This window comes from Cucumis melo, chromosome 8, assembly GCF_025177605.1.
Source record: "Cucumis melo cultivar AY chromosome 8, USDA_Cmelo_AY_1.0, whole genome shotgun sequence".
NCBI lineage: Eukaryota > Viridiplantae > Streptophyta > Magnoliopsida > Cucurbitales > Cucurbitaceae > Cucumis > Cucumis melo.
Window position 1 is genome coordinate 14,524,040 of NC_066864.1, and position 72,089 is coordinate 14,596,128.

General features: G+C 36.8%; 1 protein-coding gene and 2 long non-coding RNA genes across 9 annotated transcripts in view; 1 reads left to right on the top strand and 2 right to left on the bottom strand.

The window, feature by feature from the left end:
* Positions 1-17,299: 17,299 nt before the first annotated feature.
* On the bottom strand, positions 17,300-24,778 carry LOC103499562 (ras-related protein RABA4d). 5 transcript variants are annotated; one of them, XR_007822859.1, is made up of 4 exons: positions 24,163-24,778; positions 23,986-24,052; positions 23,848-23,905; positions 17,794-17,885 (listed from the first exon to the last, which is right to left on the bottom strand). XR_007822859.1 is itself a non-coding variant. In XM_008462579.3 (2 exons), exons 1-2 carry the CDS (start codon positions 21,173-21,175, stop codon positions 17,441-17,443), a joined length of 672 nt encoding a protein of 223 aa, XP_008460801.1. In that variant the 5' UTR covers positions 21,176-21,748; the 3' UTR covers positions 17,300-17,440. The 5 variants fall into 5 exon arrangements, 1 of the variants encoding a protein (XP_008460801.1); XR_007822858.1 differs by having other exon boundaries at positions 23,848-23,908; XR_007822857.1 differs by having other exon boundaries at positions 23,986-24,062; positions 24,163-24,777.
* An 18,826-nt stretch (positions 24,779-43,604) lies between these two features.
* Positions 43,605-50,639, top strand: LOC107991751 (uncharacterized). Of its 3 annotated transcripts, none has more exons than XR_007822861.1 (5): positions 43,605-43,978; positions 44,077-44,152; positions 46,302-46,757; positions 46,910-50,170; positions 50,350-50,639. It is a non-coding gene; the product is annotated as an uncharacterized LOC107991751 (long non-coding RNA). The 3 variants fall into 3 exon arrangements; XR_007822860.1 differs by having other exon boundaries at positions 46,302-46,730; XR_001764028.2 differs by lacking the exon at positions 46,910-50,170 and having other exon boundaries at positions 46,302-46,730.
* Positions 50,640-71,239: 20,600 nt separating this feature from the next.
* Positions 71,240-72,089, bottom strand: part of LOC127150490 (uncharacterized) — a 2,314-nt gene continuing 1,464 nt past the window's right edge. The window contains exon 4 of the long non-coding RNA XR_007822862.1: positions 71,240-71,889. This is a non-coding gene — a long non-coding RNA (uncharacterized LOC127150490). The remainder of the gene's footprint in view (positions 71,890-72,089) is intronic.

The window sequence follows — 72,089 nt, forward strand, 5'->3', positions numbered from 1 at the left end:
TAACTTTGAGATGAGATGGAAAATTAGGTATCAGAAGAGCCCTCAACTTGATATCACTGCTTTGAGATGGATAACAGGGCATCCAAAGAGGCCCTTATCTCAACCTCGTCTCTATGATGGAAAACTAGACATATGTCGTCGTCATCACATAGACTTTTGTGCACAGGAAACTCTCTTGTAGGATTACTCTAATTCTCATAATATCTCGAGCATGGAATAAAGTGTGTTTTAAAATCTGAAACTTTAAAAATTTAACTAAAACTAGAAATAGCAGGTTCAAATAAATCTCTTGCTTATAACAAATCTCTATTTTTAAAAACATACATGCTTGGTAAACTATATTCATAAATCTCATGAAACTTAAATCATACTTTGCTTAAATCTCTAGCTTAACAAGAAGTTAGTAAATTCAGTATACTCAAGCTATTGTTTATAAATAGTTCTTTGTTGGCTAAGTTCCATGCTTTGGAAATAATTTTGTAAACTTAGTATGCAAAGCATACACATTTACTCAAAGCATGCTTAAATTATTTAGCTAATAAATTATGCTTAAATCCAACATTTAAACATATTTTTGTCGCTTACAGACTGAAGTTAAAACTCTCATGTTTATCGATTTATCTAATATATTATTGACCTAAAAATCAAAAGATATTTGAATAGTGCAAACCTCCTAGTTTATTGATTCTACTTTTTTTGAGGAAGAAATAATGATGATCAAAGGTCATCTTCAACCACTAGCCTAGACACAAATTCTAGATTCCAACGAACTTTCCAAAATCCATGCTTACATTCGACTTATCTTGTATAGTATTAAATTTCTTTTAATTTAAAGACATTTCAAGATAGAATTAGCTCTTACGTCCATCATGAAAAATGTAGAGAACCTTTTTGATCTTACAAACCTTCAAATTTCAACTTCCAATTCCCTTTCCACACTTCAAAATCTTCAAAATATCATACTGCTACAAATTAACCCGAAAATCTACTAAGCTTGTTGTTTTTCTCAAAACTTCTTCAGCTTCCCAAACATTTGTCTCCATGGAAGCCTAGGTTCTTCTTTTTAATTCAAGCAATTCTTTCCAATTCTTCCGTAAAAAGTTTGATGAAAAACTTGATAAAAATGAGAGCACCGAAAAACCTAAACACTTTGCTTCCTTTTCCTTTTAATGACCGAAAACATGGCTTTTTTTTTTTTTCTTCCGCATAAATGGTTTCCACCTCCTACTTCTTCTTCAACTTGGTGGCCGCTTCTCAAAACCCATAAAAATTCATTCACTTTGTTTAACAAGTTTTATTTAAAACTTAACATAATCAAGTAAATAATTATTACCCTTTCACTAAAAAAAATCATCAATGGTCTTGATTTCAACTTTACTTTCCTTTAAATTTTCTTTGCCCAACATATATAGATGTATATACATATTTTTATCCTTATCAACCTATATTTAGAAAACTTTTCCTTAAACGGATCATACTTTCGAATTAAAAGTTCAATCTCAAATACAACCTTTTTTAAGAAAACAAAGCTAGGTTTACAACTTTCACCAATTTCTTCGCTCATGTTATCCAAAGGGTAGTACAACCGCTATGCCTTTTTTATTTTTATTTATACTTTTGTGTCAGCTGTACCTTCATTCCATCTTGCTAACTCGGGTCTCATAAAAATATCTAACTAGGTGCATATTTACCTAATACATCAGAAGTCTTATTCTTTTGAAAAGTTCAAAAAATATAAGGCTGAAGTTGAGAATAAATTAGGTAAAATAATAAAGATACTTCGATCAGATCGAGGTGGAGAGTATATGGACTTGCGATTCCAAAACTATTTGATAGGACATGGAATCTAGTCATAACTCTTTGCACCAAGTACGCCTCAGCAAAATGGTGTATCAAAAAGAAGTTAACCCTTTTGGACATGGTTTGCTCATTACAAGAAGGGTCGACAGAAGCCAAGGCTGCGTTGGGAAAGACTACGTCGATGTAGAAATGCACGTCGACAAGTGTGTCATGAGAGACATGTCATGAAAGGCACTCTCGGAGCATGAACAGGATGATATTGGTAAAGGGTTACTATCGACACATTATTCGCCGACATGGTCAACACATCAGTAGTGGGGAACTGCCGATACTTGGTAACGACGTTGCCATAATAGGTTACTGCCAACTAACATCGTCATGTACATCGGCGTACATGAATCACCGATGTGGCATCGACAAACCTTCTGACTCCGTGTCGGCAGAACAACCATTTTCAACACATAAGGTGCATCGTGAAAACCTTATTAGAATATTTTTTATTTTTTATTTAATTCAAATTTTTTATTGCAAATCAGAATCAAATTCATTTTAAATTCATTCAAATACTAAAAACAATTAACGTAAATTTAATAAAATACCAAATACATATATATTAAAAATAATTAAAAATACACCTTGTAGTTTAGAAATTACATACATAATGAAACTAAAAGCTTAAAACTAAAAACAGAAAACTGAACATATAACCTAAGCGCCGGTGTCCCATGAAAGTTTCCTATGCCTTCAACCCTACAGTAACACGAAATTAAGTTTAAATATATATCACCAATAATATGAAATTAAAGAATGTAAAAGTTAAAAATTACGTACCTCAATGAAATCAAGGTCCTCTCAAAGTTCGGGAAAGTTCTTCAATCATTTTCCTCATTTCTTCCATATGGCGAGCTTGTGCTTCTATCAAGCGAGCACTTTCTTTGTGCTTTCTGTTACTCTCTTCTTCTACTACCTCAAGACGAGTTTTTAGCTCGTTAACCTCCCTAACATGGGTCAGCTCTCGCTTGACAGATGTAGATGAAGAACTACTAGCAGTGTGTCAAGACTTTGACTTCGGACCCCAACCAAGACGTTTTAAGTAGCCAGGTCATCTACCCAAAACGATCTCGCATATCTCGTCCCTATAGAGTAGTTGAGAATCCTTTGGGATAGGTTGGGACTGGAGTTCCAGCATTTGACTCTACAAATAAAATTTTTGTTAATTAAGTAGAACATGTAAATTAACTATTGTATAAAACAATACAAATGAAAGCTCATAAACCTACATACGCATCTGAAGCCGCTTGCGAAACAAACTAGTCACCCCAAGCGTACGTGTGTTGTCGTTGTAGAAACACTTGGCGTCGCTGTTGTGGTTGTAGGGTTGCTTCGCTTTAGCAGTTCTGTTTATCGACGATTGCTCCTACATGTAAACAATCAAATGGTAACATAAAAAAACAAATGAAGTGCCATTTGAGAACATTAAAAGTTATAAATCCCCTGAAATTATCGAGTGAGGTAGTGGTCGCAGATGAAGCGGCAATCTTGCACTCGATTTCTCAATTTGGGGGGTGGGTTAGCACGAGCTTGTTCAGGATCATCGAACTTCTTGAAATGGCGGTGGTTTTGGCCTCTAAACTCCTTCCACACGATGAGCATTTGATGCTTAACAAATTGAGTAAGTGTTGGATCAGTGAAATCCTGTATGAACCATTGTTGTAAAAGAAAAGTACAGACGGTTTACAGGTAAGTTTTAAATCATCCGTATAGGTAACATGTATGTACGGGTGATTTTAAAACTTACCTGTAAATCGCCCTTAACAAGCTCGATGTACTTCGGTGTCACATCAACCCGCTTATGAAAGCTTACTGGAAAAGTGTCTTCCATTAACATGTCGATGGTATTGCTAAAGCAAACGGCGTGTGGCAAGATAGGCTTGTCTTAGCCTGAAGCGATAGATATGGGAATCTTCCTATTTTGTGCGACATATCTATCCAACTCCAGGTTCCTAAAGTGTTGTTGTCTCCTAGGAGTGGGAGTAGTAGGTTGAGAGGCATCTAGGAAAACAAAATAATTTCAAAAACATAACAAAAAGACTTATGCATAAATAATTGTTTATGTAATGGTGACTAACTAGATGTGTCGTCAATCGATGGCGTGCTTGAAATGGTATTAAACTCCACGTATTAAAATCAAATAGATCATCGTTCTCATCGAAACCGGTGAAAAAGTTAGACATACTACCTGTGGACATATAAACCAAAATTAATTAAGCATATGAGAGTACGTGAAACTGAATATATAAAAAAAATAAAAAAACTACGATGCAACGTTCCCAATATTTCATTTTCTTCATAAAATGAATTACTACTGATTCCTTCAATATGGAAGGGGTCACTGTTAGTTTCTCATGGAAAGAGTCACTACTAGTTCCTTTATCAATTTTTTATATACCTCTATGCAAGTTCACTGGCTTTCCATGATACACTCATTCTGTGTAGAAGAGGCACATTCCAATGGTCAATAAATGTCTCTCCACACCCACTGATGAGTCCCAATTTGAGTTCATACATCTATTGCATGGACACCTTATTCGTCCGTACTCATCACGTGATACTTCGCAATGTCTAAAAATTTGAAAACTCCCTATCTATACTCAACCAATAACTTATTCATAATGTTCATTCAACTCTTGTCCATCGGTAAAGACCTAGAACATAAATATGTGTAATTATCTTGCACTAAGGGCAACCATAATTCTAACTAAATAAACATTCACTTACTTTTAATAAACAACTCATGTTCACAAATAATAAACTACAGGCTACTATAACTGCATGATAGCCACATCAAATCAATAAAAAGTTTCAATTAAATATACATTATAACTAAAAAAACTCAAACAATTTCAATTTAGAATTTAAATGACAAATATATTTACTTATTCAATCTACAAAATTTTATACAATCTACAATATGCATTATTCCCTAACATACACATACAGTATTTATAAAATCTACAATATACATTATTTTCCAAACGTACACATATAATATTTATACAATATACGATATACAATTTATACATACAATCTAATTTATACGTATAATATACAATATACAATATACAATTTATACATAGAATATCATTTCTACATATAATATACAATATACAATTTATACATACAATCTAATATATATTTTGTAGAAACGGAAAAAAAGAACAAAATACACTATTTTTACTGGTAGAGACGACAAACAAAATAGATGGCGATACGAGGATGGTGGATGGTGGACGACGGCAACGGATGACGGCTTCCTCAACACTCTTTTCTTTCCTTTTCTTTTCTCTTTTCTTTGTGTGGTTTTGTGTTCAGTGAGTCACAGAATAAAAATGAGAGGAGATCCCTCTACGCAGCCCAAAACATCGTGATAACGCCCCACTCGCGATGTCGTCATTTATGACGTCGTTGGTTCTCCAAGAACCGACGATGCAGTCACTTATGACATCGTGAGAAAGTCACAATTCTCACTTTGTGAGGTTCTAGCATACTTGAATTCAAGAAGTCGAATTTCCAGTTCATGTGTCGATACTGTAAGAGAATGCTTGTGATTTCACAGTGTTTTGGTGATACAAATTTGGAGGATCATTCTTATAAGAACAAGGCAATTCGAATTGGGAACATCGGCGTAGAGGTATGTTTATTCGTGATTTAATTGTTTATGCATGGTCTGTTTACGTTGTAAGGGTTGAAATAAAAAAAAATTGTGTCAATTCCGCTGCATCTAGCCCTAGTTTGTTTTCCAACAAATGTGGCATGACCGTTTAGAACTTTGATGGATTATACTTATGCGGTCTTTATGCAACGTGTGCTTGCTTCAGCCATTCCACAATACTTAGAGGAACCCTTGGCACCACTAGAGCAAGACAATCTTGGCATTTCTGATCCTCGCGAAAAAATATAAATTTGGAATGCTCTCTACCTTTTGTAGTTATTATCTTTTTTTTTCTTTATTATTCTCATTTGTACTTGTACATTTAATTTCTTATTTCTCTGTATGAAGTTTATATTTTCATCCTTTCTTGTGTTTCACTTTTCCTTGTCAAGCAAGCATTACGAAATTGTATTTAGGAAATATTTATGGTGTTCTATTAGGCGAATAAGCTTTACCTTAAATCTCGTTTGTAAATTTTTTCTAAGTTCGCCTTATCATTCACTTTTAGCAATGAGGATCTTGTTGCGCTAAAAAATTTGGGGGTGTGCGAGGTTTGAGCTGAAGCGTTCGAAAAATCAAAAGAACCTATCTCAACAATTTATTAATATTTAAAAACTGAAAAAAAAAAAACTAATTCTTTCTATAACAATTCAATTGAAATAAAAACTCCAATGTTGTCACCTCTCAACCAAAAATAAGAAGCAAAGCTTCAAAGAAACTAAGAATAGAAATAAATAAGTGAAAATAAGAGCTATAGTTGTAAAGAGAAACATATTCATAGAATACCAATGATTTCCTGATCAACGTCTAATATAATTAAGTAATAAAAACTTCGCCTGAAGGAACCAACATTTTTTTAAACAAAAGTCATTTCTAAAAATGAAAATAAGATTTTCTGGAAATGAACAAGGTATTTTGAGACTTAAGCTTGCCACGTTTAGAAGTAGAAAAATTTTCATGTGAAAAGTACACGAAAAGAGAATGAGATGCTAAGAATGCGAGTTTGATTCAAAACACATAATGAGAATAGTTTAGCGAAATCAATAAAAGGGAGGAAATCTTAGGACTATGGAGTGATGTTTGAGGACATCATTATTTAAAATTTAAGGATGTGATAACTTGTACAAATGCAAGGTATTATGGTCTTTTAGATATAATAAATACAAGTTATTATGGTCTTTTAGATAGAATAATGAAGCCTTAACGTGAAAAAAAGGATGAAAGCATGTAGCAAAATGATAGAATAAGATGATTACGAGTTACAAGTATAAAAATAGCAATATGCCTGTTTATCACAATTTTCATGTCCAAATCCAGCCTTTTTAAGAGAATTAAAGAAAGAGGAGTATCTAAGCAACAAACGTCAAGCAATGAGATGTGTAACAACCATGTGATAATGGGAATGATGCTAGGCGATCCACATCACTAAAAGACAAGAATGGTTGGTAAGAATGTCAGAAAAGGATGATAGGTACGTCTGCAGCGCTGCACAACTTTATCATAGAATTAATGTCCAGATGATGTTAGGTCTCATCAGTCATTGCCTATAAATAAGAGGCTACCTCCTCAGAACAGGGTGTGCGAGAATTTGGAGAGCAAGCTCAACCTCATCCCTTATCTCTTTTCTATGTTTTAGGTGAGTGTTTAAAGCTAGTTGAGAGGAATTCATATCCTTCAGTGTCATAGGCAGAAAATGGAGCCAATGAGCATAAGAAATTATGCTCAGAGGCTCGAGCCCTTTCTTTATGCTTTCACTTGTATTTTATTTTTATTTTGTATTCGTAATTTGATCCCCATGGCCAAAACATCTAAAATTTTATTTATAAATGCAAATTTCTACTACTTTAATTCTCGCATTTCTTTATCTCTTCACAACATTAGCTATTTGTAAACTTGATATAATGCAAGGCATAATTAGTACTAGAGAATATAGATGTTTGTATTATTCATCTTATTCTATTAAGTATTGAAATCAATACCTCCTTCTATTTGAGAGAAGTAATGAAATATGGAATGTTGTCACTCGAAAGAGTGATGACCTGGACTTAACTAAATAGGCAGTGACAAGAATGTAATAAGACAATCTTATCACTGAATTCCTCCTTAACATACATATCAGAAATGTGAGTGTATGATAAGGCATCGAGAGGTGCTTCCCTTAACATAGGATGAGTTGTAAATAATGTGATTACGTGATTAGATTTAAATCATCTGGTAACTTTGAGTATTTGCATTTTGAAAGGCGAGCAAGTATGAGGAAAGCATCGAGAGGATGCTCAACCTAAAATTGACCTTGTATTTGTGTTGCGTCCAGTTACATAGACATTCCTTCATCTACATCGCCTAAACAAAGCTAAGTCCATATCACGTATAACCACTACCACCACCTTCATCTTGTTTCTCCATGTACGTATAGTCATACTTAGAGTAGATAATACTATGGATATACGTTATATTGTATATACACCGCATTGAATTAAATTGCATGTAATAGCCTTGAGTAAAATGATTCCTTGTGTTTGACCTTGACTTACCTAAGAAACCTCCCTTTCGCTTACATTTGGGCAAGTGAGAGGAAAACTTGTATGTAAATTACATTTTTTTAGACATAGCAACGCTTAAGTAGGTGTCAGCCTCTTTATCGCATGACCCTATCTTAGTCGTCTAGCTTAGTTGCATACTTAAAGCACAAATTCCACATCCACTGTAACGTCCCGAATTTTTTCGAGGTAATTTTTATCATTTTGTGTGATTTTTCAAAAATTTAAAATTTTGGTGTAAATTCTCGGGTTCCTTCGAAGAGGGTAGAAAAAGAAATTTAGGGTTATGAATTTCTTTAAATTTAATATTTTGTAAATTGATATAATAATAATATAATATTAATTATATTATTATTATTATTTATTATTATTATTATTATTTAATATTAATATTATTATTATTTAATATTAATAATAATATTATTTAATATTATATTCACTATTTAATATTAATATTATTATTATTAATTATTATTATTATTATTATTATTATTATTTAATATATATATATATAATATTTTTTTAAAAAAAGAACAACCCTAGCCGCCCCCCCCCCCCCCGACTTCATCTTCTTCTTCTTCCTCCGTCTTCGCCCGACAGCCCGCCTGCCTTCACGAAGCCGACGCCGCCACCTCTCAATCCATTTCCCGCCATCACGCGTCCTCGCCTCCGTCCCCATCTCCATCATCGCCTCCGTCTCTGCATCGAATAGCCGTCGCGGCCGCCTCCATCTCCGATCTCCTTTCGGTCTCAAGCAACCACGGATCTGCCGGCCGTTTCTGTCTCTACTACAAGCGACATCTCCTCCTCCGTGTGCCGTCCGGTGCAACCCATAAGGTCCAGGCTAAACCGCAGACCGTCGTCGCCGTCGCTGTGTTAATTTTCGTCCGTCGTCGCGCGCAGCCAATGTAGCCGTTCACGTGTGCTCCGGGTGTTTCGAGCGAGCCGAAGACCGAGCCGAGCTGCAAGTCGAAGACTAAGCCGAGCCGCGAGCCGAGAGTCAAGTTAAGCTGAGCCACGAGCCGAGGGTGAGCCGAGCCGAGCCGAACCGAGTCGAGCCACCTAAGCCATTTTCTCCCTCCACTTCGGGTCACGATGAGTCTTCGGTAAGGATCATTTTAGTGAATTTCCTAATGTTGCTATAACCGTTTCGAGTTTGAATATTGGAGTAAGACTTGGTCCTACCTTTCGTTCCTTGAAGGTATTAGGGAGTTGACGCTCAAATTCTCGGGTTTCGTGGCAGGCTTATTTGGAGATAGCTTTCCTTTTCTCGGGTAAGTCAACGGATGTTGCTTAAGACCATTTAAAAATGACTTCTACTAGTATCATCGTTTAAAACCCTTGTGTTTTCGTTTAGGTGGATCCGTTGAGCGTGGACTCGATCGAGGGGCATAACCAAGTATTAGGTAAGGGATTTCCTACTACTGGACCTCGGATCAAGGCTGGAAGCATAGTAATCCACAGGGGATTTCACGTTAGTAACTGTACTGAATGAATTGATGCATGTTTGACTATTTGGTATCGTTGTTATGCTCTTGTTTGAGTAAAGGTAACGTGACCGCTAGTTGTAGCTTGTGTGCCATCGGGTGTGAGGAGTTGTTTACGGATAGACACCGATGCCAGATGTTCTGTATATTGTAGTTATGTTAATGGACTACGTTGTGAACTGGAATTGTATGTCGATGGACTTTAAAGTCTTAAGGTTAGGTATGTGGTAGTCTATTGTCTGGATATTGATCATGGAGTTATGTCGTGGAAGGACTATGGGTCCGATTCTGATTTGACTGATTGACTGGATCTAAAGAATATCACAATGATGTGTGAATTAGATACGCATGTAGCAATTGAGGCTATGGTTGTTTAAACCTATACTCTCTGACTGACAAAGTCTATGACGAGATTGCAATATGAACGTTGTCGGAGCGTGATTGTCGTAGACGGTTTAGTATGGACTGAGAGGTAACGGTTAGCTTCATCTATGGGGTAGTGTACCTTACGAATAAGTGTATCCTTCGGGATCACCAGACTGATACGTTCATCCTTCGGGATCACTAGACTGATATGTGTATCCTTCGGGATCACTAGACTGATATGTGTAACCTTCGGGATCACTAGACTGATATGTGCATCCTTCGGGATCACCAGACTGATAGGTGTATCCTTCGGGGTCACTAGACTGATACATGCATCCTTCGAGATCATGAGACTGATATGTGCGTTCTACGGAACCACTAGACTGTTTACGTAGGGTACCCCTGAATAGGAAGTTAACTATTGTTTCCTAACGGGCCTAGTAGTGGGTCCCTTACTGGGTATATTTTATACTCACCCTTTTTCCTCTTTGACTTTTCAGGTAAGGGTACAGCGAGGGACAGACCGACGAGGGGCAAGAAGGATGCGTGAAGGCCATATGGACGCGTCTGGTTTTCTTTATACTTCCGCTGATGTTTTTGTTACTCGTTATTTTCATTGTCGGGTCGAGTCATGTTTAGAATATTTGGTTGTGATTTTGTTGTTGATGAGTTGAGTACTGTATTTTGGAACTCTCGTGATTTTGATTTAAAATAGGGCCCGAAACTGTTTTGTTTGTATTATATCTAAAACGTTTTTAATGAATCGTAATCGGTCCTTTATGAGTATTGTTATGTGGTCGAGTCTTGGTACTGAGTAGTGACCTCAGCTTAGTCCGAAAAGTTGGGTCGTTACATCCAGATAGCTTAACACATCATATACAACAAACAAGCAAAACACTAGCAAAAATTAACCTTCGAATTCTTCGAGTAAAGAGGATAGATGGGTTTGTGGGTTATCTTTCTTGAATTTATGGAATTAAATTAGAGAGAAAAATAATTGAGAGATATTTATTTTCTTTCACATAACTCTTCTATGTGATGAAAAGCAATTACATTTTTTCACCTTTCTCTATTCTAGGTATAGATATAGAAGATGGCAAACATGGAGAGAATCTAAACCTACGTATAAGGATAACTCCTATGTAAGGGAGTTACATTTTTTATTAATTAAAAATATTTTTATTTAATTTAACCATTAAATTAAATAAATAATAGTTAATTCAAGGGGTTTTTTAAAAAATATAGCAAAGTGGTAAAATATTTACACTATATACAACAATTCTAAAAACGGAAAAAACCCACAGGCCAATAATGGAAAATACCAAAAATGCCCTAATCAATACGCGATTAATCGATCAAACGCATGCTTGTAATCTTCTTCTAAACGAATCATGGTACACAATCGTTAGATAATAATACATGATCTTGTAGTTTTTTTTAACAATAAAAAAGTTGCTTCAAACTTAAAAGATCGTGTTACCATACTAAACGATCGTGTTGACTATGGTAAGCAATCATTTAGATCATATCCACATGATCCTGTAGTTCTTTTTAAACGATAGGAAAAAAGTTTCAAATCTAAACGACCTTGTTGACTATGGCAAACTATCATTTATATCATATCCACACAACCATATAGTTCTTTTTAAACGATGGAAAAATAACTTCAAATCTAAACGATCGTATTAACCATGGTAAACGATTGTGTTGACAACGATAAAAGATCACTTTAGATTATGTCAAAATGATATTTAAACAATCTTGATATTCTTGAATATGAGGAAGAAGAGGTAGCTTCAAAGAATTTTGCCGAAAAATAGTGAAGATGAAATAGGTGATTTAAACAGAAGAATAAATCATTTTAAAATATAAGAAAAAAATCTAGAAGTGGAGCTAAAGAAATCTAGAAGAGAAGATGAATAAATCGCAAAAAAGAAGAAGAAAGATAAGTGACGAATTGTCTGCAATATTCAACGGCAAATCTGAAAATATGAAAATATTGTACTCGCTTCATGAGCTTTTGCTTTTTGTTACACAGGCTATAACTATTTTCGTGTTTTGTTACATTCACGAAAATTAACATTAATTTAATTAACTAATCAATTACATTAATTATTGGTAGGTTTTTTCAAACACAGGAAAAGAACAAACAAACTAGCTAAACTCTTTAGAAAAAAAACCTAGTGGACCTACAAATAAGAAGCTTCAACGATATTAAATTAATTGGACAAACTCTTTAGCTGCGTTAATCAATATTCGTTAACTGTGTATACACTCCAATGAATACTCACAACTACACTTTTCTCACTGCAAATATATTTATTTGTCCTTATATATAGACCAATAACAACAATTTAGCTCTTCACAAGTGTTTGTAACACCAGCTGGATCCCATTACCATTTTACCCTTAGGCTACATTTAAATCCTTAAATATTAGTTCTCCTCTAATGAACAACTTGTTTATGGTCCAACTATTAATCATAAACTTTCTCTCAGGCTTGTGAAATGGTAGGATTTTTTGTTCAAGTCTAGGAATCTTCATTTAAGGGAAACACTCATTTATTTATCCTGAAGTTAAAAAGTAGTGAATTTCATCTTGTAATATCATGTTATCAAATCCTCATCTGATCTTATACCCAAAATAGAATGCTTATTAAGTCAACAAACTGGTCACTTTCAACCATACAAATCAAAGCACAATCTCCCAAGAACATGAGTCCATAATACACTCAAGATCAAGACTAAGTTGCTATGTCATCTTATTGAAATTGAAACCTATCTAGTTAACGAAGTTACATCTAGTAATTATTATGTCATGGTTCGATCTTAAGCAAGCTTATTACATAGAATACACCATTCATATGTACCCTACACGAATACGTTAGATCATTGCGTTTGTCTCAAATACAAGTGTGTCGTATTCATAGTCTCAACAAGCTCAGGAACTTAATCCTAAATGGATTAGGTCATAACAACTTATAAATAAGCCATGAAAGCTTTGTGAAATACTGATGGGCTCTTGGTTACTAAAGGAAATCCACTAGAAGTTCGCCCTATGAATCCAATCCTTCTTTGCATAATATATAGTATCATTTTTATTTCAACTATGCATTTGGTATTCATCTTTTATTAAGAACCTTGGTTGTATGAACCTTGGCTTATGACGAAAAGTTCCTTTATCTGCTTATTAAGAAGGTGAAATATGTTTGGCATGTACTTAATGAATGTTGACTAGGGTTTATTTTCTCCAAATTTACAGGTAGTTGAAGAATCTGTGGACCATAGGATCGATCAAGTCCATTTATGCTTTAGTTTGATTAGATTATGAAACACATACATATTTACAATTAATTTATCTTTTGGATTATTGTAAAACTTTTACCGACAATGTAATTTACATTTTTTATTACCAATATAAAGCTATTTCTAAACATACGTAGGTAATGTTGAATTCGTGTAATTTTTCTTTACAGGAGATATATATGATAGAAAAATATGTGTTGTGAATTGAAAAATAACTATGTCAAATAAGTGTCGACATATAAGCATTGATTAAACAGGAACAATGTCGTGAAAACACATTTCTTGACAAGAATTATGTGTAACGAAACATTTAAACATGACAATATATTGGTGTTGAGTTATAGATAAAGGTGACACATTTAATGCCTTAATATAAAGATATTAATAATGATATATTTCTGTCGAGTTGTAGATAAAGGTGACACATTTAAAGTGTCAATGTAAAGGTATTAATGACAATATATCGGTGTCAAGTTATAGATAACGGCAACACATTTAAATCGTCAATGTAAATGTATTGATGACAATATCTGATTTTGAGTTATAGATATCAGTGATGTGTTTATTGCATCAAGGTAAGAGTATTAATGACACAATCTTGGTGTCATCTAAACATATTTAACAACACTCTTTTCGAAGTGTTGTTAAATAGTCTTTCTTGACAAGGACTTCAATGAAGCAAAACTTGTGTCATTGAAACTCTTTATGATGCAAATTTTACATCGTTAAAATCTAAATTTTAAAAAGATTATCATTTCAATTTTATCCAAATGAAATGTATAGGATTTTGTTACCTCTCCAACTATTTCACTATTAAGTAGAGTTTTATTGGCCCAAGCACTCATATGTTAAAAAGAGGAGAAATTAATCCAATTTGGAGTTGTTGATGTTTATATAATCGATTATAGAAAAAAATTTCTAATTAATTTTGAATAAACTTTCTTCCTATCAATCTGGAAGTTCTTTCTCAGATATATACAAGGAAATGATTCAGTTCCTAGTGCCAAAAATCCTAATCAAAGATCCTAATTTTCGAACCAGCAATCAAAAAGATTATGGAGTAAGGGTATTTTTATATAGTTTAACCAATTATATAATTATTACATAATATATTTTATACTATACCATTTCGTTTTCTAATATTTGGAATTAATCTTGATAACTAAATAAAGATAATTATATATTTTTTTAGGAAAATTTTCATATATATAACAAACGGGTAAAATATTTACGATCCGTGTAACAAAGTCCATGTAGTTAGTCATTTTTTAAATACTACAAATTTGCCATTCCCTTTTATCGTCTTTCTTCTTTGTCTTTTTTCAACTCTTCGTCTGCAAATTTTATCGTCTTTTCTTTCCATCCTTTTCCTTTTTTTTAGAAACTGTTATTTGGTTCAATATTGATCTATTTTTTTCAAATTTTTATTTAGTTGTTCAAGATCGTGTACTAAATAAAAATATACAATATTTGAAAAAACCGTCGTTTAGATTTGGACGATCGTATACAAAAAATAGTCAAATCTGAATGATCGTGTACAAAAAGTCCTAAAAAGAATTGTTTAAATTAGGGTAAGCAAATCTAAACGATCGTGTAAAAAAACTAAGCGATCGTGTACAAAAAATAAATGATTGTGTAGACAAATCTAAACGATCGTGTACTAAAAGAATCTTAAACAAATCATTTACCAAATCTAAACGATTGTGTACCAAAGAATTTTTAAAAAATAAACGATCGCGTAGTAGAAAAATCGTTTAGCCAAATCTAAATGATTGTGTACCAAATCTTGAAAAAAAGTCGTTTAGATTTATGGTAGCCAAATTTAAACGATCGCGTAACCAAATTAAACAATCGTGCAACAAAATTAAACGATCGTGTACAAAGAATTGAAAAAACAAATCATTTAGATTTGGCTATCTAAATCTAAACGATTGTGTACCAAACAATAGTCAAATCTAAACAATTGTATACCAAATATATTACACATGTTGTTGACGACATGGTGTGTAACCAAATTAAACAATCGTGCAACAAAATTAAACGATCGTATACAAAGAATTGAAAAAACAAATCATTTAGATTTGGCTATCTAAATCTAAACGATTGTGTAACAAACAATAGTCAAATCTAAACAATTGTATACCAAATATATTACTTACGTTGTTGACGACATGGTTGACGAGATATTTTTGGTATTTTTATTGTGGGTCTGTAGGCTTTTTTTCTTCGAAATTATTCTATATAGTATAAATATTTTGTCGTTTTGTTATATTTTTTAAAATATCTTTTTTTCTATATAATTATATATAATATATAGTTTCTCTATTATCAATATCTAACTATTATTACGTACTTAAATATAATATTTTAATTGAATTATGGGAGATATATTAAATTTTTACAATACATGAACCGCTCCCTCTAATCTTTTTTCTTCCTTTAAAATTTTCATTTTTATAACTTAAATTATATTAAAATGTGTCTCACAGTTTGAGAGAACTAGGAGAGAGGCCAAAGAGGTTCAACGATTAAAAATAAAATTAAAAAAAAGTTATTATTCATCTATATTAAATCATAATTTTTCAATCAAAGTTTTGATACAACATGTAAACTTTAGTTTCATGAATTTATAATAAAGTCCTAACATTGTATAAAGTTATAAGTGTCAAGATCCTTGAACTAGATGTACAAATAATTAAGTTCAGATAAACAATAACATACCTTCATTCATGAATGATCTTTTTGAGGAATTGTATTTCTCTCGGTTAGCCTTCCTTTATAATTTAATTACGTTTATTTGATGAGGAAGAATGAATTACTTATAAACACCACATATTATGGTATTTAATTAGGATATTATTTTTTTATCTAATGAACCTAATAAAATAATAAGTTCGAAAAAGATAAAATAGCATATAATGCATATAAGCTATATTAATAATAATATTATATTTAAAATAAATATGAGGAAATAAAAGAATTAAGGATATCCAAATAAACTAATCCAATCCATAATGATGCATTGGAAAATACAAAATGAAGAAGCAAATACAATGAAAACATTAATCAGTAAGAACGATGAAGTAACAATTAATGCAAAAACAGTCCATTGAATTTCTGACTTTAACTTTGAAGTAGATGTGCAGCAATTGCCACGTCGGTGTATTATCTTTTCTTTGTTGTAAGGTTATGGTTCCTTTGGCTTTCATAGAAACAAATTTACCATATTGTCTTAGGTGATTATTTTGCATCAACATACGTGGCCTTAGCAAAACACTGGATTTTTAAATAGAAGCTAAGACATGTGTTTAAATATAGTTTTGCCATGCACACTAACAAACACAACCCCTTATAGACTAAATAAATCGAAAAATCAAGAAAAGGTCGTCGAAAGACATTCTAAAATAACTAACCACCACATAATTCATCTTCTAATGGGTGAATCTTAATTTTTAAAACAATTATATGAAAAATCATTTTTTTTTCAGTCTTAGTCACACATTTACTTTGTTATAAACCCTAATCAAGTAAAAATGAAGTAAATTTGTTTCAATTTTAGGCGATAACTTGACCTTTGCAAACGGATTTTTAGGTACAAAATTATTCCGAGTTCTAAAAATATTAAAAATTAAAAAAATTCAAAATTTCTTTCCTTTTATTTATTTATTTATTTATTTATTTTTTTACCAAAAATCAATTAGATATTAGAATTAACGATAGTTTTGTAATAAACGTCGAACAATTCAAGGATATCCAGACACTAATTGGAATATATCATAAAGGCTGCCTTTGCCAATGAAGTTTGACAACAGTAGGAACCGGAAGGAGGCATCTCTGGATCAACTTGAAATGATGATTCATATATTTAAATATGGATGAAGTTTTCCAGCGTGCATTGTCCATAGACCATAAAGAAGTTTAGGGTTGGGAAACTTGAGTTTGTTTTTAAGATTATGATCCACTATTAGATGTAAAAATGGTTGTTTGGTGTTGGCTTTTGTTGAAATTTTTGCTTTGAATAGAACTTGGGCTAGGAAAATAATTATCCTCAGAAATCTTTTCTTGGAAGAGAGGGAGAGAGAAAGAGATCATAGCTTAACTAATCCTTCATCCATGGTATCAAGCCAGTCACTCTACAAATAACTAATACATGAATTTTTTTCTTAGCATAAATCCAATTGGAATTAAAAAACAATGTCACAACTGAAATGATTATGGAATTATGTGAAATTCATGACGCAAAGCAACAACCTTTTGTCCCAGAATCCTGGTCTTGTCCAGGCACAACTATATTAGTCCCTTTAAACAGGGCTGGATTCGAACCAATATCTATCTCTTCCCCAGCTGCAAGACTTTTCTTGCTGATTATCCTATAAATCTCTGTTAGAATTGTGAAGAATGCAGTTTCGACATTCGTCGACTCCAGAGCCGAAGTCTCCATGAAGAACAGGTTTTCTCTTTCAGCAAACTCTTGTGCATCTTCTGTTGGCACCGCTCGGAGACTTCCTAAATCGCATTTGTTTCCGATGAGCATTATAACGATGTTCTTATCAGCATGCCCTCTTAGTTCCTCCAGCCACCTTGCCATGTGGTCGAACGACTGGCGCTTCGTCATATCATAAACTAGCATCGCTCCCACTGCACCTCTGTAGTATGCACTTGTCACTGCTCTGTACCTGGCAATGCGGAAAAGGGCATAGTTTTAGAAACTATAGTCAAATTAACAGCAATGCTCACAAAAAATGTTATTTCATCAGATACGATGTTCTTCATGCAAAACAAAAGTAATTAACAGCAATGCTCACAAAAAATGTTTTACATAAAAATGTCAAATTTACGTATGCTATTTCATCAGATACGATGTTCGATCAAATAACAATCCAAACAAAGAACCTGACCAAGTCAAAACGAGAACTTTTTGAGCGTAATAGCAGCCACAAACACCAAATGACGTATGTAAAACAGAATATTCACAAGTCAATTTTGATATCAGCAACTCATAAGTTGGTTTATCAGCAACCAAATGGAAAATATTACAATATAATACAAATCCTAGCTCGTTGATACCACAGGGCACAGGCTCCTAGCATTTTAAATGTCAAACTTGTTTCATGTTAGACAATTATACAACAACGAGGCTGTTTAATTATGAATTTAAGAGTAGATAAACTTAAAACATAGAATATTTTGTTTGAGTGATAATGCAAAGATTTCATCAATGTTACATCGATTGTGGATAAGTCAGACAAAAAAGTAATGAATACAGATTATTGATGGGATTCAAGATATCATAACTTGTCGTTCTCAAATCTGACTGAAGGGATTTAATTATATGTATCAAAGCCAGAAAGAGTTGAGAAATGGATCATCATTTTACCGCAGTTTCTTCATGCAAAACAAAAGTATTTAAGGTGGCAAAACTTTAGAGAGGTCCACAACTTTCCTCGGCTTCCCTCAGCTTTCCCACAACTCTTCCCTTTCCCTTCACTCAAATTATGCCTTTCTCACTCCCCATACATTTATGTTCCCATCTAGTGATAACGAAACTCCTAACTAGCTATGCCCTTCATAAATCACTCTTTATGATTAGCTTTTCAATGGTTACTCTATCCTTCATCTCGTTCTTAGAATACAGGAGACGAATTTTACGACCTATTAATTCTTTTATTTATAACTATGTTACCCAATCCACTTTCTACAACGTTTAAAATTGAGATATAGTTTCTAAATCTTGTACTAATTGCATATTTACAAACATTGAAAATAGAAATACAACTTTGTTAATCATTGAGTATCTTGTTTCCAAATCACTTACCAAATGCACCCTCAGTTGTTGCTTAGGGGTTTGATAGCTGGGGTTCATTATAAGTAGAGGAATGGGGAAGCAATGTCATAAAAAATTGTTTAGACTCGAGTAAGAATGTCATGCCCCTATTCTTAACATTAATGTCTTATCAGCATTGTCGCCAACTTGGCACTGCCTTCATAATTTTCTGGTACCAGATGAACTGAAACTTAATATCATCTAAAGAATGCAGCATACTCGTTTTGTTAGAGTTTGGTCCCCAATGACAGAAAGTTGTACACCAACCATCGATATAGCTCACACCGGAAACATATAACCTACTTTCTGCACTAGTGCAACTCAGCATCAGTCAGAATTTCCAACATCTTCCAACTATTACACAAGGTGCCCTAAGATTCAGAATCCAAACTCGACACCTGATGATCCCAACATTCCCTTGCATCCTATGCGACTAGACAGAGTCATCCCTATCTTGAACACCTTCTACGAGTGAAGACCATCCTATATGCCAACATGAGTTCTTTTAGCATTCTACTAATTCTAAGAGTGCTTTATGCCAAAACCAACATAAGTTCTTTCAACATACTTTGTCCTCACTCAAATGCTTCCTATGAAAATTACCAGTAGGTCACCCAACAAAAGATTACTCTAAACTAAAAATGCTTAACATTACAATTCTTATGAATGAGTCACCAGAAGAGAAGGTACACTTCATTAGTATAGGTAGGAACTTTCAATTCTTTTTAGCCTTTCTTAATTATCTTTCATATCCTCAAAATCCCTCTAGTTTAGATGTGATTTCAATTTATTCATGTCTCCCCCTTAAATTTGGGCATTACTGATGACTACTAGAACTTGCATCCATTTGTTGAATAACCTTGACATAACCTTTTTCTTGGAAGATTCATCCATCCATTTGGAACAGCTCCATAAAAGGAGCCAGCTTTAGACTTCTTGTGGGTGGCGCTTGTCTTCCTCCTCACCATCTTACTAATCTCTCCTTCATTAAATTGTTCAACAATCACCTTCCCCTTTATCAAGAATGCTTTTGTCCACTCCTCACCAATCGTTCACTTCCCCTTTTTTATAGAGAGTCGTTCACTCCCCTTTTTTCATCTGCTTTATCTTACATTTATGCTTTACTTCTCTCCCGTTTTATATGCATTTCCATTGATGGGCCACAGTAAACCAAACTCCAAACTATTTCCACGGACATAACTTGCACCCTTCACCTTCACATTAGCTTTCTTCTAGAAACTCACTCTCATTTCTCTTCTGAGCATATGTAAAACAAACACATTGCATACTAGTCCTATCATAATAATTTCATTTAATCTGAAACAGCACAATATTGCAGCAAAGCTGCAGTTAAATATGATAAAAACAGCAAAACCTAATATCATCAACAGAAGCCAAGGAGGAAATATACCTAGGGAAAATTTAAAAACGAGTGAAAAACAATTTCAACCAGACATCATTTTCAAATACCATGTTTCACTTCTTCAGATGATATCCTCCTAAAGCTTGGTTTTTCACCGTTACTGACATTCCTTCCATTCCAAACACTACAATTGAGAGTAGACTAGGCAAAATTAGAAAAGTTGAGTTAAAACTTAACACCCCAACACAATTCCGATCACAACAACTGCATTCAAACACCAATAGGATATCTGCATTCTCTCTGAACAGCAACAACGACAACAACAACAAAACAGGTTATGATTCTATTGGAGGATTCCAAACTCCTTGTTGTCAAACTATATCTTGTGTCACACATTCATTCATAATATACAACCTATTAATTACCACAAAAGCTCAAAAGCTCATTTGGATTTTACCAATTTCAATAGCTATCACAGATCCAAACCCCTTGAACAATGAAGTAGTCCAAAAAACCAATGAACCCCACAAAAGAAAAAAGAAGGGCACAAACCTTTCTTGTCCTGCAGTATCCCATATCTGGGCTTTAACTGTTTTCTGATCAATGACGAGAGTTTTAGTCTGAAACTCGACTCCAATAGTAGCTTTGGAATCAACGCTAAATTCATTCCGGGAAAATCGAGCAAGGAGCTGTGTTTTGCCGACAGCAGAATCTCCGATCAACACAACTTTGAAAACATAATCAATCTTCTGATTATAATCCCCATATAGATTCGACATTCTCTTTCTCTCAAAAATCCCACAAACCCCACCTCTAAATCACGCAGATTAGACGGATAACAACATCACAACTCAAACCAAATTGCCCAAATGCCTCAAAATCGAGCGTAAAGAGAGAAATGTGGGCAAAATAGTTGGGAAGGGAATTGGAAATCAGAGCTGGAGTTTGAAGGGGAAATTTGAGAGAATAGTGTGTGGATTTTGGAAGCTGGAAAATGAAGAGAATGAAGGAAGAAGAAGAGAGATGGAAAAGAGAGCGAGAAGTGGAAATGGAACAACGGCCATTGTGGGGTCGCACCAACGGTTTTGTGGCCTTTACCGTGTAAAATTAGGCTTCCAATTCAATTTTATTTACCAAATTCGTTGTCATTTTCAATCTCCGCCGTTCATCCAACTCACCGTTACCTCATCAAAAATATTTTTAGGCTCTTTTGTCATCTTTTGTGTTTCATTCTTCTCTTTTATTGTTATTTTCTTGTTTCGTTTCTGGTAAGAGATGTTAACAAAGACTACATGCAAATTTTGGAATACTAACAACGTTGTTTCTTTCTTGTTTTCCCTCTTAGGTAAAATGTCATAAATGTTCTCACCAATCATATATACTTAATTATATACTACTGATATAAACTTAATATACTTGATACTCGTTATATACTATTAGCATACACTTGATATTCACAAATACACTATCTATTTGTTTCTCTTTCTCTCTATCAATTGGTTTTCAATTACGAAAAATTAAACATTTTTTTTTTATCGATACATATGTTTATACTTTTGATACACTTGATTAATATACTGTTCACATAATTTACGAGGATACACATGCTTACATTATTGGTACACTTGATTAATATATTGTTTGATTGATAGGATAAGGTTGTCGCTCGCAAACTAAGATCCAATGTTATATGATGTCAATTCAACAATATGTGGTTGACATGTTCGAAGGTCCAGTAATAGAATCTCTTACTGGAGAGATTAACTTAAAATTAAGAATCAGCTATCAACCAAAATTTGGGTTGAAACCAATTCAACCTTGATTGAAAAAAAAACAAATCTAAGATCAGTTTTTTCAAAATTTGCCAAAACCTTCAAAGAAAAGAATCCAACTTTAATTTTCAAAAATTAATTTATTTATAATAAAAAAATATTTAATGGGTATATCCAAAACCTAATAAAAAACCCAACCCAACTCACCAAAAATGTGGCTAGAAACGACTGAAAACGACTAAAAAAGGGGCAGAAAAAAAGCTTGGCTTACGCACAGCTGAACTTGGATAGAGGGGGCCTTGCACACGGCTAGAAGAGGAGAGGGAATCGTAAGGCTCGACTTGGCTGAAGGGACGCGCTTCGCTAGAAAGGGAGAGACACCGACACAACACAGGCGAAAGGGACACCGACACGCGAATGGAAGGGTGGCTTGGATTGAGTCGCACGGCCAGAAAAAATGATCGGCTTGCCGATAGACGACCTCGACTTGAAGAATCTTAGACTTCACCTGCAATGTGCGGCAACTTTAATGGACAACAGGTGGCAGAGTCGATGGTAGATGACAACGGACGATAGGTCTTCGTGGCAGAGGTGAGGTGCAGGTAGTGCCAACTAGGGTTTTTATGAGGAAGAAGATGATAAGATGGGGGTGCACGAAGAATGGGGCTGTAACGACCCAACTCCTTATACTAAGTCGAAGTCATTACTAATTTTAAAAAAACAAATAAAGTTTGTAAAGTTTGGATAAAATGAAACAAAACCTCAAAAATTTAAATTATTTAAAAGTCAAATCAAAAGTAATTTGCGATATGTGTAAAGGTAAAATCCTAACTCGGACCCTATCTAATTTTAAAGAAATAAAATAACAAATAAGGAATAACTAAAATGCAAACATTTAAGGTCTAAACTCGGATATAAATCGGAAGCAAGAGATCCCTATGGCTAGCCACGGTCACTTCTAGTCGCTCACCAGCTTGCCCTTACCCTTACCCCTGCCTCTGTTTGAAAAAAATGAAATGGAAAGAGTGAGTATAAAATACTCAGTAAGGGACCCACTACTAGTCCCGCTAGGTGCCTGTTAACTTCCTATTATAGTCCTGAAAATGGTACCCAAGAACTGACACGTTCCCGAACACGTGCAACATGTGATCCCGTAGGAACAAAATTTGGTCTTCGGTGACCCAAAAGAACACCTAGGACAAACTGGTCTTTAGCGTACCCGGGGGAAACACTAAGACAATCGGGCTGTGAGGATCTCGTCGAATCACTCGAATCATGTCTATATCAATGCCAGACTGGCGGTCCCGTCGGACTACGCAGTCTTAAATAGGTGGTGATCCCGAAGGACACCCATGCAGGTACGACTCTAATAGGATAAGCTAACATGCACCCTAACCATAGCACACACATAACATAGCATCATCACGTCATCATGTCACATCCTATCATCACATCACATCCTATCATCATATCACATCACATCATCATGTCAAAACATATTATCATATCAAACCACATCATCATGTGATATCATATCATCACATCTAATCACATCATCATGTCATGTCATATCCTCATTAATTGACATGTCGTTATTCAGTCCAATCATCAATGTGCATAACTAAGAATGTATGCGATCTCTTAATTCTACTCGTAGGGCTAGTAGTAGAATCTCTTACCTGGAGATTTGCTCAACGAGTCCTAACCGCAAGGTCACGCTTTTCCAGCAGCGACGTTCTACTGGTTAGAACACAAATTTTTCATAACTTAATCAACAATCGACCAAAGACTTCAAACATTCCATTGAAGTAACTTACCTTAGGTCGAGGTTGCGACGATTGAGCCCTTAACTGGAGAAGTCCCACGCTCCAAGATCAATTGGTCCTAGATGTTCCTTAAGAGAAATAATTTAATTTTAACCCCAAAATTAAATAATTTGAGATCCAACAAATTTTAAATGTTTAGTTGGGTATTCCAAAACCCAATCAACTTACCAAACTAGTTGAAAAGGACCGGAATCAGGCCGGTAGCTCAAAAACAGGTGAAGCGGCTAGGCGGCTCGGCTAGAAAGCAGAAAATGGCTCGGACAGGCGGCGCGCGCATGCAGGACGACTCGGTAGGCATCTCGCACGTGTAGGGCGGCTCGAAAGGCGCGACGTGCGTGCGACTCGGCTACTGAGTAAGCGCTGGCGCGACTTACGATCGGCTCACGGAGAAGGGCGCGGGTCGGATCGGTGCGGATCGACTGGGGTCGCAGGTCGGCGTGCGTTTCGCTCGGGATTACTCGACTGGTGTAGGTGGCGCTGCTTGGTTGTGCGACGGAGGCAGCGGCGACCGGTGAGGCTTTACGATGGGCGGTGTTTGGCTGAAGAACGTCAGACGGAAGCGGCGCGCGGACGAAAATTTGCTTTGGCTCGAAGCTACGAATGGAGGACGACGCGACTTCAATGACGGAGGCGGCGCACCGGAAGAAGTCGATCGGGTCGGACTGGCGGCGGCTTCGGCGGTTCGCAAAGGAAGGCGGCGGCGGCGCTAGGGTTAGGGTTTGGTCTCCTCCCTTTTTTTTCCCTTTTTTGTGAAGAAGATGACCCACTTCCCAAGACCTATTTAACCAATAATAAAATACATTTATTATTATTTTCCTCCTTTTCCTATTCCTTTAAAAATTCCAAAACAACCAAATCTTCTCTCTCTTCATTTAAAACTCATCAATCTCCTTTAATTTCAAAATCAACCAATCACATCACTCCCTTATATATATATATATATATATGTATATATTTCTAAATAAAATATCACATTATCTTAAACCAAAATAATTCAATTTTTCTCTCTCCTAAACCCAATTATCTTATCTTCAACAAATAACTCTACCAAATTTAATTATCCAAATAAAGAAATTATTTTATCCCCAAAACTTAATTAATTACACCACCAAAATTTCATTAATCAAGTATCCTCAAATACATCCAATTAACAAAACTCCCAAGCACCACCACCATTCGGTAATGTCTAACAAAATCACATAATCACAAATCAAATAATATTAAACATCCAAATTTTGGGGCGTATCTTCCTTCCTTTGAAAAACTTTCGTCCTCGAAAGTTCTAATCCTCGAACAGCTCGGGGTACTGGGCTCTCATGTCCTCTTCTCTCTCCCATGTGGCCTCCTCAACTCTGTGGTTTCGTCAAAGAACCTTGACCAGAGAAATTCCTCGATTACGAAGCCTCTTGACCTCCCTTGCCAAAATCTCAACAGGTTGCTCCTCGTAGCTCAAGTTCTCATTAATTTGCAATGGTTCGAAGTCAACTACATGCGTCGAGTCTGCGACATACTTCCTCAGCATGGAGACATGGAATACATCATGTACTGCAGAAAATGATGGGGGCAATGCCAAACGGTAAGCTACAGGGCCAATCCGCTCCAGTATCTCAAATGGGCCTACAAAACGTGGACTTAGCTTCCCCTTCTTCTCGAACCTCAGAACACCCTTCATCGGTGATACCTTAGAAAAACCATGTCTCCTACATCAAACTCGAGATCCTTACGTCGGACATCAGCATAACTCTTCTGTCTGCTCTATGCTGTCAACATACGAGCCCTAATCTTCTGTATGGCTGCATTAGTGGTCTGCACTAATTCAGGGCCTAGCAGTCTCTGTTCGCCTATCTTCCACCAACAAACAGGAGACCTGCAACACCTACTATACAGAGCTTCAAACGGCGCCATACCAATGGTGGCCTAATAACTGTTATTATAAGCGAAGTCCATCAAATGCAAATGGGAGCCCCAACTCCCTGAAAACTCTAGCACACAGGCTCGCAGCATGTCCTCCAAAATCTGGTTCAACCTCTCTGTTTGACCATCAGTTTGAGGATGAAAAGCTGTGCTAAAGTCTAACCTCATGCCCAATGCAAGCTGAAGTCCTTTCCAAAACTTCGATGTGAAACGAGCATCTCTATCAGAAACGATAGATACAGGTACTCCATGCAGTCTCATTATCTCGGTCATATACAACTGTCCCCACTTACTAGTAGTGTAAGTGGATTTTCCTGGAACAAAGTGGGATGACTTCGTGAGTCTGTCAACAACAACTCAGATCACTGTATAGCCCTTTAGAGTCCTGGGTTGTCCTGTAATGAAGTCTATTGACACGCTCTCCCATTTCCATCCTAGCACACTCAAAGGTTGCAACAGCCCTGCTGGCCTCTGTCTAGGTGCCTTCATCTGCTCGCACACCAAACATCTACTAACAAAGTCTGCCACTTCTCTCTTCATGTTCCTCCACCAATATACACACCTCAAGTCTTGGTACATCTTCATAATTCTGGGGTGCATAGTAAATGAAGAACTGTGAGCCTCAGTCAAAAGCTATGTCTTAACTGCACTGTCTTTCGGCACACACAAACGTCCCTCAAACATAAGTCCATCTTCAGAGGATATGGAGAAAACCTCACCTTGTCCTTTCTCTACCAAAAGACGCTTCTCGACCACGTGCAACATGTGATCCCGTAGGAACAAAATCTGATCTTCGGTGACCCAAAAGAACACCTAGGACAAACTAGTCTGTAGCATACCCCGAGGAAGCGCTAAGACAATCAGGCTGCGAGGATCCTGCCGAATCGCTTAAATCATATCTGTATCAATGCTAGACTGGTTGTCCCGTCGGACTACACAGTCCTAAATAGGTGGTGATCCTAAAGGACACCAATGCAGGTACGACTCTAATAGGGTAAGCTAACATGCACCTTAACCACATCATACATTAACATAGCATCATCATGTCATCATGTCACATCCTATCATCATATCACACCACATCATCATGTCAAATCATATCATCATATCAAATCACATCATCACGTCATATCATATCATCATATCAAATCAAATCGTCAGTCCCATCATATTCTCATTAATTGACATATCGTTATACAGTCTAGTCCTTAACGTGCAAACTAAGAATGTATGCGATCTCGTGATTCTAGTCGTAGAGCAAGTAGTAGAAATCTCTTACTTGGAGATTTGCTCAACGAGTTCTAATAGCAAGAAAGCACGCCTTCCAAGCCGCGGGGTCCTAAATGGTTAGAAAACACCAGTCTTCATAACTTGAGCATTAAATGACCAAGGACGCAAGAATTCAGTTGGAATACTCACTTGAGATCGGGGTTACAACGAGATGGTCCTTAAGTGGAGAAATCTTACACTCTATAATTCAATTGGTCCAAGTTGTCCTTTTAAAAGAAATAAATTAGTTTAATCCAAATAATTTATTTAGGTTAAAAAATTTTAAGTCCTTGTTGGGTGTGCCAAAAACCCAATCAACTTACCAAAATAGGTGCAAAGGACCGGAGCAGGCTAATGGCTCAAAGATAGGCGAATCGGCTTGGCTAGAAAGCAGGAATCGGCTCGGCTAGGGAGCAGGAATCGGCTCGGCTAGGCAGCAGAGATCGGCTTGCGCGTGTGCAGGACGGCTCGGCTACAGCGTGGCTCGGGTCGCAGAAGGGAGATGCGGGTCGGTCTGATTCACGCGAAGATGGGCGTGCGGGTCGCGTTTCCGGCTCGAGCGACCGTGGGGAAGGAACGCGGCGCTCGGTGACGGCTTGCAGGTGGAGGAGACACGGTCCGGCAGGCGTTTCGTTTGGGAGCGGCCGACGGGGTGGATCGGCTTTTGATCCAGAAAGAATGGTGGCTGGAGAGGCACGGGTCGAGGGTGTGACGCGACTGTCAGATTCACGTGGAGATGGGCGCTCGGAGTGCAATGGCGTAACTGTTGTCGACGGTGGCGGCAGCGAGTATGCGGCGGCGATTAGGGTTTCTTCCTCCTCCATTTTTTTTATTCCAAAGAAGAAGATGATAGTTTGCACGGGTTCCAAGGGCTTTTTAAACACCAACTTGGTCAATTTATCTATTTATTTAATAGAAATTTTCTTTCCAAATAAAACATACCAATATCTTAACCAATTAATCCAATTTTTTTCTCTCTCCTTAACCCAATATTCTCAATCTTCAACAAATAACTTTTTATTATCCAAATAAAATACTTAAATTACCCTCAAAACTTAATGAATTACATAATCACATATAATTACCCAAGTTCCTCCAAGACATCCAAAAATTTCAAAACCACACTTAAGATAAATAAAGTTTCAAAACAATTTTGGGGCGTTACAACTTTCCCTCCTTAGAAAAACTTTCGTCCTCGAAAGTTCAAATCCTCGAACACCTCGGGGTATTGGGCTCTCATGTCTTCTTCTCTCTCCCACGTGGCCTCTTCAACTCTGTAGTTTTGCCAAAGGACTTTGACCAGTGAAATTTCTCGATTACGGAGCTTCTTGACTTCCTTTGCCAAAATCTCAATAGGCTGCTCCGCGAAGCTCAAGTCCTCGCTAATCTGCAATGGCCCGAAATCAACTACATGTGTCAGATCTGCAACATACTTCCTCAGCATGGAGACATGGAATACGTCATGCACTACAGAAAAAGATGGGGGTAGTGCCAAACGATAAGTTACAGGGCCAATCCGCTCCAGTATCTCAAATGGCCCTATAAAACGCGGACTTAGCTTCCTTTTCTTCTCGAACCTCAGAACAACCTTTATTGGTGCTACCTTTAGAAAAACCATGTCTCCCATATCAAACTCGAGATCCTTATGTCTCCCACATCAAACTCGAGATCCTTACGCCATACATCAGCATAACTCTTCTGTCTGCTTTGTGCTGTCAACATACGAGCTCCAATCTTCTGTATGGCTGCATTGGTGGTCTAAACAAACTCGGGGCCTAGCATTCTCTGCTCATCAACCTCGCCCCAGCAGACAGGAGATCTACAACACTTGCCATACAGAGTCTCAAATGGTGCCATGTCGATGGTAGTCTGGTAGCTGTTATTATAGGCGAATTCCATTAAGTGCAAGTGAGAGTCCCAACTCCCTGAGAATTCCAGAACACAGGCTTGCAACATATCTTCCAAAACATGGTTCAACCTCTCTATCTGACCGTCAGTCTGAGGATGAAAGGCTATGCTGAAGTCTAACCTCGTGCCTAATGCAAGTTGAAGCCCCTTCTAGAACTTCGATGTGAAACGAGCATCTCTGTCCGAAACGATGGATACAGGTACTCCATGCAGTCTCACTATCTCCATCATATATAACTGTCCCCACTTACTGGCAGTATAAGTGGATTTCCCTAGAACAAAGTGGGCTGACTTCGTGAGTCTGTCGACGACAACCCAGATCACTGTATATCCCTTTAGAGTCTTAGGCAGTCCTGTAATGAAGTCCATTGACACGCTCTCCCATTTCCATCCTAGCACACTCAAGGGTTGCAACAGCCCTGCTGGCCTCTGTCTAGGTGCCTTCTCCTGCTGGCACACCAAACATCTACTGACAAAGTCTGCCACTTCTCTCTTCATGTTCCTCCACCAATAGACACACCTCAAGTCTTGGTACATCTTCGTACTTCCGGGGTGCATAGTAAATGGAGAACTGTGAGCCTCAGTCAAAAGCTCTGTCTTGACTGCACTGTCTTCCGGCACACACAAACGTCCCTCAAACATAAGGCCGTCGTCAGAGGATATGGAGAAAACCTCACCTTGCGCTGTCTCTACCAAACGATGCTTCTCGACCAGATAAGGATCCTTTAACTGAGTGACAATAATCCTCTGTCGCAAGGTCGGCTGCATTGACAACTGAGCCAGCTGTGAAGTAACTTCCCCTATTGAGACTGCAATCTGAGCTCTCTTGAAATCTCTGAGTAAGGGGACCTGCTTTGTGATAAGCGCTGCTGAATGTGCAACCTTCCTGCTCAACGCATCAGCTACTACATTTGCCTTACTTGGGTGGTACAGAATCTCGCAGTCATAATCCTTCACCAACTCAAGCCATCTTCTCTGTCTCATGTTCAGCTCCTTCTGGGTGAAGAAGTACTTTAGGCTCTTATGGTCAGTGAAAATCTGTATCTTCTCACCGTACAGGTAATGTCTTCATATCTTCAGTGCAAAAACCACTACTCCAACTCTAGGTCATGGGTAGGATAGTTCTGCTCGTGACTCTTCAACTGACGGGAGGCATAAGCAACTACCCTGCCTTGTTGCATCAGCACACAACCAAGTCCTTTCTTGGAGGCATCACTGTAGATCACAAAGCTCCTCGATCCATCTAGCACTGTCAGGACTGGTACAGACACAAGCTTTTGCTTAAGCTCCTGGAAGCTACTCTCGCAAGCTGGGCTCGAAACAAAAGGAGTCCCCTTCCTGGTCAACTGAGTCAAGGGACTGGCTGTACGAGAGAAGTCTTCCACGAAGCTCCTGTAGTAACCTGCCAAACCCAGGAAACTATGAATCTCGCTAACTGTAGACAGTCGAGGCCAACTGGTAACCGCTTCAATCTTTGCTGGGTCCACAGAAACTCCCTCACTGGAAACCACGTGGTCGAGGAAAGTCACCTTCTTCAGCCAGAACTCACACTTCGAGAACTTGGCATACAACTTATTGGATCGAAGAGTCTCCAAAACCTTGTGCAAATGCTCCTCATGCTCAGCCTCAGTCTTGGAGTAAATCAAAATGTCGTCAATGAAAACTATGACAAACGTGTCTAAGAAATCCTTAAATACCCTGTTCATCAAGTCCATGAATACTGCATGAGCATTAGTCAACCCAAAAGACATCACCCTGTTCTTAGGAATATCACTATCCCTGATCCTCAATTGGTGGTAGCCTGATCGCAGGTCGATCTTAGAAAAGACGGTGGCTCCTTGCAACTGATCGAACAAATCATCAATCCTGGGCAAGGGATAGCGATTCTTAACTGTCGCATCGACCCATCATTCTCCTTCACAAACAACACTGGTGCTCTCCAAGGTGACACACTAGGTCGAATAAAACCCTTGTTCAATAACTTCTGCAACAGCACCTTTAGCTCCTTTAGCTCAGCTGGGGCCATTCTGTAAAGGGTCCTCGAGATAGGAGCAGTGTTTGGCTCTAACTCGATGGTGAATTTTAACTCCCTGGGAGGTGGGAGTCCTGGAAGCTCATCAGGAAAAACATCAGGGTACTCCCTTACCACTGGTTCAGAGGACAAGGAAGCTTTTGGTTCTCTGGTATCTAATACGCTTGCCAAGAAGCTCCAGGTACCCTGGCTAAGTAGTTTACTAGCCTTCATAGCCGAGATGACCTTGGGTATACATACGATCCCTGCCCCCTTAAATTTGAAACTAGTTCTAGAAGGAGGGTTAAAAACGACTTCCTTACCGAAACAGTCTATACTTGCATGGTAAGCAGACAGCCAATCCATGCCTAGGATTACGTCAAAATCCTGCATGTCTAACACTAGTAAGGTCACATCTAACATCTGGTTTGCTATCTCTATCTGACATGCCTTTATCTTTTCTTTAAACAACAAAACCTCCCTAGATGGAGTAGAAACAGATAAAACACCACTCAATGGTTCTACCTCTAAACCAACATGCTGAACTAACACAAAGGATATGAACGAATGGGATGACCCAGAGTCAAACAGCACAAAAGCATAGTGTCCCAAGATTGGGAGCGTACTTGTCACCACTGTACTAGCTTGCTCGGCCTCCTGACGGGTAGTGGCAAAACCTCTTCCCTGCTGGAAAGTGGGAGGCTGGTGCGGGGTAGCCTCCATGGGTTTCCGAGGACAAGCGTCAGCGGTATGCCCTGGTTGCTTACACCTGAAGCACACTCTGCTCCCGGCCAAGCAACGACCTCCATGCACTCTCCCACAGCTAGGACAAATGGGTAGCTCTCTCAAGATTCTCCCAGCTGCTGCAAGCTCCAGACGATGCTGCTGGAAAACACCTCCTGACCTCAGATTTCGCTGCGGTGCCAAGTCAGGCTGCAGCTCCACCTTCCTCTTCTGTCCAAGGGCTGACCCTCTGCCAGCAGCCTTAGACGAATCAGCTCTCTCATGCAGGCTCAAATCTAGTGCCAGGCGTAAAGCATCAGCATGAGTGGTTGGTCTGAGGGCTCGAACAATACCCTGGAGGTCTAGTCTGAGACCTCTGACAAACTTCTCGGTCCTGGCATCCTCATCCTTCACTATATCAGGGGTAAAATGGGACAACATGTCAAACTCAGCGTCGTACTGTTCCACAGTCATGTCGCCTTTTTCCAAGTTCAGGAACTCTTGCTGCTTCCCGTACTTTACGTTGGCAGAGAAGAACTTAGCATAGAAGCTCTCCTTGAACTGCGCCCAGGTTATCTTGCTGACATCTCCACCCAGCATCCTCTCAGTAGTCTCCCACCACGCGGTGGCCATGTCCTCCAGGAAGAAGACTGCGCACTGGACCTTCTAGTCCTCAAGGCACTTCATGTACCTGAAGATCTTCTCTATAGAGGTCAGCCACATCTGGGCCTTGGTGGGGTTGTCCATGGATCCGTCAAACCTTTTAGGATTGTACTTCCTAAAGTCTCTCAGGTGTTTGGCCTCAGCCAACAGTTGAACCGGCGCGGGCTGAACTCCCACAGGGGCTGGAAGAGGGACGGTCTGGGCCTGAATAGGGGCGGCCTAGGTCTGCAGGACAGCGAGAAAAGGTGCTAAAGCAGCCTGTAGCATGTCCTGATATCGCTGTTCCATCACGACGAGATTTTCCTGGGTGATCGGTGCGTTAGGGTTGGCTGCCTGCACAGCAGGTTGCTCCTCCGGCTGGATACGTTTAGCTCCTTTGCCTCCCCTACCACTCCTTCGACGTGCACCTCTACGTGGCGACATCTTTTCCTGAAGTTTCACCAGAAGAAACTTTTCACAAACAACCACAACACTTATACTAACTACACTTATTTCATTCAGGCAAGATTGTAACCATAACATTTAGCAAGGTCTTAAAACATACCTGGCGAGTGATGAAGGACCACATAGCCATAGAGGTAAAATAAAACAACACAAAACAAAGACTTACATCGTAAGCCAGTCTACAGAACCTAGAACATAGGCTCTGATACCAACTGTAACGACCCAACTCCTTATACTAAGTCGAAGCCGTTACTAATTTAAAAAAAACAAATAAAGTTTGTAAAGTTTGGATAAAATGAAACAAAACCTAAAAAATTTAAATTATTTAAAAGCCAAATCAAAAGTAATTTGCTATATGTGTGAAGGTAAAATCCTAACTCGGGCCCTATCTAATTTTAATAAAATAAAATAACAAATAAGGAATAACTAAAATGCAAACATTTAAGGTCTAAACTCGGATATAAAGCGAAAGCAAGAGACCCCTATGGCTCGCCCTGAAAAAAATTAAATGGAGAGAGTGAGTATAAAATACTCAGTAAGGGACCCATTACTAGTCCCGCTAGGTGCCTGTTAACTTCCTATTAGAGTTCTTAAAATGGTACCCAAGAACTGGCACGTTCCTGAACACGTGCAACATGTGATCCCGTAGGAACAAAATCTAGTCTTCGATGACCCAAAAGAACACCTAGGACAAACTGGTCTGTAGCGTACCCAAGGGAAACACTAAGACAATTGGGCTGGAGGATCCCGTCGAATCACTCGAATCATGTCTATATCAATGCCAGACTGGCGGTCCCATCGGACTACGCAGTCCTAAAAAGGTGGTGATCCCGAAGGACACCCATGCAGGTACAACTCTAATAGGATAAGCTAACATGCACCCTAACCATAGCACACACATAACATAGCATCACCACGTCATCATGTCACATCCTATCATCATATCACATCACATCATCATGTCAAAACATATTATCATATCAAACCATATCATCATGTCATATCATATCATCACTTAAAATCACATCATCATGTCATATCATATCCTCATTAATTGACATGTCGTTATGCAGTCCAGTCATCAATGTGCATAACTAAGAATGTATGCGATCTCTTAATTATACTCGTAGGGCTAGTAGTAGAATCTCTTACCTAGAGATTTGCTAACGAGTCCTAACCGCAAGGTCACGCTTTCCAAACAGCGACGTCCTACTGGTTAGAACACAAATTTTTCATAACTTAATCAACAATCAACCAAATACTCCAGACATTCCATTGAAGTAACTTACCTTAGGTCGAGGTTGCGACACTTGAGCCCTTAACTGGAGAAGTCCCACCCTCCAAGATCAATTGGTCCTAGATGTTCCTTAAGAGAAATAATTTAATTTTAACCCCAAAATTAAATTATTTGAGATCCAAAAAATTTTAAATGTTTAGTTGGATATTTCAAAACCCAATCAACTTACCAAACTAGGTGAAAAGGACCGGAAATAGGCTAGCGGCTCAAAAACAGGTGAAGCAGCTAGGCGACTCGGTTAGAAAATAGAAAACGGCTTGGACAGGTGGCTCACGTGTGCAGGACGGCTCGACAGATAGCTCGTGTGTGCAGGGCGGCCCAGAAGGCGCGGCGTGCGTGCGGCTCGGCTATTGAGTAAGTGGTGGCGCGACTCGCGATCGGCTCACGGAGAAGGGCGCGGGTCGGATCGGTGCGGATTGACTGGGGTCGCAGGTGGGCGTGCGTTTCGCTCGGGATTACTTGGCTGGGGTAGGCGACGCTGCTCGGCTTTGCGACGGAGGCAGCGGCGACCGGCGAGGCTTCACGATGGGCGGCGTTTGGCTGAAGAACGACAGACGAAAGCGACGCACAGACGGAAAGTTGCTTCGACTCGATTCTACGAACGGAGGACGGCACGACTTCAGCGACGGTGGCGGCGCACCGGAAGAAGCCGATCGGGTCGGATTAGCGGCGGCTTCGACGGTTCACAAGGGGAGGCAGCGGCGACGCTAGAGTTAGGGTTTGGTCTGCTCTTTTTTTTTTTTCCTTTTTGTGAAGAAGATGACCCACTTCCCAAGACCTATTTAACCAATAATAAAATACATTTATTATTATTTTCCTCCTTTTCCTATTCCTTTAAAAATTCCAAAACAACCAAATCTTCTCTCTCTTCATTTAAAACTTACCAATCTCCTTTAATTTCAAAATCAACCAATCACATCACTCCCTTTTATATATATATATATATATTTGTTTTTTTTCCAAATAAAATATCACATTATCTTAAACCAAAATAAGTCAATTTTTCTCTCTCCTTAACCCAATTATCTTATCTTCAACAAATAACTCTACCAAATTTAATTATCCAAACAAAGAAATTATTTTATCCCCAAAACTTAATTAATTACACCACCAAAATTTCATTAATCAAATATCCTCAAATACATCCAATTAACACAACTCCCAAGCACCACCACCATTAGGTAATGTCTAACAAAATCACATAATCACACATCAAATAATATTAAACATCCAAAATTTGGGGCGTTACAGGGGTATTTTTCTAATAATAATAATAATAAACAATGGTCTTTTAAAAAATATAACAAATCTACAAAATATTTATACTCTATATGACAATTTAAAAAACAGAAAAGCCCACATGCCCACAATGCGAAATACCAAAAATACCTCAATAAACGCGCGATTAATCAACCACGGGCGTGCTAGTAATGTTCTACATAACGATCATCATACACGATCATACAGACAACGATACAATTGATACACGATCTTGTAAATCACCATAGATATAAATGATCAGATAATAAACGTTAAACGATAGTAAAAAACTTTAGATATAAACGATCAAGTAGAGTATCCTCAACGATCGCCACATATTTGCGTCTGATCGTGTATGTAAGTATAAATGATCATTTAGCGAAATCAAGTCCAATCACTCATAATTACAAAAATACCATCGAAATCAACCCACTATAAAAAGGACAAGGTACTTGCTTAAACTTTTCCTCTTTCTTACAGTCCTTTGTCTTCTTCACATCATTTTCATCGTACATTTTCTTTGTCCATCATTTATTTCCTCGTAACTTCTTCAATAAAATTTCCAAAATTCTTCTTCATCTTGTTCTTTACCTTCCGTTCTCATCAATCTTCGAAAATTTGTTTCCGACATTCTAGTCGTTGCTTAATATTTTGGATCCACAACCAAATCTATCTCCATCGTCTTTCTCTATCTATCCCAATATATCTCTCATACAAAGAGGTCTAAATCTATATTCGTTACATTTAATTTAATAACCATTCTTATTCTATGTAACTTAACCCTAACTTTTTTTTATTATTATTATAAATAGATGGTGAGTAAGAAGCAAGCAGCATCAATTAGCAAATCAATAAAATCTAAAGGAAAGGTAGAATAAAGAAAAAGAAATAAAGGTAACAAAATAGAATGTGAATATTTGTCTATATAGTATTCTTTCTTTTTCTATATTTGTGTATCTTTGTCTTATTACTTTATTTTTGTCAATATCAATCTGAATAGCACCTGTGTATTTGTGAATCTGTTAGAACTAATCCTTTGTTTATAACATATTGTTTATTATATCTTTTCAACAGGTCAAACACCATCAAAATGACATTATTATGGAAGATGAACACAAAAATCTTAGAATTACTATGTACTATAGTATAGCGACATTGAATCAAATCAAATAAAAAATAGACCAAACAATTCTTTCTCGAGTTTTGATGAATAGACCTTTTAGCCAGTTCCTTAACATTAAAATGGCCAAAATACCAACATAACTCCAGAATTTCTTAATAAAGAAGTAATGCCATACAAAAAAATCCAATGTCCTTGCTTTCTACTTCAGTGGACATATAGCATAATCTCTACTGGAAGAATTCTGTTTGGTGACTAGATTAAAAGGGCACAAATTCTTAGAGTTAAATCTAGGAGAAAGAAAAGAAAATTTTCTAAAAAATGTCCTTTTTTCTCATGACGACTTTATAGCAAGAAGAGATATAGAAAGAAGAACTTTCAACGCAATACGCAATAAGGAAGACTCATTGAAGGAAAAATTAGTTAACCTTTATATCTTAGAAGTGTTTTTAATTCCCAGTAAACAACACAATCACATGGATCTCCAACATTTGGACATATCGGATCATGAAGAAACCTTCAAAAACTATCCATGGGGGAGATTATCATGCACCCTAACGTATCAATTCTTCAAGAAAGCATCATACAACGACAAGGATGTTGTATACCTTCAAACATTTCCCCTAGCTTCAGTTTATTGGGCTTTTGAGACAATATTAATACTTTCCAATATAAATGTTAGGTTTGGAAGAAAGCTTGGAATTCAAGGGCCACAATTGTGACATGGGAATGTTTGGAGTCAAGTGACTAAAGGACTCTAAACATGAACATTTTTTAATATGAGAATGTAAGTAAATTTAGAGCATGTTCTATATATATCTATCTAGATAGACATGAATGATTTCTATCCATGTCTATCTGAAATAGACAATGATAAAAATCTATCACTATTTATGAATATAATTGCTACTTTTTCACTAATAATCTAACATCATTTTACTTGTGGTTCTTTATGACACCACTAGACTCAACAGAAGAAGAGTCTCGAACAATTTTGAAATATTTTTATGAGCAAGATAAAAAAGAATTGCCAGAATAACAAAAAAAAAAAAAAAGAGAGAGAGAGAGAAAGAAATGGAAAGAAACATAGAAACAAACAAAATCTTGAATGAAATAAGTGAAATAAGAAAAAAAATCAAGAAAAAATAGAAGCAGGGCAAATTTGTTACGACAAGGACTAAAAGAAATAAAAAGTATGTTGGCACTGATTATGAGAAGGTTGAATGTTAGGCTAACATCAGACAAACTTCAACAACAACACAGAGAGAGAGAGAAAGTGCATATCCATAACTTGTGGAAAAAAATAAACCACTTACTTCTAGGCTTGGCCTTCTTAAGGAAGATGAAGAAGCTAATACAATGGTCAACACTATGCAACATCATATTGCTCTACAGTTAGTGTTTAGTTCATTATCTACGACTTTGTGTTGTTTAAAATTGCTTAAATTTCAAATAAAAAATAATTGTGTTGTTTCTTTTTCTATGCAAGGAACTATGGTCTTTGAAACATAAAGTAGTTTGTATTAAGGCAGTCCATTAAAGAGTTAGCTAAGTGGTTATAACTGTTGATGTAAATTCTGTTTTTATTCTTTTAAAAACCATTCACTATATATTAGATAGTTTTTTACTCACAATCCAATAAGAAAATATACTTTTGTGATTGGCTTTACTTGTTCTGTTTGATGGTATCAGAGCCTCAGCCTAATAGCAATGACTTCTCTCAATTCAACACAAATCAATGAAAGTTCTCAACTCATAAACAAAAACAATAGTTTAATTGTGAATCCAGGTCATCACCTATCAGTAGTCAAGTTAACAGACAACAATTACCTTACATGGAAATTGCAGATTGTCAATACATATATGGGCACTCTTTGAAAAATCATATACTCGAAGAAACACAACCGAAAAAGAAAATCTTGAATATGATTACAATCGAAAGAAATGCAGAAACTACAGAAGGAAACTCAAAGAGGAACATTGAAAGTTCCTTAGAATTAGTCAACAATACATAATACATTTCTTGGATGAGGCAAGATCGATTATTATGTTCTTGGGTCATGGGTTTGATGACTGAAGACATCGTCACGCAGATGATTGGGTGCAAAACAGCAAGAGAAATCTGGGTGATGCTCAAGCAAACATACTCCACTTCAAACACAGCAAAAAATTATGCAGTTGAAAAGCCAACTTCAAAGCATAAAGAAAGGAAGTCGATCTATCAAAGAATATGCTACCAAGATAAAGAACATCGTTGCTGCCCTAAATGAGGTTGGATGCTTTATTTCTTTGAAAGAACATATAGTTTACATTCTATCTGGACTAGGTACAAAATATGATTCAATTGTATATGCTATCTCTACAAAATAAAAAAAGAAAACCATTGTAAGAAATTATTTCTTTACTAATGAGTACTGAAAATAGGTTGGAGAAAAATTCTATGATAAATACAGATGGAACACAACCAATTGCAAATCTTGTTTCTAGACCAAATGAAAGAAAACAAAATTCTCAGAAAATAAATCAAAGAAATCAAAATCAGCCTCAGTGAAACAATCAATGGCAAAATAATAAAGGAGGAAGAGGAAATGAAATGGCAATGGTAATCATGGCAGAGGAAAGAAGTTCTGGAACAATTCGAAACTACAGTGTCAAATCTGCAATAAATTCGGACATACAACCATAAAATGCTACTTTCTATATGACCCAAATTTTTAACGCCAGTTCATCAACACCCTAGCACCCAATCAAACTAACTTTGGCCAAAAACTCAATAATTTCAACCGTTAGAACATAGCTGGAAATAATCTCTTTCAAGCATACATGGCGTTTACATTCTAAAGCAATAACACCAATGGATGGTATCCAGATACAGGAGCATCAAATCATGTTACTAATGATCTAGCTAACCTATCCTTTGGTACAAACTACAATGGGGCAGAACAAGTTCATGTTGTTAATGGAACAGGTTTGAAAATTCTTCATTCTAGCCATTTTTTTCTTATTCCTACTAATACAGACTCACCTACATTAAATTCACCTATATTCTCTATTCAAAATCTTCTGCATGTACCTCACATAATGAAAAATTTGTTGACTGTTAGTTAGTTTACCAAAGACAACAATTGCTTTCTTGAATTTTATCCAAATGTCTATTTTGTTAAGGCTCAGGGAACTAGCTTCATGAAGGACTATATCGTTTATCACTAGCTAAATCTCATCCCAATTCCAACATCAATTTAAACAAACCTACTGCACTAATGACAATCTCTGCTCCGTGTCATACAAAACTCTGTACAAAATATATGGCATAACCGTCTAGGTCATCCTTCTCTCCACATTGTAAATAAAGTACTACATGATTGTAATATCTCTACTTTCTCCACAAATAAAAATTCTCATTCTATTTATCATTCATGTGCCTTTGGTAAAATACATAAACTACCCTTTCCTGATTCTAAAACAATTTACACAAAGCCTTTAGAACTAATTGAATCTGATTTATGGGGACCCTCCCATAAAGTCTCTACAAATGGCTTTAGATACTACATGACCTTTGTTGATATGTTCTCTAAAGATACTTGGATTTTCTTTCTTCAAACAAAATCAGAAGCTCTCCAAACATTTATAAATTTCAAAACCCAAGTAGAAAATCAGTTCAACACCAAAATAAAAGCACTTCAAACAGATGAGGGAGGACAATTCAAGTCATTTACTGATTTTCTCAAAATAAATGGTATCACTCATCATTTTACTTGTCCATATACCTCTCAACAAAGGGGGTTAGTTGAAAGAAAACATCGTCATATAGTATATACTGGGATGATGCTTTTTCAAGTGCTGTCTTTCTAATAAACAAACTACGTACTAATGTCTTTCGTGGTAAAAGTCCTTGGGAGTTAATCTTTACAACAAAACCAGACTATTCTATCCTAAAAGTTTTTGGATGCCTGTGTTTTCCTAATCTTAGACCTTATAACCATTATAAACTTCAGCTCAGGTCAACACCATGCACATTTATAGAATATAGTTCAAAACATAGAGGTTATAAATGTTTAGATAAAACAGGAAAAATCTTTATCTCAAGACATGTTACTTTTGATGAACTTGTTTTTCCTTATGCCTCTCAATCTCCTACTACTCCTAAGAAAACCATAAATGATCCTTCATCCCTCATATCCATTCCTGACATTCCAAAGATAACAAAAATCACTCAACATCCCATATCACAAACTTAAGCCAATAATTCCCCATCTCCACAAAATACAAACTTCAATCCTTTAGCTTCACCACAAAGCTAGAGTCATGAATCAATACCTACTGTCCTTCAAAACCAAGAAATTGTTTCAACTCCAAACCAAACTCATACCTCTGCTCCATCATCACAAACTTGTAATGCTACCAATACCCACAATATGGTTACTAGATTAAAGAATGGAATAAGGAAACCTAAAGCACTTCTTACAGAATACGTTGAGAAAGAGCCATCCACAACCAAATAAGCTTTAAAAAGTCCCCATTGGCTAGAAGTAATGAAAGATGAATATAGAGTTGTAATAAAAAAATAATGAAATTCAGTTGCAAGATACAAGGCAAGACTTATAGTTCAAGGATTTCATCAAACAACAGATATTGACTATTCTAAAACCTATAGTCCAGTTATCAAACCTGTCACAATCAGAATCATCTTATCTGTTACTTTTGCAAACAGTTGGGAAATCTGACAATTAGACATAAACAATACCTTTCTTCATGGAATTCTAAGTGTAGAAGTCTTTATAAAACATCCAGCTAGATTTTTCTGTAATAGATGAATCAAATACCCCTCAAGTATGTCGACTGAAGAAAGCTCTTTATGGCTTAAAACAAGCACTAAGGGCATGGTTTGATAGACTAAAAACCTTCCTCATTTCTCAAGATTTTGACTATTCAAGAGCAGATACTTCTCTATTCATGAGACAAGAAAATGGGAATATGTGCTACGTTCTAGTTTATGTAGATGACATTATCATCATTGGTTCTTCAAAATCTAAAATCAGAAAACTGATTACTCACATGAATCATACCTTTTTTTTAAAAGATCTTGGCAGACTCACCTATTCCTTGACATTAAAGTGTCATATCCACCAGAAGGAGGCTTATTTCTGACTCAAGAGAAATGCATTACTGATTTACTACACAAAACAAATATGTTTAATGCAAATGAAATTGCTACCCCAATGATTAACTCTCCAATACTCTCAGCTACTAGTAGTAAATCCTTTGGAGACCCTCATCTATACAGAAGTACTATAAGAGCTCTTCAGTATGCAACTACCACCAGAACAGAAATTGCCTACTTAGTCAATCGTGTGTGCCAGTTTATGCATAAGCCAACAATTTTACATTGGAAAGCAGTGAAGAGAATTGTAAGATATCAAAACGGCACATCCCAATCAGGTTTGTATTTGAGAAACCAACTCATTTCAATGTTCAAGCGTTTACTAATGCTGACTGGGCTTCAGATCTAGATAATAGAAAATCCACTGTAGGTTTATGCATCTTCTTTGGTGGAAACTTAATAACTTGGGGTTCTAGAAAACAACAAACAGTCTCCAAATCTAACACTAAAGCTGAATTCAGATGTATAACAACATCATTTACATGTAGCAGCACGATGGTTTAAAGTTGAAGAAGATCGTTGGTTAAACACCACGATTGTTCACATCTATCGTGGCAATCGTATTAAGAGATTAAGGCCACACGGAGACCTTGCGAAGAGTTTGGTGTTTTTGTATGTTGTAAATAATCAATTTTCATTTATTAGCCTTGTTGGATTTTATGTCCTAAAACTCGTAGATAGTAAAATAATCCATTGACCGTTATTAATAAAGTGTTATTATTATAATTTCAATAAGTGTGATTGATTATATTATTAGTTTTGTCTTAATAACCTAAAGTCAATAAGCTAACATCCTAAGTTGTTTTATGAGTCTTGAACAGTATGTAGAGACATAAAGGGATCAATGTTCGAGATACAACTTAAAAGGGTTTATAGTATAGGGATAAGGTTAGGTACCTTATCCTAGTATATCCTAGTAACACTATGAATACGACTCACTTTGTATTTAATACAAATGCAATGATCCAACACATTTGTGTAAGTGATATGCGAGTGAAGGTATCCTATGCAATGAGTTTGTATAAGATCAGACCACGAAATAGTAACCACTAGATGTAACTCTGTTGGCTAGTTAGGTTTCTATTTCATTTGGATGATCTAGGTAACTTAGTCTTAATCCTGAGTGTATTATGAACTTCTATTCACAAGGGATTGTTCTTTGATTTGAACGGGTGAGAGTAGCCAAATTTCTGACTCAATATGCTTATCATTTTGGGGACAAAACCGAGTAGGGAGCTGGGAACATAATCACATAAGATGGAATTCACTCCTTCCCGACTTTAGGGTAAGTAGATATGTGTTCCCTTAAATGGTGTCTCCAGGAATTGAACAAAGGAGCCTACCCTCTCAATGGCACGAGAGAGGTTCTGTTTAGTGGTTGGGCCATAAACAGATTGTTCATTAGAGGAGCATTGGTATTTAAGAACTAGAAGTAACCCAAAGGTAAAATGGTAACTTGACCCAACTGGTGTTACGAGCACTTGTGAAGGACTAACTTACTAGTATTGGTCTATATTCATGAACGCAGAAATATATCTACATTTAGAAGAGTTTAACTGGGAGTCTTTAGTTGTCAGCCCCATTTCGTTCTCTTCTACTTTATCTATTTATTTAATATCTTCTTAAGATTTATTCGTGTGATAAGGAAATTTTAGAACTGCATTTATGGAGTTTCAAAACTTAAATTGTTTTGTATAGGTGTTTAAAAGAACGAAGGAGGGTAAAAAGGAAGTTTAAGTTTGAAGAGATGGGCATTTTCGTCATTCCCTTATTATTATTAAGCTTTTATAAAAAAAAAAAAAAAGAAAGAGAGAGAGAAAAGAAAAGAGGAGATATTTTTTTCTTCTTCTCCTCCTTCTTCTTCTTCTTCGTCTTCTTCATCCTTCTAGAAAGAGAGAGAGACCGACGACTTCTCCCTTCCTTTTCGAAATCTCTTCCGTCGCCCCATCCTTCATTTGCTTCTCCACGCTGACACAATGCCACTATCGTTGCACTGCTCTAACCGTCGGAAGACGACCACCCACGCCGCGTGCCTTGAACCACGGCGTTTTGAAGCGGTTAGTTCGAATCGACACAATCTATTCGAGTGTCCTCATTGTGTTTCTTTGTAACTGAGCTGTGCAGTACCTATCCATCGTTCGTTGTCATTCGGCAAGTTGAATCATTGCTAATTTCGTTCTTTTCAACTCCGTATCGTTGGATCTAAGTTTTTGGGTAAATCTTCTTTATTTTAAATGGATTTCTCGATAAATTTCAGTTACCCATTAAGTTTCGACTTGGTTTTCACGATACCCATTAGATTTTAATGCTAGATTTGGATTTTAAAGGAGTTCAAACCACTGTCCAGCAGTTCGTAAGCTTAAATTTGGGCGTTCTGGTACAACTTGGGTAAGATTCTATACTTTATAGAGCGGGTCTTGAGTACCCATCAAATTTTAGTAACGATATTGATTAAACCATGATGTCGGATACTTGATTTTGAGCTTAGTAGGTGGTTAGGATGTTGCCCATGGAAGTTAAGAGTACTTTAATTGGTTCTTGACAAGTTTTGGAGTAATTTAAGTGAGTTTTCTTTGAGTTCTTGCATACCCATTGAATCTAAGCATTTATATTAGATTACTCATAAGACTCGAGTCCCAAAGTTAAACATTTGAGGTCAAGAAGGAACTTTCTTCTAACTTTAGAGATTTGTTTGGTGTTGCGTATATAAGTTTCGAACATACAATAGTTTTAGATCCTAGATTCGAATTTAGAAAGGCGTTAACATGTTATCAAGGCGACTTTGACAAGTATTTGACAAGGTTGTAGATAAATTAGCATGTTCTCTCATAGTTCTTAAATACCACTTCGTATTAGCGCGGACTTGATTTTACCCATAATTTTTGAATGGAAAAGTGGGGACTTTAGAGAACTATGAAGCATTGTTCACCGCACTTAAGATTGTTTACGACAAGTGTGGGAAATTTCTTAAGATATTGACTTGCTACTTTGACGTTGAGTTTGTTATTAAATGATCGAAATCCCTCACATTATTGATATTGCAACTAAGAACAAGTTAATATACAAGACCCATTAAGTATACACTAAGTTTAGATCCTTATCTTATTAAGAGTCCAATGTGAAGTTTAAGGTTCAAGAGTGGAATGTTTAGCCTAGACTAAAGCATTTAGGGAAAAGTTAAATTTAGAACTTGGAAGCCTTGGTCAACACGGTTGAGGTTATTTTAGGTAAGTCGGATAGGTTTCTAAGTTATTGACCCGTTAGATTGTTGTTGAGATTGTTAATGGATTTAAACCTCTAAGGTATGATTATTGGACATAAGAGTGTATGGAATAATTTCATTGGATTTTTCCTAGAGTTGAAGGTTAAAGGTTGAAAATGGAAAGAGAAGGCAGATTTCAGGTTTCGTGCATGAATCTGCGAAGACGCTGTTGTGTTGAGTAGTTAGAAGTGTATAAATGGAGTTAAGATCTCTATTTAGTATGGTTGGAAAGCTTATTCAATGCACTACAACTCTTATGATGGAATTGTGAGCTAAATATGATTTTAAGTAAGCCTAATTTCATAAACAAGTTAGGGGATAGCAGAAGACTCTATTTTTGAATACTCTCTGTTTCGGGTCAATTCTGTAGCACCCCATTGAGAATCATATTTTTCTTCCTTCTTGTAAATTATAGAGGACATCAAAATGAAGATTTTGACATAAAGAACACTCATTTTGGTTAAGTATTGAAAGAGTTATGATCATTTGAAGATTATATTGCGAATCTGGAAAATTTTGAGAAATGTGTTGTCGAGGTGATTTTGATATGATTTTAGATAAATTTTAGTGGGTTCTCTCATGTTTGGGTGCTTGTGTCATTAAGAGGTTAATGTGATGCTAAGAGTCCAAAGTTGGAATATTTAGAATAGATTAAAGCATGAAGGGATAATTCAATTTAAGTCTTGGAAGAGAGAAATTGGAGTCTTTGGAATATAAAATAGTTTGAGTTGGCTTTATGAAGTACATTGAAAATTGTTGTGTCGTTTTGCTTTGTGAAGTTAATTGATAAACCTTAATCCTTTTTTCAGGCTAAATTTAAGTGGGGAAAGCATAAAATTTCGGGGGATCGAGTAATTGATAATGAGTGGCTTATTTTCAAGTATTTCCTTATAAAACTATATATGTTCTATAATATGACCCGATTATGAGAGCTTCGAATATAATTACTTTATGAACCATGTGCTAGAAATGTTTTCAAATACGTCTTTCTGTTTTCTATGAACTCTTATATTCAGAAAGCATGTTTGAACTCGAACGTATTAATCACAATTTATACGGCAACTGATTTAAGAATACTTGTTCTGTTATTAACATGGATATTTTGAATGAAAGGTTATTCTTAAAACATGTTTTAGTCGCTAAGGATTTAAAATGACTTTATGAAATGTGTTCTTGACCATGTTTGGTTATTAAACATGTAATATGTGATATTATAAATGTTGGTGATTACATGTAATATGTGATATTAAAGGCTACGTGAATGTGTTTCTGTAGCGCCACCCACGGTTGTCAGGGGATTCTGGGGCTGAAAGAGGCCATGACCGGAGATCCGAGAACCTGAGCGTGAGGACATGGATGGAGGATTGTGATATGGCTTCTGGCCTAGCTTAACCCATGGTGGGTGGCTCTATGTGCACATAGAAGCGGTATGTTGTTACCGTGGTAAGTGCTAAGTATGCGTGAGCTCCGTTTGGCCGCGTGTTTCTTTGTGGATATGGAGCACGTGTGAGTTATCCTTGGGCCGTATGCTTAGTATACTATCATGGTTGGGTTGGATTGGTTGGATCGGATTGGATGGAAGTTGTTATCGTGGCGGGTACTAAATATGCGTGAGCTAGTTTTGGCCGCATGATTTTTTTAGTCATGTGCGAGCTATCTTTGGCCGTATATTTAGATGCCTTGCCATGGTTGGTTTGGATACAGGTTTGTTGGCGTTACTTATGGTTTATGGTAATATATGATTCTAATGTTTAAATTATCATTAAAGTGTTGATTTTATAACTAAAACGTTAAATATATGTTTTACAAGTTTTTTAAAAAAATAAACAAAATTGCCACTCACTGAGTTTCAACTCACGTTTTCAATGTTTTCTCCCCTCCAGGTAACGATCAAGGACCAAGCATTGGTTGTGCTTTTCTGTCATTGATTGTAGTTTCTCATTCTTGTTGTATGTATATATTTATGTGTAGTATTGTATTATTGGGTGATTAGAAGAAGTGAGAGTCACGATGAGAATTTGAGTTTGAGAGGTCTTTTATTAGATTGTAATTCTTCTGTAACTAGTTCGTAGTTGAATATAAATTTTGAACGAGATTCTGGAATTGTCTGGATGAGTGTGTGGTGAGACACACTCGATGATATTGAGTTTTTGAAAAGCATAGAAGCTATTTTTTTTTAGGTGTGGTTAATCCGTTTTTCAGGGGAGACTCTGCCGAATTTTTTTTTGAATTTCTTGAAAAAGGTTTTACTAATCCTACATATGAAAGGAATGAATTGAAGGAGTAGATTCACACCACGATCTAGGTTAGAAGGGAAAATTTAAAACGGGGTGTGCCAATTTGGTATCAGAGCATGGTTTTGGGAAACCTAAGGGTTATGAGCAAGAGTTTGGAAAATCAAAAGCTTATGCACTAGAGATTTAGCAAGAGTTTGAATCGCATAAGTAAGTTGCACTGAAACATACACAACTATGGCATACGATCTAGGCAACCTACTAAGAAAACTCATGATGCTCTTGATAGTTTAGACATGGAGTTGAGGAAGTTAAAGCGACACTAGTTTATCCTCAGGCGGAATTTTTTTTTTTTTTGGTGAGCTAATGATGTCTCATTTGACTCAAAATATCAGTTGGTGTGAGATTTTTGTGAGCCAATCCTAAGAAAAACTAAGGATTTGAGCTTTTAAAGGGTCTAGGAATGACAACATTAGGTATAAGATAGGCGAGTGAGATTTGCCATTCTTTTGTTGTAGAAAAGGGCAAAGTATTGATGGCGTTATACTAAGTTATGCCTTAGTGGTAGACTAGTTTGTTGGAAAGAACATGGAAGAGTTATTCATGATAACTTATCTGAGGTCATCTCGAGATGCGAAACAAAGGGAATTTCTGAAGCTTGTATAAGAAGTTATGTCTGGGTTAAAATATGAAAAGTATTACAAATGATTGTGGGTATCCCATCTCAGTGCCCCAAGACGAGGTAGTCAAATGCATAGGATTAAAGATAGTTTAAGTGGGGAGATTCATACGCTACTACTGTTAGCACTGAATGGATGATGTTGTTAAACTAAAAATACTCTGTACAAGTTACGAAGAACTTGTTTGAGAATAAGGCAGAGGAATGAATCTCAAGGATTGCTCAAATAACTAATCTTTCGAGCTTACCATCTGAAAGATCTAATAGCTGGTTAAACCCTGAAGTTTGATGAGTATATCGAAATAGATTTCTTATCAACGTATCATACCACTATAGATTTATATCATAAAAGATCAAGTGTTTAAGTAACAAGGTGACGTTGATGTGAGTTCAAGGGCAATGGAAAGATTTCTCGCGAATGTTATTTTTGTGGTAAGAGCGAGGTAGTTTAAGAAAGGGTTGTATTGTGTACTTGGCTTATGTAATAAATACCCAAGTCAAGAACTAAAACTTGAGGACATTCTTATGTTACAAAGGTTTTCAGAATGTATTTCCAGATGGAATTCAAGGATTATGAATTCAATATTAGTATAACACCAATCCCTTTACACCATACAAAAGAACTCTAACGAAACTGAGAGAGTTGAAGGCTCATTGTAGAAACTTGTGAGTAAAGGTTCTATTTGGCCTAATGTTTCTCTTGGGAGCACTAGTCAGGTGCACTAGTCTGGAATCATTAAGAAGAAGATGACACCCTAAGGGTAAGTGTTAATTAATGATAGTTGGACAACATAACCGTCTATATTAAGTATATGTTGTCATGTATTGTTGATTTGTTAAATTAACTAAAGGATGCCTTAGTATTCTTTAAAATAGTTGAGGGCAAGATGTTATCAATTAAAGAGTAAGGAGCCAAGTGTAATAAAGATGATGTTTAGAATGAGATATGATCAATTTTAGTTTCTTGTAATGTTATTGATTTGACTAAGGCACTAACTGCCTTTATAGACTTAATGAACCGAGCATTTCAAGCTAGAACAAATTTTCATTGTTCTCATGATAGAGGTATTGCTTATTCTAAAGGGAAAGAAAATAGGGTGATACATCTTAGAATATTGTCATTGACGTTACAAGACAATAAAGAGTATGTTAAGTTCAGTGTATGTGAGTTCTGACGTAGACAAGTAACATTCTATGGTTATGTTATTACAACTGAAGGTGTACTAGTGGATTTTCAAGGAACTGAAGTAATACGTAAGTGGAAACAACACATAAAAATTTCTAAAGTATGTGAACGTTTTCAGGAAGTGAAGAGATAACTTATTTCCATGCCTATTTTACCCTTCTGAAACCTGATGTTGTGTTTGAAACTTACTATGATCTAAGAGGCGATGGAGTAATAACAAGATATAGTCAGTTGTGTTTTTCGAACAAATTGGAGTTAAGGAATGAGATGATATAGTAAGTTTAAGTCTCAACCTATACTAAGGCTTCAAGAAGCTAAGATATATTAGACTTTGAAACAACCCTATTGGTGACATCAATTGAAGCAAGAGATAGTTGAGTATGTCTCAAGATGTTTGATTTGCCAACAGGTTGAATTGTTTAGATAAAAGCAACATAACATTTGAATCTAATTCAACTACTAGAATGGAATTAGAAACTTTTGATGAATTTTTCTTTTGGAATTTCTTTGAACACAGAGAATTCATGATGGTGTTTGGGTGATAATTAACAGACTGACAAAGATACATGATTTTGTTTTTGCTATTTCATGCCACTAAGTACTTGGATGAATTTGGCTAAGTCTATAGCAAGCTTTAGGTGCTAACTAACGTTGGTACAACCCTTTTATCCTTAAACTAATGGAAAGTCAAAACGAACCACTTCAACATTATAGGATATGTTACAAACCTATGTTCCCCAGTTTAAGGGTAACTGGGACTCACATCTCTCATTGATGGAATTTGATAGGTGCTAAGTATGCGTGAGCTCCGTTTGGCCGTGTGTTTCTTTGTGGATATGGAGCACGTGTGAGCTATCCTTGGGCCGTATGCTTAGTATACTATCATGGTTGGGTTGGATTGGTTGGATCAGATTGGATGGAGGTTGTTATCATTGTGGGTACTAAATATGCGTGAGCTAGTTTTGGCCGCATGATTTTTTTAGTCATGTGCGAGCTATCTTTGGTTGTATATTTAGATGCCTTGCCATGGTTGGTTTGGATACAGGTTTGTTGGCGTTACTTATGGTTTATGGTAATATATGATTTTAATGTTTAAATTATCATTACGGTGTTGATTTTATAACTAAATCGTTAAATATATGTTTTATAATTTTTTAAGAAAATTAAACAAAATTGCCACTCACTGAGTTTCAACTCACGTTTTCAATGTTTTCTCCCCTCCAGGTAACGATCAAGGACCAAGCATTGGTTGTGCTTTTCTGTCATTGATTGTAGTTTCTCATTCTTGTTGTATGTATATATTTATGTGTAGTATTGTATTATTGGGTGATTAGAAGAAGCGAGAGTCACGATGAGAATTTGAGTTTGAGAGGTCTTTTATTATATTGTAATTCTTCTGTAACTAGTTCGTAGTTGAATATAAATTTTGAACGAGATTCTGGAATTGTCTGGATGAGTGTGTGGTGAGACACACTCGATGATATTGAGTTTTTGAAAAGCATAGAAGCTATTTTTTTTCAGGTGTGGTTAATCCGTTTTTCAAGGGAGACTCTGCCGAATTTTTTTTGAATTTCTTGAAAAAGGTTTTACTAATCCTACATATGAAAGGAATGAATTTAAGGAGTAGATTCACACCACGATCTAGGTTAGAAGGGAAAATTTAGAATGGGGTGTGACATTAGTGGAGTGTATACACAGTTAACGAATATTGATTAATGAGGTTAATGAGTTTAGCCAATTAATCTCATATCGTTGTAGCTTCTGATCTTTATGTACATTAGGTCATCTTCCTAGCTCGTAAAGGGTAATGAGATTTAATTGCATTGGTTGTAATTTGAAATATTCAAATTTACTTTGGGAATTGATAAAATTTATGGTGATACATTATAATATAAAATGTATATTTTAATTAAATTTTATTATATAAATTTAATTTTGGATATGATTCAAAATTAATTTATGAGAGAATAAAATATTTGAATGAGTTCAAATATTAATTTAATTAGATTCATATTAAAACTATATGTTAAAATTTAATGTGTATATGATACATATTAAAACTATAGGTTATGAGACAAATTTATATTTGAATATGATTCAAATTTAGATTAAATTAAATATATGATATTTAATTTAGCAATTAATTATTTAGAGAATTAATTAATAGTTTAGTTTAATTTGATTTAATTTAGTTAAATTTGATTAAATTAAATTAATTAAATTAAAACTATAGGTTATGCGAGAGATATTCATTTAAATATGATTTAAATGAAATATTAGTTAAATATGATTTAGTTAATTATTTAATTAATTAATTAACTAATTAATTAATATTAATATTATTTTAATAATAATAAGTTATTATTAAATTAATAGGGAACGTGGGTTGTTTTCGCACGTTCCCAAATTTTCTCTTAACTTTCCATTTCTTTCGTCTGAAGAAGAAGGAGAGATCTGCCTAATAGGGTAGAACAATTATGTGATTTTGGCGTATGCTTCAATTCTCTTTGAAAGAAAATTTTCTCTGAAAATTTCCTTCTCCAACTTATGTTCCCACCAACCAAATCTCAACCCAGAGAATATAACTGTTTCCATGTGGGGGTGACCTTTGGAGTTTGATAGATCCAGAGACATCAACGTGCATAAGTTTCCTGTTTTTCATTCTCTATAATTTATTTCTTGAAATCATGCTTTGCCATAAATAAATTAGATTTTGCCAATTATTGGTATTTTTAGGTTCCCAGTTAAATTGAGTTAGGTCTCTGTAATTCTTCCACTGTGCGTAGGGCTCTCATCCCTTCAATTGGTATTAGAGACATATCAATTTTAATTGGGAATTTTAAAAATTTGCATTGGTTAGATGAGATTCTGCATTATGAATGTGGGTTTTTGCAATTGAATGTTTACTGTAATTTGGCCATAGACTTATAGTTTTTGATATAATCAATTCTAAAGGTCCCAAAGTTTTTGGGCATTTTTTACTGTAAATCTTGTAAATTAGAGTCCAATTTTGATACCAAATTCGCCCAAAACGGATAACTGAAAGGCCTCAAATGGTGACTTTTCAGCACTACATGAAAAATGAAGCGGAAAAAAAAGCTCAGCTCGTCTGGAGGTTGACGAAGGCTGACGTCATGCTAACGTCATGACGTCTGCAAGCACTAGGCTGGCAACTCATACACGGCATAGCTGACAGCTCCGCTCCGCTCGGCTTAGTGCATTCCTATCAAACGTGGGTTGTTTATCGCGTGGTTTGGCATAATTTGAGGCAGTCAGTTCAGTTTGGTGCAGTTCAGCTTCTAGCGTGCAGTTCAACTTTGGTTCTTCGTCTAACGCACGGTCTGACGTCGGTTTCGCTTGGTTTTAGGCCAGTTCTTCCATTTTTGGATCGATTAAAGGGTTTTAGGCCCGGTTTGAAGTTTTCTGAAGGTTTTGAGACAAGTTTTGGAGCTTTAGAAGCATTTTTAGGATAATTTAAAGTTTAATTAATGTAATTGTTTGCTTTATTTTATTCTTGGGGCCAATTTTACAAGTTCAATTGTTATTTATATGTTTTATGGATGTCATTTAGATGAATCCCACCTTAGGTTAAGCATGTTCATGCATTTTTATATATATTATAAATGATATAATGTATAGTAATAATGCATGATTGTGAATTTCATGAGTAATTTAAAATATGTTGATATTTTTAATATATGAAATTAGATAGGCATGATGGATGACATTACTTAGTTAAATATAATTTGTTTATTTAAATTAATGTCTTGTGTATGCTTGATGTATGTTTTTAATATAAATGTTATATTAATTAAGAAGAAGGAAAAAGCATGCAAGATGCAAATGGAAAGGAATGGACGTTGGGCTTGACAAAGGAACTTGTGATAGTGATTCCAAAAATGTCTAGAAAAGACTGTGATAAGCTTTTATCTACTTCATCCATTCTAAATTCTCTTCCAACTTCAGATGGAAAACGATGGGTTACAAGGCTTCCAGATCCAGATGGAAATGAATGGAAAGTGGGTTAAAGAAGGGAAGATAAGGGCTCGAAACTCCTGTGTTCTTGGTTGAAATACATGTACACCTTTTTCGATGGTGAAAACTATACACCCATTTTGTCTATGAATATTTTCAGATCCAGATGGAAAGGATTGAACAGTAGGTTTCACAAAGGAAGATAACGGCTTGAAAAATCCTGTGTTTCTGCTTCAAAAACACGCTTACATTTTTTCGAAATGTATTTTACATGTAATAACATTTACAATAAATGTATAAACACTTTTGATATTTCTCTGTATTACACTTGTTGAACATTAACATGTAAACGTTTTCAATTAACTACACAATTGCTTAACTTCTATAATAACATCGCATACATATTTTAAACTAATCATTTAAAATAATGAACATAAACATTCGTTTAGATGTTGTTTCGAGATCGTTTGGGTTTTATTATCATATCATTTATAGAAAACTACGGGATCGTTTATGTAACGCCCCAAAATTGTTTTGAAACTTTATTTATCTTAAGTGTGATTTTGAAATTTTTGGATGTGTTGGAGGAACTTGAGTAATTATATGTGATTATGTAATTCATTAAGTTTTGAGGGCAATTTAAGTATTTTATTGGGATAATAAAAAGTTATTTGTTGAAGATTGAGAATATTGGGTTGATGAGAGAGAAAAAAATTGGATTAATTGGTTAAGATATTTGTATGTTTTATTTGGAAAGAAAATTTCTATTAAATAAATAGATAAATAATTTTGACCAAGTTGGTGTTAAAAAAGCCCTTGGAACCCGTGCAAACTATCATCTTCTTCTTTGGAATAATAAAAAGGGAGGAGAAATAAACCCTAATCGCCACCTGACACTTGTCGCCGTCACCGTCGACAACAGCCACGCCATCGCACTCCGAGCGCCCATCTCCGCGTGAATCTGACAGTCGTGCCTCACCCTCGACCCGAAACGCGACCGCGCCTCTCCAGCCACCATTCCTCGCAGATCGAAATTCGATCCACCCCGCCTGCCGCTTCCAAACGAAACGCCTGTCAGACCGCGTCTCCTCCGCCTGCAAGCCGTCGCTGAGCACCGCGTTCCGTCCTCGCCGTCGCCTGAGTCGGAAACACGACCCGTGCGCCCATCTCCGTGCGAATCAGACTGACCCGCATCTCTCTTCTGCGACCCGAGCCACACCGTACCTGTCCGCGCCATAGTCGAGTCGCCCTGCACACGCGCGAGCCGATCTTAGCTACCTAGCCGAGCCGATTCCTACTTCCTAGCCGAGTCGAGTCTTGCTTTCAAGCCGAGCTGATTCACCTGTCTTTGAGTCGTTAGCCTGCTTCGGTCCTTTACACCTATTTTGGTAAGTTGATTGGGTTTTTGGAACACCCAGCAAGGACTTAAGATTTTTGAACCTAAATAAATTATTTGGATTAAACTAATTTATTTCTCTTAAAAGAACAGCTTGGACCAATTGAATTGTAGAGTGTAAGATTTCTCCAGTTAAGGACCATCTCGTTGTAACCCCAACCTCGGGTGAGTATTCCAACTGAATTCTTGCGTCCTTGGTCATTTAATGCTCCAGTTATGAAGACTGGTGTTTTCTAACCATTTAGGACCCCGCGGCTTGGAAGGCGTGCTTTCTTGCTGTTAGAACTCGTTGAGCAAATCTCCAAGTAAGAGATTTCTACTACTAGCTCTACGACTAGAATCATGATATCGCATACATTCTTAGTTATGCACATTGAGGACTAGACTGTATAACGATATGTCAATTAATGAGGATATGATGGGACTGATGATATGATTTGATATGATGACATGGTATAACGTGATGACGTGGCTTGTTTTGACATTATGATGAGATGTGATATGATGATTAGACGTGATATGATTACGTGATGATGCTATGTATATGTATGTTGTGGTTAAGGTGCATGTTAGCTTACCCTATTAGAGTCGTACCTGCATGGGTGTCCTTCGGGATCACCACCTATTTAGGACTGTGTAGTCCGACGGGACCGCCAGTCTAGCATTGATACAGATATGATTCGAGCGATTCAACGGGATCCTCGCAGCCCGATTGTCTTAGCGCTTCCTCCGGGTACGCTACAGACCAGCTTGTCCTAGGTGTTCCTTTGGGTCACCGAAGACCAGATTTTGTTCCTACGGGATCACATGTTGCACGTGTTTGGGAACGTGCCAGTTCTTGGATACCATTTTCAGGACTTTAATAGGAAGTTAATAAGCATCTAGTGGGACTAGTAGTGGGTCCCTTACTGAGTATTTTATACTCACTCTTTCCATTTCTTATTTTTCATGTAGGGGCAGAGGTAAGGGCAAGAGCAAGCTGGCGAGCGACTAGAAGTGACCGTGGCGAGCCACAGGGATCTCTGTTTCCGCTTTACATCCGAGTTTAAAACTTGAGTGTTTGAATTTTAATTATTCTTTATTTGTTATTTCGTTTCTTTAAAATTAAATAGGGCCCGAGTTAGGATTTTAATATTTGTTTACATTTCGCACATTACTTTTGATTTGGTTTTTAAATAAATAAAATTTTAAGGTTTTGTTGGTTTTAGCCAAACTTTATAACTTTATTTGTGTTATTTACATTTAGTAATGGCTTCGACTTAGTATAAGGAGTTGAGTCGTTACAGTTGGTATCAGAGCTCAGTATTCTAGGTTCTGCAGACTGGCTTACGATGTAAGTTTTTGTTTTGTGTTATTTTATTTACCCCTATGGCTATGCGGTCCTTCGTCACTCGCCATGTATGACTTAAGGCCTTGCTAAATGTTATAGTTACAATCTTGCCTGAATGAAATGAGTGTAGTTAGAGGTGCATGCCGAAGAGGTTGTAGGAGAGGCAGAGGAGCTGGACGTACCCAGCCAGAGGAGCAATCTGCTGTGCAGGCAGCCAACCCTAACGCACCGATCACCTAGGCGGATCTCGCTGCGATGGAGTAGCGCTATCAGGACATGCTAGAGGCTGCTTTAGCCCCTTTCCTCGCGGCCCAGAAGACCCAGGCCGCCCCTGTTCAGGCCCAAACCGTCCCTCCTCTAGCCCTTGTGGAAGCTCAGCCCGAGCCAGTTCAACTGTCGGCTGAGGCCAAACATCTGAGAGACTTTAGGAAGTACAATCCTAAAACGTTTGACAGATCCATGGACAATCCCACCAAGGCCCAGATGTGGCTAACCTCTATAGAGAAGATCTTCAAGTACATGAAGTACCCTGAGGACCAGAAGGTCCAGTGCTTAGTTTTCTTCCTGGAGGACAGAGGCACCGCGTGGTGGGAGACTGCTGAGAGGATGCTGGGCGGAGATGTCAGCAAGATAACCTAGGAGCAGTTGAAGGAGAGCTTCTATGCTAAGTTCTTCTCTGCCAACGTAAAGTACGCGAAGCAGCAAAAGTTCCTGAACTTGGAACAATGTGATATGACTGTATAGCAGTACGATGCTGAGTTTGACATGTTGTCCCGCTTTGCCCCTGATGTAGTGAAGGATGAGGAGGCCAGGACCAAGAAGTTTGTCAGAGGTCTCAGACTAGACCTCCAGAGTATTGTTCGAGCCCTCATGCTGATGCTTTACGCCTGACACTAGATTTGAGCCTGCATGAGAGAGTTGATTCGTCTAAGGCTATCGGTAGAGGGTCAGCCCTTAGACGAAAGAGGAAGGTGGAGCTACTGCCTGACTTGACACTGCAGCGAAATCTGAAGTCAGGAGGTGTCTTCCAACGGCATTGTCGGGAGCTTACAGCAGTTGGGAGAACCCTGAGAGAGCTACCTGTTTGTCCTAGCTATGGGAGAGTGCATGGAGGTCGTTGCTTGGCCGAGAGCAGAGTTTGCTTTAGGTGCAGGCAACCAGGGCATACCGTTGACGCTTGTCCTCGGAAACCCATTGAGACTACCCCGCACCAGCCTCCCACTTCCCAGCAGGGAAGAGTTTTTGCCACTATTCGTGAGGAGGCCGAGCGAGCCGATACAGTGGTGACAGGTACGCTCCCAATCTTGGGACACTATGCTTTTGTGCTGTTTGACTCTAGGTCATCCCATTCGTTCATATCCTCTGTGTTCGTTCAGCATGTCAGTTTAGAAGTAGAACCATTGAGTGGTGTTTTATCTGTTTCTACTCCATCTGGGAAGGTTCTGTTGTCTAAAGAAAAGATAAAGGCATGTCAGATAGAGATAGCAAACCAGATGTTAGATGTGACCTTACTAGTGTTAGACATGCAGGATTTTGATGTAATCCTAGGCATGGATTGGATGTCTGCTAACCATGCAAGTATAGACTGTTTCGGTAAGGAAGTCATTTTTAACTCTCCCTCTGAGCCTAGTTTCAAATTTAGGGGGGCAAGAATTGTATGTATACCCAAGGTCATCTCTGCCATGAAGGCTAGTAAACTACTCAGCCAGAGTACTTGGGGCATCTTGCCAAGCGTAATAGATACCAGAGAACCAAAAGTTTCCCTATCCTCCGAACCAGTGGTAAGGGAGTACCCCGATGTTTTTCCCGACGAGCTTCCAGGATTTCTGCATCCCAGGGAGATAGATTTCGCCATCGAGTTAGAGCCGGGCACTCTCCTATCTCGAGGGCTCCTTACAGAATGGCTCCAACTTAGGTAAAGGAGCTGAAGGTACATCTGCAGTGTGTCACCTTAGGGAGCACCAATGTTGTTTGTGAAGAAGAAGGATGGGTCGATGCGCCTTTGCATTGACTACAGAGAGCTGAACAAGGTGACAGTCAAGAACTGTTACCCCTTGCCTAGAATTGATGACTTGTTCGATCAGTTACAGGGAGCCACCGTCTTTTCTAAGATCGACCTGCCATCAAGCTATCACCAGTTGAGGATCAGGGATAGTGATATTCCTAAGACAGCTTTCCGTTCCAGATACGGGCACTACGAGTTCATCGTGATGTCCTTTAGTTTGACTAATGCTCCTGCGATATTCATGGACTTGATGAACAAGATATTTAAGGATTTCTTAGACACGTTTGTCATAGTTTTCATTGACGACATTTTGATTTACTCCAAGACTGAGGCCGAGCACGAGGAGCATTTGCACCCGGTGTTTTGGAGACTCTTCGAGCCAATAAGATGTATGCCAAGTTCTCCAAGTGTGAGTTCTGGCTGAAGAAGGTGACTTTCCTCGGCCACGTGGTTTCCAGTGAGGGAGTTTCACTGGACCTGACAAAAATCGAATCGGTTACCAGTTGGCCTCAACCATCGATAGTTAGCGAGATTCGTAGTTTCCTGGGTTTGGCAGGTTACTACAGGAGGTTCGTGGAAGACATCTCTCGTATAGCCAATCCCTTGACTTCGTTGACCAGGAAGAGGACCCCTTTTTTTTGGAGCCCAACTTGCGAGAGTAGCTTCCAAGAGCTTAAGCAGCAGCTTGTGTCTGCACTAGTCCTGACAGTGCCAGATGGATCATGAAGCTTTGTGATCTACATTGATGCCTCCAAAAAAGGACTGGGTTGCATGCTGATGCAGCAGGGCAGGGTAGTTGCTTATGCCTTCCGTCTATTGAAGTGTCACGACAGAACTATCCTACCCATGACCTAGAGTTGGAGCAGTGGTTTTTGCACTGAAGATATGGAGACATTATCTGTACGGTGAGAAGATACAAATTTTCACTGACCATAAGAGCCTAAAGTACTTCTTCACCCAGAAGGAGCTGAACATGAGACAGAGAAGATGGCTTGAGTTGGTGAAGGATTATGACTGTGAGATTCTGTACCACCCAGATAAGGCAAATGTAGTAGCTGATGCGTTGAGCAGGAAGGTTGCACATTCAGCAGCGCTTATCACAAAGCACGGCCCCTTACTCAGAGATTTCGAGAGAGCTGAGATTGCAGTCTCAGTAGGGGAAGTTACCTCACAGCTGGCTCAGTTGTCAGTGCAGTCGACCTTGCGACAGAGGATTATTGTCGCTCAGTTAAAGGATCCTTATCTGGTCGAGAAGCGTCGTTTGGTAGAGACAGGGCAAGGTGAGGTTTTCCCCATATCCTCTGACGAGGACCTTATGTTTGAGGGACGTTTGTGTGTGCCAGAAGACAGTGCAGTCAAGACAGAGCTTTTGACTGAGGCTCACAGTTCTCCATTTACTATGCACCCCGGAAGTACGAAGATGTACCAAGACTTGAGGTGTGTCTATTGGTGGAGGAACATGAAGAGAGAAGTGGCAGACTTTGTCAGTAGATGTTTGGTGTGCCAGCAGGTGAAGACACCTAGACAGAGGCCAGCAGGGCTGTTGCAACCCTTGAGTGTGCTAGGATGGAAATGGGAGAGCATGTCAATGGACTTCATTACAGGACTGCCTAAGACTCTAAAGGGATATACAGTGATCTGGGTTGTTGTTGACAGACTCACGAAGTCAGCCCACTTTGTTCCAGGGAAATCCACTTACACTGCCAGTAAGTGGGGACAGTTATATATGACGGAGATAGTGAGACTGCATGGAATACCTGTATCCATCGTTTCGGACAGAGATGCTCGTTTCACATCGAAGTTCTGGAAGGGGCTTCAACTTGCATTAGGCACGAGGTTAGACTTCAACATAGCCTTCCATCCTCAGACTGAGGGTCAGACAGAGAGGTTGAACCAGGTTTTGGAAGATATGTTGCGAGCCTGTGTTCTGGAATTCTCAGGGAGTTGGGACTCTTACTTGCACTTAATGGAATTCTCCTATAATAACAGCTACCAGACTACCATCGACATGGCACCATTTGAGGCTCTGTATGGCAAGTGTTGTAGATCTCTTGTCTGCTGGGGCGAGGTTGGTGAGCAAAGAATTCTAGGCCCCGAGTTAGTTTAGACCACCAATGCAGCCATACAGAAGATTAGAGCTCTTATGTTGACAACACAGAGCAGACAGAAGATTATGTTGATGTACGACGTAAGGATCTCGAGTTTGATGTAGGAGACATAGTTTTTCTGAAGGTAGCACCAATAAAGGGTGTTCTGAGGTTCGAGAAGAAGGGGAAGCTAAGTCCGCGTTTTGTAGGGCCATTTGAGATACTGGAGCGGATTGGCCCTGTAGCTTATCGTTTGGCACTACCCCATCTTTTTCTGCAATGCATGACGTATTCCATGTCTCCATGCTGAGGAAGTATGTCGCAGATCTGACACATGTAGTTGATTTCGGGCCATTGCAGATTAGCGAGGACTTAAGCTTCGAGGAGCAGCCTATTGAGATTTTGGCAAGGGAAGTCAAGAAGCTCCGTAATCAAGAAATTTCACTGGTCAAAGTCCTTTGGCAAAACCATGGAGTTGAAGAGGCCACGTGGGAGAGAGAAGAAGACATGTGAGAGCCCAATACCCCCAGCTATTCGAGAATTTGAACTTTCGAGGACGAAAGTTTTTCTAAGGAGGGAAGGTTGTAACGCCCCAAAGTTGATTTGAAACTTTATTTATCTTAAATGTGGTTTTGAAATTTTTGGATTTGTTGGAGGAACTTGAGTAATTATATGTGATTATGTAATTCATTAAGTTTTGAGGGTAATTTAAGTATTTTATTTGGATAATAAAAACTTATTTGTTGAAGATTGAGAATATTGGGTTGGGGAGAGGAAAAAAATTGGATTAATTGGTTAAGATATTGGTATGTTTTATTTAGAAAGAAAATTTCTATTAAATAAATAGATAAATAATTTTGACCAAGTTGGTGTTTAAAAAGCCCTTAGAACCCGTGCAAACTATCATCTTCTTCTTTGGAATAAAAAAAAGGGAGGAGGAAGAAACCCTAATCGCCGCCGCATACTCGCTGTTGCCACCGTCGACAACCGCTACGCCGTTGCACTCCGAGCGCCCATCCCCGCGTGAATCCGATAGCCGCGCCTCGGCCTCGACCCGAAACTCGACCCGCGCCTCTCAAGCCACCATTCATCGTGGATCGGAAGCCGATCCACCTCGTCGGTCGCTCCCAAACGAAACGCCTGTCGGACCGCGTCTCCTCCGCCTGCAAGTCGTCTCCAAGCACCGCCTTCCGTCCCCGTCGTTGTCCGAGCTGGAAACGCAACCCGTGCGCTCATCTCTGCGCTTCTGTGACCCGAGCTGCGCCGTAGCCAAGCCGTCCTGCACACACGCGAGCCGATCTCAGCTGCCTAGCCGAGCCGATTTCTGCTCCGTATCCGAGTCGATTCCTGCTTTCTAGCCAAGTCGATTCGCCCGTCTTTGTGCCATTAGCCTACTCCGGTCCTTTGCACCTATTTTGGTAAGTTGATTGGGTTTTTGGCACACCTAGCAAAGACTTAAGATTTTTTAACCTAAATAAATTATTTGGATTAAACTAATTTATTTCTCTTAGAAGGACAGCTTGGACCAATTGAATTGTAGAGTGTAAGATTTCTCCACTTAAGGACCATCTCATTGTAACCCCAACCTCGAGTGAGTATTCCAACTGAATTCTTGCGTCCTTGGTCATTTAATTCTCAAGTTATGAAGACTGGTGTTTTCTAACCATTTAGGACCCCGCGGCTTGGAAGGCGTGCTTTCTTGCTGTTAGAACTTATTGAGCAAATCTCCAAGTAAGAGATTTCTACTACTAGCTCTACGACTAGAATCAGGAGATCGCATACATTCTTAGTTATGCACATTGAGGACTAGACTGTATAACGATATGTCAATTAATGAGAATATGATGGGACTAATGATGTGATTTGATATGATGATATGATATGACGTGATGATGTGATTTGATATGATGATATGATTTGACATGATGATGTGGTGTGATATGATGATAGGATGTGACATGATGACATGATGATGCTATGTTAATGTATGTTGTGCTTAAGGTGCATGTTAGCTGACCCTATTAGGGTCGTACCTGCATGGGTGCCCTTCGGGATCACCACCTATTAGGACTGTGTAGTCCGACGGGACCGCCAGTCTAGCATTGATACAGATATAATTCGAGCGATTCAACGGGATCCTCGCAGCCCGATTGTCTTAGCGCTTCCTCCGGGTACGCTACAGACCAGTTTGTCCTAGGTGTTCCTTTGGGTCACCGAAGACCAGATTTTGTTCCTACGGTATCACATGTTGCACGTGTTCGGGAACGTGCCAGTTCTTGGGTACCATTTTTAGGACTCTAATAGGAAGTTAATAAGCACCTAGTGGGACTAGTAGTGGGTCCCTTACTGAGTATTTTATACTCACTCTTTCCATTTCATATTTTTCAGGTAGGGGCAGAGGTAAGGGTAAGGGCAAGCTGGCGAGCGAGCAGAAGTGACCGTGATGAGCCATAAGGATCTCTGCTTTTGCTTTACATCCGAGTTTAAACCTTGAGTGTTTAAATTTTAATTATTCTTTATTTGTTATTTCATTTCTTTAAAATTAAATAGGGCCCGAGTTAGGATTTTAATATTTGTTTATATTTCGCACATTACTTTTGATTTGGTTTTTAAATAAATAAAATTTTGAGGTTTTGTTCATTTTAGCCAAACTTTATTTGTGTTATTTACATTTAGTAATGACTTCGACTTAGTATAAGGAGTTGGGTCGTTACAGTTTATGACTAACAACTCAATCATTTAAATGTTATTAAATGATCGTTTACATGTAATGATAAGATAGTTTACGGTTTAGGGTTTATTGTTTAGCGTTTAAATGTAACGACAAGGCCGTTTGGATGTAGCTAAAGATCGTTTTGACTTGACTAAGAAAAATTTTAGATTAATTAACTAAACGATTTGATGTTATTGGGAGATCATTTAGATCTTATTCCTATATTGTTTACTAAACTAAACGAAAGTTTAGTCTTAGCAATACGATCGTTTAGATGTTATTACTAGATCGTTTGCATGTAATTACAAGATATTTAACAGTTTGGAGTTTATATGTAATGACAACATCGTTTAAACATAGTCAAAGATTGTTTTGACTTAACTACACAATCGTTTAACTAATGGAATACAAGACGTGTGCAGCGAAAACAAGATAGAATTTTTACCCTAATTGCAACTAAACTAATTTTAGTAATTAACATGCATTATAAGAACCTTAATAAAACTAAATTAGGGTTGAAGAAAATTTTCATACCTTTAAAACCTCTCGTTCCTTAAATTTTCTTCACGAACCCAAACCCGAGACCACCATAAAAATTGACACGCTATTCTTTAGACTTAGGACCGAGTTCTGGAACCCGTTCAGTGAAAGAAATAAAGAGAAAGAGAGATTGGAAATTGGAAGTTGAATTTAGCTAGGGTTGAGAATTTTTTTTCTGAACAAAGAAAGGGAAAAATAACTTGTATTTCAAAATATCAAAAAAGACCGAAAGTAATTCAATTTGAAAAATAAGCTATTTATAAGCAAATTACATGCAAAAATGCATGTAATTTCTTCATAAAATCTCAACACCTATTTTTCCACTAACCTGTATTAAAAATAATCACCATTCCAATTTCTCATAGTGGGCTTGGTGTCATCATCATGAGCTTCCACATAGCGCACTAAGAGTTAGTGAGATTATCCAACAAAATGTTGGATTTTCCACTAACTTTAGTCAAGGGACAAAATGGTCATTTGACCATTTCAGTCAAAGTCAAACTTTCACTTTTCAAGTCAAAAGTCAATATTTTGACTTTTTACCATTTTATCTGTCTTGACTAATTCCAACCTCATGAGCATGAATCCGCATTCATTTTTTTCAAATCACATTTGAATATATAGCTGGTCAAAGTTTGACTTTTCAAAGTCAAAAGATAACATTTTGACTTTTTACAACTAACCATTTCCATCAATTTTGAGCTTTCGAATATGCATCCATATTCATATTTTTAATATTTAAATCACATTTAAACATAAAGCTCTATTTAAAACTAATAACTGACGACTATATCACATATACTCATTGGTTTCTCTCTTCACCTAATTCGAACAATTGAATTATTCTATCATATTGTTTTAAGTTAATTCCATATGAACTAGCAAGGGAACCTAATGGACTTATAGATCATGGGCTCCAACGATCTGAGATTAACTAGCTAAACTCTTTTAGATCGAGCTAATCAACATTCGTTAACTAACGGGTCATTCTACTAAAGTTTCGTAGTTGCACTCCCTTACTATAGATATATTTCTGTACATATGATATAACCATGATCAGTAAGTTAATCCTTCACAGGTTGTTCGTAATCTCGGTTGGGTCAAAATATCGTTTTATCCCCGAGGTTACATGTTGCTTCTTAAGTCTCACTAATCCACTATAGGACAATTGGTTTTAGGTCTAACCTATAAACTAAATCCCTTTAGGGCCAATGAGAAGGTGGGGTCCCTTGTTCAAGACTTGGATTCAGTCAGTAAAGAAACAACCTATCTACTAATCTAAAGCGGGTAGGAGTGAATTCCATCTTGCACACTATGTCCCTAGCCATTCACCTGGTCTTACCCCTGAAATAGGAGGCTTATTGGGTCAGCGCCATTGACCTGTCCTCATCCATGCATATCTAAGGATATTACCATTTAAACAGAAGTTCATAGTTAGCTTAGGATTAAGATTAAGCTACCTAGGTCATCAAAAATCGAAATAGTCAGTTTATATAGTCAACGGTGTTATAAATTAAAAGTTAGTATTTCATGGTTCTAGTGTTATGTAAACTCTTACATAGGATGCCCCACTTTTATGTCTCTACATGAACGATTTAGAATCACATCTTTTGTACTAACTACAAAGTAAGCCACATTCATAGTATTTCCAAAATAAGGTGTCCAACCTTATTCATACACTATAGACTGTTTGGGCTATATACTCGAACTTGATCCACATTTATATCTCTACATAAATTTCAAGTCTGCACTAGATACCCTCGGGACCCTTAGTTTATTGGATTCAAGATTATAGTATTCTATTTTCACTAATATGTCCTCAATAACTACTTTATTGAATAAAATACAATTTAAACTACAAAATACGAGTTTTAAGATATAAATTCCAATAAACTCCCACTTTGACTAAAACTCCTAGTGTGAGAAAACATTGTGGAATTTAACCATAAGAGAATTACTCATATGAGTACAATAAGCATATGAATACAATAAACTAGACATACACCCAAATATTCTCCCACTTGTTCTAGTGCACAAACTTCGTAGACCTAAACTATTTAGGTCACCTTTAAACACTTTAGCCGTGAAGGACTTTGTAAACCAAACAGCCATGATTTGCTCAACTAGTATTAAGGTTACTACAACGTCACTACGATGCACAATTATCCAGATAAGGTAGTACAATTTTACTTTACGCTTCTTCACACTACTGCTCCTCCATTTACAGTGAATAATCATTCTAATGTAGACTTTCTAGCATATTTGGAAATCAGAATCAGTGTATACGATGAGGATCATTTCCTTAGTTCTATATACATGCACATAGTCTTTTGATTTCTTAAACTATTTTAGAATATACTTAACGGCAATCCATCTCCTTTTGGAATAATGCATTTTATATCTAGACAATATTTTGTACATATAAGATGCTTGAGTCATGGCTAGTAATTTGTTCTTGCGGTTTCGAATAACTTGGATCCTGAAACACCTTATACATTTCTAAATCTTTTATTTGAAATTGCGTAACTAGTCATTTCTTGACATTAGTTAGATAATCTACATCATTTATTGCCTGTTTATAAGTCAATGGATCCTCTTAAATCATCATCAAGTATGACGATTTACTTTTCAATAAAACTAAGTAACAATAAGGCTAATGAACAACTCTCCTACTACTTCGAGGCACTCTCAACTTTTGAGAAGGATGTAACTAACTAGATTCCCTAGTTTTATCAACTACTTTAGTGGATGAATTAGGTTTATCTATAATATCTTTGGAAATCCTATTCAATACTGATATACTACGTGGTTTGATGATTATAAAGCGACCATGTCCAACAAGGCTTAGTTTCTTTTTTCTGATACACAGTTCTGATAAACCATGTTCTATTAAATAGTGTTAGAATCTTAAGTCCACATACTCTCCACCTCGATCTGATCAAAATTTCTTTATAACTTTACCTAATTGAATCTTAACTTTAGTCTTAAATTCTTTGAATTTTTCAAGAGAATCAGACTTGTGATGCAATAGGTAAACATGATCTTATCAACTTTCTTGATTCTGAAGTCTCATCTGAACCAAATTGAAAGAGGATAAGTTTCATAAAGGAAGATAATGACGTTGTTTGGCTAAAGAAGGGTTGGGATATACGAGTCTTCATAGCCATTCTTCTGCAATGTCTTCAGAAGAAAATCTCATTCTTCTTTATCTTCGACTATTTAGAAGCAGTGATGGTGATTCCAAAGGTGTTTTTTAAAAAATATATGTTAAGCTCTTATCAAATTTCGTGATTCTGGAGCTTTCCTTCAAAGCAAATAACATTTACATGTAAAAGATGTGTAGTTTACATGTTCTGTAACATTGGCTTGGTCCTCTTCACCGAAACTATAATGGTGAATCTGACAATGTCTTAAAAAGACTATGGAAAGCTCTTATCTACTTTCTATATTCTAAAGACTCTTACGACTCCAAATGATAGAAAAGGGTGAGTTACGAGCTTCCAAATCCATATAGAAGAAAATGAAAAGTTGGCTTGACAATGGAAGATAATAGCTTGGATTTGAAAAGTTGGCTTGACAACTGGTAGATAAGGGCTCCAAAACTCCAGTGTTTCTTAATGATGTGTTTGTATGATTTTTGGATGATCAAAATTATAAACACTCTGTCCATGAACATTTACATTTTATTGATGCCTATTTTACATGTTCTGTAACATTTACATGCAATGGAAAGTTGGTTTGACGAAGGCATATAACATTTAAAATAAATGTATAAGAACTTTTCAACATTTCTCTATTTTATACTTGTTAAACATTTACATTTAATCATTTTTAATTAACTACACGGTCGTTTAACTTGTATAACATTATCGCTTAGATGTTGTAAAATGATCATTTAAAATAATTAACATTATTAAAAGATCATTTAGATCAAATTGCTATATTGTCCACTTAAATAAACAACGATTGTTTATAGTAACGACAAGATCATTTATGGCTTAGGGTCTAATGTTTATCGTTTAGATGTAGTCACAGATTATTTTGACTTAAATAAGCAATTGTGTAGATTAAATAATATGATCGTTTTGATATTATTGGGAGATCTTAATTGTTTACTTACCTAACGATCGTTTACTTGTAGTAACACGATTGTTTAGAGTGTATCGTTTACGTTTAATGATACGAACATTTAGATGTTTTCAAAGATCATTTTGACTTAATTACATTATCGTTTAATATATATTACAACACCTTATCATTTACAAAAATGAGCTGACATGTTAATAAAAGTGATTCGACACTTTAAAAAAGCACGAGAATTTACAATCTTGCACCTTTGGTAAAAACAAGCCAAATACGTACCATTTTCTTCATTTTCGCTCACTTCATTTCGAACGCACTATTTTATTTCGCTTTTCATCTCAAGCGTTTCCAATTACCTTAATTCTTTTCTCTCAAATGTTCATTTTCCTCTTCAATATCAAACGTATGTTTCTATAACTCTGATTGTTTGTTGCTTAACTATGTTATGATTGATCTAGTATCATGTTACGCTTCGTCTTCTTTATATTTCAAATTCTTACTTGTCATTTAGTTTTTCCTCTCAAACTTTTCTTGTTCCCTTAAACTTTTATTCTCAAGATTTTTAAACATTTTCATTACTGTCTTCAACAAGAAATCTGTGTTCGTGCAACTCTGACTTTTTCTTCTATATATTTTGGAACTTGTACTCTCGTTAAACTTTTACTCTCAAACGTTTCTAATTTCATTAAACTTTTATTCTCAATATTGTTAAACATTTCCATTTATCGTTACTTTTTGATTAATTCTGTTATGATTGGGTTACTGTTTGGATTAAACAATCTTGTTACGTCAAGTAAATGATATTTTAACCTAGACTAAATGATCATGTAGATTTTTCTAAACAATCGTGTACATATTCTACATGATCGTTTAATACAAATAGACGATTGTGCACATAATCCAAATGATGGTTAGAGGTTTACACTTTACTTTTAGGATTTAGTGTTTTGTTTTCTAAACGATTGTGTAAATAACTAAAATATACTATGATCATTCTTTTTAGGATGATTGTATCTGGGAATAAATACTTTCCTGCCACTATCTCATGCCAAGTCCATAAGATTGGGACTCTTCTTAAGTTTAAACTGACCAAAGAACAGTTCCAGATGTTCCACAAAACAAATTTTAGTTCATTACTGAATGTGAACATGGTCTCTAATGGCCAGTTGATCCATCAGCCTTACTGAGGGTGATACATGAAGAAGCCAAGGTAAATGGAATCTATTTTTCTATTTTGGGGCAAAAAGTTTGTTTCACCAAAAATGAGTTCAACATCATAACTAGTTGTGGCCAACCATTTTAACATTGGATAAAGATTAGACAATAAGCAGCTACAAAGCCTCCTATTTGAATCGCAGAACAAAAAGATAATAAGGTGTTTGGAAATTAAGGAAGTTTTCAAACAGTTTGATTTTACAAACATTGAAGATGTTGTGAAGGTTGCCTTAGCCCTCTTTATCGAAACTATGATGATGAGGAATGATAAGAACACACAATTCGATATGGATGTTTATGGAAGTGTGGATGATGAAAAGTTTTTAAGAACTTTGATTGGTCAACTTTCTTCTACACTTGTTTGCTCAACAATTTGAAGATAATTCTACAAGGCAAAAAGGAAGCATACGAGTTAAAAAGGGCACGAAGTTCCAAAGCAGTCACATACTACAACATAAAGGGCTACGTGCTATCTTTTCAGGTGATTTTTGTTTATCTATATATTTTAGTTAAATACAAACTAAACATCAAACATTAACATATTTGTTTAAGTGCTAGGTATGGGCTTATGAAGCACTCTCAACTCAAAGTGAGCACCTGGCCACAAAAAACAGAAAGGGATCGATCCCTAAAATATTAAGGTTCAGTTGTACACAAGCTCCATCCTACAAAATGTAGAGAAAATATATTCCTGAACAAAAATGTAAGTATAAATTCTTTGCAAATCATTTAGAAAAGTTGCACATTGTATACCGTTTGTGTGAATGATTGTGTACCTTGGGAACATAATCCTGTATCTTTTGATAGACGATCATTTACCTTAATGTACGATTTTTTACCTTGGATACCCGATCGTGTATCCTATGCTCAACGATCATTTAACTTAAGTGATTTTTTTCCTTTTTTTTTCTTTTAGGTTTTAGTTTAAGACTAGCTTTGACAATGTATTAACAATTATTTGATTGTATCATTGTAGATTGTTGTTCTACCTAAACTGAAGCTATCACCCTAAGAGAAATCTTTTAAGGAGAGTCAAATTCGAGGGGATGATAACATGGATATTGAGGAGGATGAATCAATGTCAAATTGTAACAACAGTAACACCACTGATGGTATGAACAATCTGTCATTGGATCACGATGACTTGAATAATTTGCGATCAACCTCATCTCTACTACTTCAATCCAATGCAAATATCGGTGGGGTTACTTCTGTTGTGCAACCATCACCACAAAGAAAAGAAAGACAAACAGTGGTTGATCAGCCTGAAACTAGTCTAAACACCAACAACAAATGTTCTATATCCAATGACAAATCAGAAGGAAGTAATTCAAAATCTTACAAAATACTAAACAATGAGATCAAAAAAGCTTATAAGGACATATCAACATTTACTTTCGTAGTCTGTAGGATAGAGATGCAATTAGAAAGCAGGCATTGGAGATGTCTGAAATGAAGCAAATGCTTGAGAGTTTGGTCTAGATAAAGTTTGATTTTAGAAGGTATTTTGTTTCTCAATTGTTTAGATAAGCGATCATTTAAGTGAAATATCCAATCGTTTAAATTCCCTTACACGATTGCTTATCCCATCTGAATTATTATTAACCCATTGCCAAACGATCGTTTAGATATGCTACACGATTGTTTGCTTATGTATACACGATTGTGAAGTAACCAATTTTTTTAATTTTTTTTCCTTTTTCTTTATTTATTAAAATCAAAATCAATGGAATGATGATATTCATCACATGCATGATGATCTTCGTGATGATTCTGATCATCACAATCTGAACAAAAATGATAACCATCACAATAACGAACATGTGATCATCGTTGAGGATCCATCTGTTGAAGAGTCACGTGCCCAAAAACCTACTGTAGAAACTCAATGGTTAATGTTTAATTCATTATTTAGTGTTTTATATTGTTTAAAATTACTTAGATTCTAAATAAACAACAATTGTATTTTTTTTCTTTTTCTTCTTTTTTTTTTTCTGTGTAGGAAACAAAAAGAACAAATCCTCAACATCTAGAGCAGTCAAGGAGTGATATTAGCATAGATGGCATAGATGCACAATTGCTATTAACTATAAGTAATATCGTAGAGAATTTGGACATTCATACTCAAATAGTAAAGGAGGTGCCGTAAATGATTGAAAATTTTCCATTGGTAAGCCAACCATTTCCACTTTATGAGATGCTACCATCAACTACAGTTAAAAACCTCGCATTAATTCCATTGGTATGTCTACCCATGGAACAAACTTTGACAACTCATGAAGTACAATCATCTATTTCAACTGTAAATCAAGAATCTCAACCGATATGTATACATGACAATAGTAGTCCTTTGCATTAATTGTTTGTTTCTTATCTAATATTATGCATTATAGGAAATACCTAAAAACAAACATCGGTAAAGAAAAAGAAGTTGGTTGGATTGTCAAAAGCTTGAGGAAATGAGGCAAAATAAAGCTTCTAATGTACAACAACAGGTTGAGATAATTCAAAAAAAAAATGCTAAAGTAGTTACTAAGAAACCATTTGAGAATCAAAATAAAAGTCTAGTAGTTACTGATAAATCGATTGAATTCAAAAAGAAAAAGATGAACCACCGACTAAGAAACAAACTTTGACAATTGACGATGTGCATCCATCTATTTTGACTGAAAAATGAAGAATCTGAACCGATATATATATAACTATGTAGTCCTTTGCATTAATTATTTTTTTTTATTATTTTGATTGGAAAACTATGCAATCCTTTGCATTAATTGAAGAATCTCAGCCCTCTATTTTGATTGAAAATGAAGAATCTTATGCATTCTGGAAAATACCCAAATAACATACACCCATAAATAGAAGGAAGCTAAATAAAGCAGATGAAGCAGTTGAGGTTCAAAAGAAAGATGAAGGAGCAACTCAAAAACCAAATGAAGTTGAAAAAAGAAAAATGTAGAGCCTGAGAAAACGGTTGTGTCACACCCCCTCTCGGACTACCTGCTACCTTAGACCGAAAGATGACGTGAAGCCGACGAACAATGCTTTTCTGTACCAGTCTCTGTGGACTCTGCTTAAAACTTTCATGTGATGAACTTGCCAATCTAGTATATAAATTACTATACATGCAACAAAACACAGCGGATCCTAGGCTAGTCAAACACATACATGAAGTGTACTTCAAAATTTACTGATTTCACGGATAAACCTAAAGACACCTTAATCAAAATATAACCAACAAAAAATTTGCATAACTACAGCTTCTAAAGCTTATACAAACTGTGGAGTATCTATAACATACAAGGGTGTATATACATCATTAACACAACAGACTCTATGCAAAACTCAAAACACGTACTGGCAATCGATAATGGAGCTTCAGCAGACTAAGGCAGTCTATCAGGCACCGAAAACTCGAACCTGGAAAATGGGTAAAATATTTTGGAAAGGGTGAGCTATGAAGCTCAGTGAGTGACTCAATTTAAAACTATGAATTTAAAAGATAAGAGCATGTGAAAACTTTACACGTATAAATCTGTTTATACAAGTCGTAAATGTAAACATGTAGTAGTAAAAATAGCTTCCTTAAATACTCAGCATGTTCATCATTGAAATCTAGC

Coding starts and splice junctions, on each gene's coding strand:
- LOC103499562 (XM_008462579.3), bottom strand. CDS start 21,175: ATGTCGAATCTATATGGGGATTATAATCAGAAGATTGATTATGTTTTC. Junction 17,886..20,948: donor GATACTGCAGGACAAGAAAG/GTTTGTGCCCTT, acceptor CCGCATTGCCAG/GTACAGAGCAGTGACAAGTG.